General features: G+C 42.0%; 3 protein-coding genes across 6 annotated transcripts; 2 read left to right on the forward strand and 1 right to left on the reverse strand.

The window, feature by feature from the left end:
• Nucleotides 1-1,020: 1,020 nt before the first annotated feature.
• grap2b (GRB2 related adaptor protein 2b) lies at nt 1,021-6,499 on the forward strand. 3 transcript variants are annotated; one of them, XM_084081480.1, is made up of 7 exons: nt 1,021-1,146; nt 1,779-1,866; nt 2,797-2,888; nt 3,447-3,566; nt 4,647-4,815; nt 5,533-5,601; nt 6,171-6,499. In XM_084081480.1, exons 2-7 carry the CDS (start codon nt 1,789-1,791, stop codon nt 6,354-6,356), a joined length of 714 nt encoding a protein of 237 aa, XP_083937606.1. In that variant the 5' UTR covers nt 1,021-1,146; nt 1,779-1,788; the 3' UTR covers nt 6,357-6,499. The 3 variants fall into 3 exon arrangements, with proteins under 3 accessions (XP_083937606.1, XP_083937608.1, XP_083937607.1); XM_084081482.1 differs by having other exon boundaries at nt 1,121-1,150; XM_084081481.1 differs by lacking the exon at nt 1,021-1,146 and adding an exon at nt 1,189-1,452.
• Nucleotides 6,500-10,095: 3,596 nt separating this feature from the next.
• fam83fb (family with sequence similarity 83 member Fb) lies at nt 10,096-20,591 on the forward strand. 2 transcript variants are annotated; one of them, XM_084077167.1, is made up of 6 exons: nt 10,096-10,493; nt 11,014-11,222; nt 16,656-16,823; nt 17,652-17,773; nt 18,868-19,628; nt 20,195-20,591. In XM_084077167.1, exons 1-6 carry the CDS (start codon nt 10,214-10,216, stop codon nt 20,242-20,244), a joined length of 1,590 nt encoding a protein of 529 aa, XP_083933293.1. In that variant the 5' UTR covers nt 10,096-10,213; the 3' UTR covers nt 20,245-20,591. The 2 variants fall into 2 exon arrangements, with proteins under 2 accessions (XP_083933293.1, XP_083933294.1); XM_084077168.1 differs by having other exon boundaries at nt 10,096-10,487.
• Nucleotides 20,592-23,229: 2,638 nt separating this feature from the next.
• Nucleotides 23,230-35,110, reverse strand: cyth4b (cytohesin 4b). The gene is made up of 13 exons (XM_084041917.1): nt 34,943-35,110; nt 33,489-33,571; nt 32,922-32,986; nt 32,636-32,702; nt 29,042-29,160; nt 28,846-28,926; nt 28,147-28,259; nt 26,812-26,960; nt 26,344-26,455; nt 25,549-25,625; nt 25,245-25,316; nt 24,276-24,424; nt 23,230-23,546 (listed from the first exon to the last, which is right to left on the reverse strand). Exons 1-13 carry the CDS (start codon nt 34,959-34,961, stop codon nt 23,465-23,467), a joined length of 1,188 nt encoding a protein of 395 aa, XP_083898043.1. The 5' UTR covers nt 34,962-35,110; the 3' UTR covers nt 23,230-23,464.
• Between the last annotated feature and the right edge of the window lie 30,575 nt (nt 35,111-65,685).

The following is a 65,685-nucleotide window of genomic DNA, read 5'->3' on the forward strand; positions in this document are numbered from 1 at the left end:
CATCTTCAAATAAGCATTATAAAAAAATAGTTTTAGTCTGCTGACATCTCGTGGCAGAAAATGGTAATTACTGCTCTAATTTGCAGTTTAAACACCCGTATAATGAATGAAACAATGGACAATTTCTAAAAATATATTACAAAATATATAAAATGTGCATGATTGATGCAATCCCTATCATAAATATTTAACTGCTGTTAAATTCCAGCCCTACGTTGAAAGTGGTTGTGCCTCTTCCATTAACTTCATGTCAGTAAATGCCTTGCATTTATTTATCTACTCACCTTTTTAATAGTCTGGTCCATTTTAAAGATGGCTTATAAAACAGTTAGGCCTACTAGTTACTTAGGCCTAACTTTGTAGGTAGTTCATGGTTTAGCAAAACCATGAACACGAATAGCTTTCAGAATAGCTTTTGAAAAGAGTCAAATGAATTGACAAATCTTAGCAGAGTAGCCCCACCTGTAGCCCAGAAGCCTAATAGCTCCTTTGGCCAAGATGGATCCATTTTGGGGCGTCTGGTGGCCCTGCCAGTCAGTCCACTGACCAGATGCTCTTTGACTTCCCTCATGTCTTTCATGTCTGCCCTTTCTCTGCCCTCGGTTTCCTGTCGCTAGTCTAGTCTACTACACTCTTCTAGGTGAGTTTAAGGGACAAAATAAATCTTTGTGTGGTTTTCAGGTGGTTACACTTATAAAATCATGTACTTGAGCTGGCCTGGCACATCATCTCACTTTTTTTTTTCACTGGTGTGGCATTTTGAGTGGTGTGCAGGGAAATAGAATGAGTCATTCCAACCAAATAACTTCACACAATAAGTGCAATTTCCCGCTACCACGCTCAATCAACATGTTCCCCTCAATTCCACTGCACCCACGTAAATCAATTTCAGTTTACTACTTCATGAGATAAATACATATTTTTGCACAGCGCCTCTCCATGGAGCTCTCACACACACAAACACACTGTGTGTGTGTGCGTGCATGGCAGAGATACAAGTTTACAAGTTCTGCAGTAGCAGCAGCAGTTGCAGCAGGCCACCAGCACATCCTGTTAACTCGTTGCATCATTGCATCTCCTGCAGAGCTGGTACCCCCTCAGCTAACTGCCTGAAAACAGGCTCAACAACAACATAGCGCGTGCGTGGTGAGTAGCACAATGCTTCTGTCCATTACATACTTTAATACTGATCTATTGATAAACTGTTACATATTCACTTATTCTGATACCAGTGCCAGAATCTAAGCTCAATCTAAGTTCTGAAGAACTATTCAAACAACAAACGAACAAAGGGGATTTTTTTTTGTATTCAGTGCCATTGGCAAGAGCTGCTCTTACACCATTAGGATGTCATTTAGAAATGCATACAAATTCTAAAGCAAATCTGTTCCTGCTACAGTGAGTGTTCTAGAACAAGGACCGCTTGTTCCGTGAAATAGACGGTGAATGAAGGTAATCTCCTAAATCTTATCTACAGTATTAGCGTCACCCATGAAAGATGAGGACTTGTTATGCTGACTGATAACACAGTGTGATGCTACAGTATGAGAAATAAAATGATTGAAAAGGTCTCTTCAAAGTGTTTTTTATTTACCGTTTGCTTTTATACTTGACACAGTGTGTCAGAAACTTGTTGTTGTTGTTGTTGTGTGTAGTGAAATGTATCCGCTATAACTTAAAACTAAGCTCAATCCTTTGCTGTTTTCTACTTCTCACTCTGGCTCTTGTCCCCCCACCCCTCTCTCTCTCTCCTATTTCCCGTTCCTCTTCTCTCTCAGTCCTTGTGCCATGGAGGCAACAACCAAGTATGAATTTGTCGCCACAGCTGACGATGAACTAAGCTTTAGAAAGGGAGAGCAGATAAAGGTATGGACGCACAGATAACACACACATACACACACACACAAACACACACAGTTCCGAGTTAAACCACGACTAACTGTGGTTGTAGTAGAAACCAGGTGAGCTTTGCATCTGTGTGCTCCTACAGTATGTTTTGTCTAGTTATATCGTGAACTCTATCCAACTTTTCTTCTTTTTGGCATTATTGCAAATACAGTATATCTGGTTTATAATGCAAGACATTTACAATGTAGATTTATAAGCCAGTATTGTACTCAGTTACTCAGTAATGTCAATACAGTATGTAGCTACTAGCAGCTTCCTCCTCTCATTGTGTCATCACTGTGCTACTCCATTCCGCTAGGTGTACACACACACACACACACACACACACACACACACGCCGCCTTACCCCATATGCCTAAACCTTTCAGGCATTTTTTATTACCGGTATTTTGAAAAACATTTTAAAGTAGTTCAAATAGCCAATAATAACACGTTGTGAGCTTGTAGATCGGCTATTTGAACTGTTTTCAAATGTTTTTCAAAATAGTAAGAAATGCCAAAATCTATTAGGCATAAGAGGTAAGGCGACATACAAGATTGGGCCCACAGGCTTTTTAGAACTTCTAATTTTAAGTCATTTTGATATAATTACAGGAAAAAAAGAAACTGACATTGTTTAGATATGAACTACTGTAGTATACTATAAATATAAGAATGTGTCCCTTATATGTTGCAAAAATACTATTAAATGGGAATTTCAATTTAAAACACAAATTTTCACGTCTATTCAGACTTTTGTGTGCACCCCGGACAGTTTAATTTGCTTGATATTTTGGTATTTGATATTCATTCGATCAGACAAGGCCATTAAACTTCAAATTACACCCCCCCCCCTTCCCCCCGCCAAACAAAACAAAAGAAAGTCATTTAAAATGTCCCTCTCCTCAGATCCTGGGAACTAATGATGACTGGTTCAAAGCAGAGTGTGCCGGGAATGAGGGCTTCGTCCCCAAAAACTACATTGACTTGCATCTTCCCAGGTAAACAGCCCACATAAAAGAAATGTAGCGCAGAGAGTATTTAATGAACCAAGAGTGAAGAGCATAATCTTACATGAATAAACAACACTTTAATGCCGGATACTTGAAATAAGGAAGCATAAAATTGGTATCCCAAGCTGATTTTCTGAATGTGAAGCTGAAAAAAAACCTTATGTGACAGACTCTGCTGTGGTAATTTCACACATTTGCGTAGATCAGCTGTTTTGGACAGCTACAGCTTAACAGAATCCTGTTATGCCTTAACCCTCATAGCAGGACACAAAACAAAACAAAACAGCATTGTCATACTTCAGTAAGGTTTTCTTTTTATCTACTTTATGCTGCAGTGCATTATGCTACTGTACAAGCAGGATCAACAATGAAAATGCTCCCTTACAAGACTAAGAAAAAAAGGGGGGGAAATGGAGAGATGGAATAACACAATCCATCGACTACAATGAAGGACTTACTGAAAATTCTCTCTTTCACATATCATACAAACACTCATGGGCACGCACGCACACACACACACACACACACTCCACCATTATGTTGCAGTTGGTACCAGGAGGATGCCAGTCGGACTGATGCTCAAGAAAGGTTGATACACCAGCCTCCAGGGGCCTTCCTCATTCGGGGCAGCCAGAGCTCACCTGGAGACTTCTCCATCTCCGTCAGGTGTGTGTGTGTGTGTGTGTGTGTGTGTGTGTGTGTGTGTGTGTGTGTGTGTGTGTGTGTGTGTGTGTGTGTGTGTGTGTGTGTGTGTGTGTGTGTGTGTGTGTGTGTGTGTGTGTGTGTGTGTGTGTGTGTGTGTGTGTGTGTGTGTGTGTGCGCGTGTGCGTACAATCCACCACAAAAGGGAGTGGTGCTGGTGAGTGACAGTCTGGTGAGCTATTTCCTCTGTCCCTCACCTTTCTCTCACCTCCATCTCACTGTACTAATGAACTGAGCTCTGCATGCAAATCCCTGCCACCCACCCCTGCTTTCCTGCATGCAACTGTTACTACTTCTCAGCCTCTCAGATAGGGCTGGGCAATTAGCCATAAATATATCGAAACCGATATTTAGAACCAATAACCGACTTAATAGTCGAGAAGCACTTTTTTTCTATACATATTTTCAGGTATTTCTTATGTATCGACTAATCAACATAGAAACATTCGGATAGATTTTTTTTATAATCAACTAGTCTGATTAACCACTTAACCCTGTTTTAAACTTTGTTGTACAATGGTGGTGTCTTACAAAAATTGTGAAAATAGCCGATCTACAAGCTCATAACGCGTCGCATCGCAATATGTTGTGAGCTTATAGGTCTGCTATTCACTATTTCTTTAAATAATCGTTCATTAATCGTAATCAAGGCAAAAGTTTGAAATAATATTGATTTGAAGTCATACCTCCCAGCCCTATAGTCTCAGACACCTCTCTCTCCTCTCCAATGATACTGTACCTACAAAGACTCATTCCCATTATACCCTCAGGAAGGCCTGGCCCTTGATCAATCCAAGTGCTCCACAAAAGAAAATACTTTAACCACTTAAGCCAGATTTTATACTTCATCGTGGTGTCGCACAGCGAAAATATTCGACCTTCAAGATCTGCTATTTTCGCTATTCCTGAACATTTTCTACAACACTATAACAGTTGACAATTTTTGGGTTTGCCTATAATGCCCACAATAGGGACACCTAGTTTAATGTGGTTAAGAGGGGGTTCCTCCAGTTTGCGAAGTAGTAATGTTCTATTCTATTGCAGGCACGAGGCAGACGTGCAACACTTCAAGGTTCTGCGGACCAGCAGGGGGCAGTATCACCTATGGACAGAGAAATTCCCCTCTCTCAATCAGCTGGTGGATTACTACAAGAACACCTCTGTCTCCAAACATACCAGGCTCCTCCTTCTGGATATGGAGGAAGAACAACAGGTGGTTGCTGCTGTTGATGTAATAATACATTAACCTAATGAATATGATGTGGAAGTGGACCGAGTGTGTGTGTGTGTGTGTGTGTGTGTGTGTGTGTGTGTGTGTGTGTGTGTGTGTGTGTGTGTGTGTGTGTGTGTGTGTGTGTGTGTGTGTGTGTGTGTGTGTGTGTGTGTGTGTGTGTGTGTGTGTGTGTGTGTGTGTGTGTGTCACCATCGTGCATTGTGCTCCATTGCACGATGCGATGGAGTATAAATTAAGCTTAAAATTCCCAGGCTAGGGTAGGTACCCTCACAAAAAACATGTGGTAATCCTGGTCTCTATACTGCCTCCCCCGGGTCAGCCGGGGCGCCTGATGGAGGGGAAAGGAACCGGTTGGAATAACGTGTTCCTTCCACGCGCTACGTCCTACCGGGGAAACTCCCAACTGTCAGGTGATAAGAAGTGGCCTGCTCACTCCTCATGCATTGAAGGAAGCATGAGCTGAGTTCGGGGCTCTCCCCAGGCTTGCAGAGGGAGAGTAGCACCCATGATTCCGCTTAGGCAATTGGCACTGGTGTGAAAAAATGGGTTACAAAAATCGTGGGATAAAGAAATAAATAAAATAAAAAGATTCCCAGGTGAATTGCCCCAGTTTCTCCTGATATTGACGGGTAGGCTGCTGATTTGGGATAGGTGACATTGCTGACCTTGATGGGTGCTGTGTGTGTGTTCTGATAGGGGAGAGCACCCAGAGGCAACCTACCGCCCGTCCCTGCTTCTCGTCCTACACAGGCTCAGCCACCACAGGTATGTAAAATTATCTTGAAAAATTGGGCACAATAAATATATATTTACAATATTTAAGGTATATTTGTAACTGTCATTCGTTTGTCTGTGTGTCGCTTGCTGAAAATGACAGGGCTTGTAGATTGGGTATTTTCGGCGAGCGGCACGTGGTGTAAAGTAACTAAGTACATTTACTCAAGTAGGCTACTGTACTTAAGTAATTTTTTGGGCCATTTTTACTTTACTGGAGTATTTCCAATTTTCAGTACTTTTACTTCTGCTTCTCTACATCTCACAGGCAAACATTGTACTTTTTACTCAGCTACAATTATTTTAAAACTTTACTTACTGGTTACTTTGTAGATTTTGATTATTATTACATAACATACATTAACCACTTCAGCCTAAACCTTTGCTATTTGAAAATAGCCGATCTACAAGCTCACAACGCGGCGCGTTGTGAGCTTGCAGATCTGCTATTTTCAAAAGATTTCTATACATTTTGAACACTTGAAATGGGACATTTCTGCATAATGAGTACTTTTACTTCACTCACTGTCACTCACTGTGTGTTGCTCTGTCCCCTCCAGCCCAAAGCTCCGGCCATGCAGCAGGTGAAAGCTCTGTACGCCTTCAACGCCGAGGAGAAAGACGAGCTGGACTTTAACGCCGGTGACATCATTGAAGTCGTAGAGCGTTCAGATCCATCCTGGTGGAGAGGGAGGCTGCGGGGAAAAACGGGCCTTTTCCCTTCCAACTACACCACGCCTGTTTAACAGAACAGAACACACACAAGCATACCACTTCAATTATATACAGAGAATAAACTGTACCGTATACAAAATATGATATAAATACGTATATATTTATATATTGTTTTTTTTTATCTGGTATTTAAATCTGATATTTTTTAAATATCTTTTACAATGTCATTTTTAATGCATTTTCTATACGAGAGAGTACAGTGAAATAGCATTAGGCATTACATTAAATTGAAGTCAACCTGGCGTCCCCATTTTAGGCATGTAATTATATATAATTTAAACGATTTTTTTTTTTTAATTAAAAAAAATAACAGGAAATAGCCCATTTACAAGCTCGCAACGTGGCACGTCGCAATACATTGTGAGCTTATAGATTGGCCATTTGTCATGAGAAGTATATAGGGCAGGGGTCTTCAACCTTTTCAGACCAAGCACCCCCTAGCTGAGATAGGGATGAAGGAGGGACCCCCTCTATATTGTATAAAATTGTGTTTCAGATAAACTTCTTCTGCTTTTTTTCCCCTCTACACCTATAACTCTTTGCCAAAAATAGCAGATCTACAAGCTAACATAGCAGATCTGCTATTTTTGGCTAAAGTTCTCCTCAGAAAATGGATGCTAGGGTTCAAGTGGTTCATGTAAAAAAAAAATCCTATCACACAAATATTTGGCGGACCCCCTGCAGTAACTCTGAGGACCCCCTAGGGGTCCCGGACCCCCTGTTGAAGACCCCTGATACAGGGCTTAAGTGGTTAAGTGCAATATCCACCGAGTGAGGAATTAAATTACATCTGTTAAATAGTTGTTTCCATAAATTGTGGTAGCCTACTTTCTAAATGATTGTAGTTTATGTTCTTGGGTAATTAAAATAAGTCTACCCAAAACATGTGTAAGTGATGAAGTGCAATGCTGAAGCTAGGCCTATGCCTTGAAACAATTTGGTACAATGCATAACAAAAGTATATTTGACATTTGTTTATATAGCATCCTAGATGAGGCCTATACTTGATTTTAATGGTAAATGGTGCATTTATATAGCGCTTCTATCCGAAGCGCTTTACATTGATTGTGCCATTAACCCATTCACACACACATTCATACACCGATGGCGGAGGAAACCATGCAAGGCACCCACCTGCTCATCGAGAGCAATTAGGGGTTCAGTGTCTTGCTCAAGGACACTTCGACACTAACTCTAGGGGAGTGCCCCAGCCCGGGATCTAACTGGGAACCTTGCGGTTTTCCTGTTCACTCTACCCGGCCACTCTACCCCTGAGCCACTGCCGCCCCACTGTCTCTCTCTTAATGAATGAGGACAGCTGGAAAGGTCTGTGGTTTGTTGAATTCAAGGCGTCAGATAATTCAGTTCCATACAATTCCATGTTAGGTCACATGTTGCTAGACAAGTTCAATCAATAACATTACAAACTTTACTCCAGTTATCTGAGCCACACGTACTGTACAGTGATGCAATGTGCAGTACAATTCCGTCAACTAAAACTATGATGAAAAATGTTGGGCGACTACCTTTTTTCACTGATGAAAACTAAACAAAAACTAAATAAAAACTAAGTCATGATGACTAAAACTAAGACTAAACATGCGGATCTACAAGCTCACAACGCGTCGCAGCACAACACATTGTGAGCTTGTAGATCGGCTATTTTCGGCATGCAGCTAAGTGAAAATCATTTTGATGCCAATTTTATTCAAATGACTATGACTAAAACTAAATCAAAATTTGCAGTCAAAATCAACTCTGGTGCAGTACTGTTCAGGTGAGCATGATTATGGAGGCTGACTAGCCTGGTAAACCATCCCGGGTGCGTGAATTCACATCATCATGTGTCTTCTGCAGACCAGTCTGGCCCCCAAGCACTGGGTGGGCGTTTTGGAGAAACCAAAAAGTGGAAGAGCCAATCACATGGCCCCGAGCGCAGGTTTACCGGGCTAGAGGCTACACTCCAATGAGGTGCAATATAAATAAAAGGCCCATACATACATACATACATTCACTCATGCACAGGATTACTGTGAATATACTGTATATGCAAACAAGTAGGTTATTATACTGCACATGTCATGTACATATATCATATGGCCTAGGCTTAGGGCTATTAGTCTATAGGCCTATAAATTGCCAATTGGCCATACATGGCATTGAATGGGGTATTTTGTTAAGTGTAGCTACGGCAGAGGAGACAAAAACCCCTGCAAAAGCAGGCATGAAGTGTTTAGAATGAAGAATGAGTTGTGCCAAGGGTCATGATGTGCCATAGTGTGCTGCTTGATAGCTTTGTTGTTGAGATCTGGGGGGGGGGGGGGTATTTTGGAGGAAGTGTTCGTCTCCTTGAAATCATGCTCATGTAGAACAGAGTAGCAACAGAACATGCTTTGAGCTTACAGATGACAAGAAAGAGTCTTTTTTCTGGCAGCGCTATGAATGTCATGTGTGTTTGATTTACAGTAAATTGAGTTTATTGTCCGGAGGGCTGTGCAGGCAGCGTGTGCTGCCTGCGAGTGACAATGAACAGCCCTTTGTCTTTGTGACATTCAGCAGGTAGTTGTGGGATGGTGTTCTGATAGACTATAACAGACTTATTGTCATTAAGCAGCTCAAGAATGGCAGTGTGATAATGTGATGGAAGTGCAACTATAGTTCAAGGACAAGAATAAGAGTATCACATAGGCCTACTTTACTTAACCTTGAAATCATGTGATTTGGTTGATTCCACACACTGTAGGAGGACCTAATGTTATGTGGAATTCAAAGTAAAGGGAGGTAGAAAGAAAACAAAAACATAAACATAAAAGAGTCATATTTTGTTCTAATCTGGGTTACCACATTTAAGTAGACTAGCCTACCGTGCCTCCAATTTCGTTACTGAAGTGCAGGGTGGTTTAAAGTCATTCTAAAAAGGCCTATACGCAGAGAATAGGGAATGTGTACACAAGTTAGCAAATAGCAAATAGCATACACAAGTTTTACATCATGTTTGTGATTTTCTTTTTAGAACAAACGATCCAAATAGACAACATTGTTTGTTAATCAAGGGACAGAAATGACCAGACCAAAGGGATTACATTTTTGCCTTAGGTTATCTATGGGTTATTGGGTTGAGTATGACACTTCTGTTGGAGTAGAAGTAAAAGTATTTCAAATTGGAATCACTGGACTGAAGTAAAAAATACCTCAAAATTGTACTTAAGTGTTGAGTACATGTACTTACTTACTTACTTTCCACCACTGCACCAGAGTTACAAACAGACAACTTGTACCACCACGGAACTCCTCTTTCTTTGGTGTTTATATGCCTCTATGCCTAAACTATGCCTCAAAACCACGCCCACTTGGTCGAAACACCAAAGACAGAGGCTTTCCCGTACCACCACACAAGTGAACAAATCACTGCTCTACCACGCCCCCACTCCTCCAAGACATATTACCAAAACAATCGCCCCAAAACACAGTCGCCCCGTGGCAAATCCAGCAGTATTCACCTGGTATTCCTAAACGTAACCTCAGTAAACTATGCCTAAACCTAGCCTTGTTCCTAAACTTAACCTCAGTAAAACTATGCCTAACCCTAAACGTATTTCTAACCTTATCCGTAAAACAAATACAAGAATACAAGAACAACATGGTCCACGAAAGAAAATGGGGGCGAGCGTGTTTTGGGGCGAGTTTTCCGGTTATCCTCCAGGAATACAGACAGGTAAGAAACGTCCCGTCCCTGAACGGTCCCACCTTTTAAACGTCATGCTATAGCCTACTTTACACTTGTAAATGAAAGTGACAGTTGTTGTCAAAGGTCGTCTATCTATCGGTATTCCCTTCGGGTGGGGTGGTTCCACTCACAGTTCCAGCCATGGCCGACTCACAGCTCATGTGTTTGGACGACGACCACATCATCAACGCCAAGGTCCCGGAGTCTAAACCTGAGTTCTACTACAGCGAGGAGCACCGCGTCGCCCTGGAGGAACTGCTGAGGAACGGGGACGGTGCCTTCAAAACGCTCCTTAAAGAGGACAAGGTGACAGACTTTCTGTCCGCCAGGGAACTCAAGTGGATCAGGAGTGTCTTCCAGGAGTACAAGGCTGTGGAGGAACAAGCCACCCCTGGGACCACAGAAGCCAGTGGTGGTAAAAGTACTCATATTTTTTTGAGCGGTGCCAGCCGCTCCAACAAGTGACCGAGTGTGTTTGTTTGTCCGTATGTTTTACTTAAATAAAAGTGTCAATACTGCAATGTAGAAATACTCTTGTTATGAGTAAAAGTCCCAGAATGCAAAATGATACTTGAGTAAAAGTACAAAAGTATTAGTATCAAAATATACTTAAAGTACCAAAAGTAAAAGTACTCATTATGCAGAATGTCCCCATTTTACAGGTTTCAAATGTATAAAAATGTATAACAAATCTTTTTTTAAATTGTATAGGGCTGAAGTGGCTACATGTATGTTTTGTAATAATAATCCAAATCTACAAAGTAACTAGTAACTAAAGTTTTCTAATAATTGTAGTGGAGTAAAAGGTACAATATTTGACTCTGAGATGTAGTGGAGTAAAAGTATAGAAAATTGGAAATACTCCAGTAAAGTAAAAGTACCTCAAACCTGTACTTAATTAAGTACAGTACTTAAGTAAATCTACTTTCCACCACTGACAGAAGCCAACAGTGTTAAAGGGGATTCTGGGCTCCATTCTACTTACTGGCCGCAGCTCTCGGACACTGAGGTGCCACTTCTGGACAACGGGTGGCCCAGTGGCGGCTTCTTCAAAGGGGTGACCCGGGTGGCAGTGCACACACACCCACCCAAGGACAATGGACCTCACATCAAAGAGGTGGTGCGTCGCCTCATCCAAGAGGCCAACAAGGTGAGGTGAGGTGTGTGTGTGTGTGTGTGTGTGTGTGTGTGTGTGTGGTGCTGAGAATAGTGCCCACGCGCGCGTCATAGATAGTAGACATACATGCATGCATGCATACATGCATACATATTCTATTTTATTCATATCATAGATGTATTTTATCGATTTTTACATTTGCATATCTATACGAAAGTAAAAAACATTATGCAATGAATGCATGACAGAAGACAGACAGACAGACAGACATGAATAGATATAGGCGGCCAATATTTATGGCCTGCCTGTGCATTCCTATGTGAGTGAGTTGAAAACGTGTGTGAAAGTGAGAATATTAAATGATGAGCCTATTTGATTGAATAAGTGAAGAGAGAGAGGCTATACTACAGGAACCAGTTAAATTTGTATAGTTAAATAAGTATTAAGATGTATTAACGAAGAGTGTAACACACTCCACTGCTCCATCAGCATGTGACCACAGGGATGATCCCAACCTAACCTTGGATCAAGACTGGCGAAAGGGCCTACTCTGTGTGGAGTTTGCATGTTCTCCCCGTGTCTCTCAGGGTAGTTGATACCCTCACAAAAACATGTAGTAATCCTGGTCACTAAACTCCTCCCCCATGACAGCCGGGGCGCCTGATGGAGGGGAAGGGAACTGGTTGGAATAACGTGTTCCTTCCACGCGCTACGTCCAACCAGGGAAACTCCCTCCTGTCAGATGACAAGAAGGTCAGTTGGCTCTCATGCATTGAAGGAGGCATGAGCTCGGCCCTGGCCTCCCTAGGCTGGTGAGGGGAGTGTAGTGCCCAGGATCACTTAGAAAATTGGCACCGGGTGAAAAATAAGGGTTACAAAATCGTGGGATAAAAATTATATATAAAAAAAAAAAAAGACTATCATATCATCATCAAAGTCAGACTATAAAATATATCTCTGATAGTCTTCTTGATCCAGGCTAATCAGGACCCAACCCAATGAACCTTGTCCTCAACCACCACTTGTATTTTAAGAATTATCACTTGAACAAGGCTCAGTAGTAAACTGAAAGTGTAAGTGATTATTTGAGTGATTAGGAATAATGCCTTTGTTGCTTTAGAGGTGTGTGTGTGTGTGTGTGTGTGTGTGTGTGTGTGTGTGTGTGTGTGTGTGTGTGTGTGTGTGTGTGTGCGTGTGCGTGTGCGTGCATGTGCGTGTGCTTGCGCGCATGCATTTATGTGTACATAATAATATTATTATGTTTGTGTGTGAAATCGTAATAATATAAAGTGTATGGTGCCTGTGTGTGGTATGTGTTTAAATAAGTAGAAATGTAATCATCATTTGAGTTGCCCGTAGTAACGTTTTGCTTGTAGACAGTACTAGCTGAGTCATTTGTTCCTTCCATTGACATGCACGCTGTGGCAGGCTCTGTGTGGCTCCCTCAGCCTCCCTCTGTGCAAACAAGGCCATGTAGGAAGGCATAGCTTTTAGGATATGGGATCATGCCAATTACAGATGTTTTGCAGTTGATTTTGTGTTATCTCGTCTTTTGTTGTCATTGTGCTCCATTTTTAAAATCACATCACATCTTTCCCCTTGTCCTTCCGTCCTGTTTTTCCACCATCTCTGTTTCCTTCCATCTGTCAAGACATCCCATTTTCCATTCTTCCAATCCACACTCATCTCTCAGCCTCTCCATGCCTTCCTCTCCTCAGCTTTTGGTAGGGGAAAGTCCAGCTCAACATGTGTCATAACCTGGCAAACAGGATCACTATGGCAGTCAGGAGGCAACCCTCAATGATGTCTGAATAACAACCAGGATATTTACACAGTAAAATCCTCATGGTTAATTACGGGTCCATTTGGTTACATTTGTACTCTCTCAGAGTTACACACTCAGGATTTCACTACACCCGGTGACATTTTTGATACTAATAACTATGGCTGGGCGATATTGGAAATAATACAATATAATCATATTTTTTACCAATTACCCTGATATTGATATTGTAATATTGTATTGTTTTTATTTTTTTGCTTTTTCCCCTCTTTTCTACCCAACTTAGTCATTATGCCAATTGATTCATCCCCACACACATTCTTTGTGTTGTCGGTGTCACTGCTGTTGTATCCTACTGACTCCCCTACCAGTGAGGAGCCTCCACCGGGAGGACGTAGAGCCTTCGTTCTACTCCTCCCACCCAACACTCCCCGCTGACCGGTGCCACCCCACCCCCGTAGGATTACGTGCCGTAACAATTATCACCCTCTCTGCCCAGCTTCCCTCCCCCAAACACGGGCCAAGTGTGTTTGCATAGCATAGACGCTTTACAAAGCCGAATGCACCACGGTGGATTCGAACCCAACACCTTTGCGGTAGTGGCACTGGGCAGGAACTTTACCACTGCGCCACCCGACCGCGTAATATGGTATTGTGACGATATTTTATCAATAGCAGATTTACAAGCTCACAACATGTCGAGATGCAAAGTGTTGTGAGCTTGTATAGGTCTGCTGTTTTCTGAAACGTTTGAATGAAAAAAATAGGGCTTAAGTAAGTGAAACTAGGAAAAGACTATACTTATGCCATGTCAGGATTTTTTGTTTTTATACAAAGTACCAGACGATATAGTCTCATATCACAATGCCGATATAATATCGATAAAGTGCCCAGGCCTACTAATAACTTTTTTTGGTAGCTTGATTGAATACACTGTATTGCCTGGAGCTGCAGACTTGGTTTAGATATGATTTCCCCCTCTATTTAAAAAGTGTGCATTGTGTGTGTGTGTGTGTGTGTGTGTGTGTGTGTGTGTGTGTGTGTGTGTGTGTGTGTGTGTGTGTGTGTGTGTGTGTGTGTGTGTGTACTATATCACACAGTATATTCATTATAGCAATTGTTCATATTTGCCTCTAACATTCTGCTTACACTGCCCCTTGATCTTCATGTTAACATACAGTAGATGCAAACACACACACACACACGCACACACAAACGCACAAACGCACTCACACACACAGACGGCCGAGGTCGTTTGCAGTGCCAGTTCAGCCCGCAGTGGCAATTTAGCTGTGCTGATTGGTCAGCTCAACTGTACAGTATGACCCCTAGAGAAGATATGGAGAAAATATGGAAGTTATCGCCCACTCTGTCAACTTATTTGCCCTCACTCAGGGCAAATAAAGGCTGGGTCTGTGATAAATATACAATGTGTAAAGAATATTACATAACACACTAATACCTACGGAGGCTTACATGTTAACACGACCATTGGGGAATGGCTTTCTTCCGCCTGCTGTTGTTCATACCTGCAAGGTGTTCCCACATTGCTGACACAAGGAGCACACAAGGAAATATGAAAGTCAGTTTGTGTACGTGGCTCCATGGCACAATGCCAATGCCTTTCAGGGTAATTGATTCTCCCTTACAAATTATATTCAACACACACGCACACGCACACACACACACACACACACACACACACACACACATACATACACACATACACACACACACACACACACACACACACACACACACACACACACACACACACACACACACACACACACACACACACACACACACACACACACACACATACATCAGAGATAACATATCTTGAATGACCAGTTGGACCACTATAGCGACAGTACTATGCCGCTTGTCGCACAACACAGATATTACTAGTGTTTTTCTGGGTAGTGTTTTGTTTATATTGCGTGTTCTGTAGTTCTGTATTTCCATTAAGTATAGCAGTGATTTGTGACAGTGTGCTACTGTTTACAGGTCACGGCCTGCGTCTGCACCACGTCACATTCTTCTCCAATGACACACTGGTGGGGAGCTGTGTTAGCATTCTGTGAGACAAGAGCATTTGTTACAAAGTTAAGAGTCATGTTTTCCATGCAGCACTCTGTCCTGTAAAATCCTCAGTGTTCATTTAACTCAGTGAGTTGCTGATGCTCTAATTCAGGTGTCATAGAAGCAACAGCAGTAAGCATGAAACACAGAATAGGTACAGGTAGGAGTAGAGAGAGAAGAATAAAAATGTAATTTAACAAGTCTGACACAACACTAGACATATGGAGGCCTGACTGAGTTAACATGTATATCCTATCAATAAATGGGGAGGATGATTTGCTGCTCATCCCCACTAGTACACCTTAGAAGGGATGAGAGGGATTCAGCAGGATAGAGCCCAACTTCATCCTCATCCTGCCCTCCACAACCACCTCCAGATTGTCCATCTCCAACTTGCCTTCCTCACCAGCTCACTCAGTTTGTTAGCATCCGTTTTGTTGGCATTGCCCCCCCCCCCCCCCCCCCCCAAACAAAAACAGCAAAGAATAGGTCCTAGGACACTGGCTCCATACTGGTTACACACATTGAGGGACCGGAGCCTCGCCAGTAAGCACAGCTGTGTTAAAGTTCCTGGTGCCTGAGCTGCTGTAAGGTTCCCATTCAGCTTAGCTTCACTAGCTTCCACTATAGTTCCTTTGTTTGCTGGCTAAAGAAAGTAACCCAACCAAGTGCCCTTTACAAACAAAGTGCCAGTTCATTCCGCTTCAGGACCCTTGTGCTTTTTAAAGGAACATACAAAGTCCTCAGTTGGCATGGGCTTCACAGACGGAAATCATCTCTATTATTTTATTTTATTTACTCACACCCAAACAAACACACACAACAGTTATGTTGTATTTTATTTATAGATTCTTCACTTCATGACACTAACACTAGCAGTTTAGCAAGCACACCAAGCCGTCTCTTACTTGTCTTCTTAATTGGAATTTAAACTGAAGATGTCAGGTCCTTGTCAGGAGGTCTGCTCAAAACTTAAAGGACCACTCACCCACCACTTTAACCCTATCTTCATATAATTGGTCCTCACTGCTGATCATTATAAGATGGCACTATTTCTGTCTACTCACTCTGTGTCTCAGGGGAGGGCTGTGGACAGTTCAGAAACCTGCCTACGGGTACCGCAGTGACATAATCGGTAGGCAGGTTTGATCATTTCAAACAAGATTTCATTTTTTTTAATGCAAGAACAATGGCTTCTATTTCAGCATTATAACTTTCCAGCAAGAGAAAGGCTGTAGCTTCTAAAAGCTTGGATTTCCCATTGATTATGTCATTGGTAGGTAGGTTTCTCAACTGTCCATAGTCCACCAATTATATGAAGATACGGTTGAAAATGGGTGAAGTGCTCCTTTAAGGAAAACACATTTTGTCGTTGCTTCTCGTTCGTTGTTTCTATGATACATTAGTTTCAAGTAGGCAAACGGAGTTATTACCACATTCCTTTATACAGTATTTTGCCATATAATTGGGGATACGTTCACACTGTCATTGGAGTCTGCCACCACTCAACATGTTCAACTAAAAGACATGTTGAAGTCTGTGTTGTCTCTAATTATAATAATTCTATGGACATTAATTATAAAACCTGTCACTCCCAGGTGATTGCCATCGTGATGGACCTGCTGACAGACCTACAGATCCTACAGGACCTGATGGATGCGGCCTGGCGTCGCTCCGTGCCCGTCTACATCCTGCTGGATGTGCAAGGCATGCCACACTTCCTGGACATGTGCTCCAGGCTGCAGATCGGTGCCCAGCACCTTCGGGTAAGAGGCAGTGTTGCCATGTCCACTTATTATAAGCGACTTTGGGCTTGTTTTTCTGTGAAGGTGTTTGTGAATATTGGTAGTTGCGGCCTTCAGTTTTTTGGGCTTGTTTCTAAAGTTGAGTTGCTTATTTGGACTTGCTTCCTAATGTTGTTTAAACCATTGGTTCTCAAACCTTTTCATGTCAAGGACCCCCAGATTAATATGTATTTGTCCCGGGACCCGCATGTGAAAATAAGTTGTGCCAGGAACAACGGGTCGCAACGCTTTGCAGAGCGACATGTTGTGAGCTTGTAGATCAGCTATTATCAAATAGTCAAAGTATATAGCCTTCTTTTGGGCTTGGATGCCTTTATCCAAAGCACCTTTCATTACCTTGCATATTTGTCACTTGTAGTTGTAGCTTAGCATGTCTGTCCAGAAACACATTACTCTTCAGGAAATGGAAAAGAATAACCTGTGTTCCAGTGGATCCAATGTAGTTATTATTTAGTGACAAGCTCCTGTTAACTCATTGACTGCCATGGTCGAGTTAACTCGTCGAATTCTGCCAGGGCTCACATTGGCAGAATCCTCTTTTTTTTTCTCACACAGAACCAGGAGATAACGTGATCCAAAGATGTACTGCTCCATTCACTTCCTGGTTAATTTATTACTTAAAAATCCTGTATCTCGGCTCCTGTGTAGTAGTTTTTTTGTGTGATGTATTTATTATGAAAAAACATAAAAAGATGAAATATTGAGATGCAAGCTAATTGTTTTTGTAGCGTGGGTACCTGCATTAGGAGTGATTGTGTGTGTAGTGATTGTAACTGTTTGTTCTTCCAGAACATCCGGGTCAGAACGCTACTTGGAACTGGCCTTGGACTGTCCTTTGGTAGACTCCCTGGTTCAGTCTGTAATAAGTATATGCTGGTAGATGGGGACAAAGTCATGTTTGGCTCCTACAGGTGAGACCGTGTGTGTGTGTGTGTGTGTGTGTGTGTGTGTGTGTGTGTGTGTGTGTGTGTGTGTGTGTGTGTGTGTGTGTGTGTGTGTGTGTGTGTGTGTGTGTGTGTGTGTGTGTGTGTGTGTGTGTGTGTGTGTGTGTGTGTGTGTGTGTGTGTGTGTGTGTGTGTGTGTGTGTGTGTGCGCGCGCGCGCGTGTGCGTGTGCATCCAAATCAAATTCCGCTCAACACCTCCCTATCCCGTTTCACTCAGAAATATGTCACGATATGGAAGTTATATATTCTTAAAATGCTGTTTCATCTGGACCTACTTATAAGTGCCTTTACTATTTAGGCCAACCTTTATAAAAGTGTTAAATTAACATTATGAAGCAGTCTCTCCAGTCCACACACGTCATGTTCGCGTGCTGCTGCACATTTTGGAAATTCCCATTGTTTTCAATTCACATGACCTTGCAAAAGTGCTAAAAACAGACGCCCAATCTCACAGAGCACAACAGAGGACTTTTCAATGACAAAAAGTAGAACATGTTTAAATTGGCACCAGGATCACTATTTTAATGGTTGCAGCAATTATCACTGCATAGTTTTTCAGTATGTTTTTTCCATACACCCAATCTTGCACGGTAGCATTTATGCTGCTATAATGTGAACAGGGTTTCAACATCTCCATTAATTAAACTTTAATAAAACTTTTGTTGTTTGTTTTTGGTGGTTGCCCCCCCCCCCTTCCTGTGGGTTTCATGACACCACTGACACTGCTGTTTTGCGGTGGTGCAATGATTGCGACAGCCCTAGTTAAGATCATACATCCAGTATACAAACATGCAATATAAAGTTTTCTCCACCTTAGGCACATATAGTAGTGTGTGTGTGTGTGTGTGTGCGTGTGTGCGCGCGTGCATGCATGCGTGCGTGTGTGTGTGTTTGTGTATGTGCCGGTGGGGGGGGGGGGCCTGGGGTATGAATTTTAACATCAATTGAATACCAGTAACTGACATTGGGAGTATACTTTTTTGTGGAACTTTATCTTTGCATGAGCTTGTTTCACATTCAGGTGTTTATGTCTCTATGCATACCTTGTCTCCCCTCCCAGTTTCTCCTGGTGTACGTCTCGCATGGACCGGAACATGATCACCGTCATGACGGGGCAGGTGGTGGACGTTTACGACAGGGACTTTCGCGAGCTCTACGCCATCTCTGACGAACTGGACCTCTACAAGGAGTTTCACGTCAACTCGCCCGGAAAGGTGACGCCCGGCGCCGTTCAGTCCAAAGCATCAGCCAAGCGCCCGCCTCTACCCGCCACCACATCCCGCTTTCAGGTCAGCTTAGGAGACTCGAGGAAAGCTGGAGGACTCCAGGTGCCGGCGCACAAATACCACAACCCCAAATACTTCCTGGTGTTTGGAGACCCCCCGCGGCCGAGTAGGTCTTTACAGGGAACTATGGAAAGGGGAGCGACAGCCCTAGCGGGTCTTCCCGAGGACACGTATGCGGAAAGGATGCGGGCAACCAGCAGCGAGAGAACTGGTGATAAATTGACTTCATTGTCCTCAGAAGGAGAGCTTCCTTTTGGCTCCATGCAACCCAATGACGTCACTGCAGATAAGAAGTCGCGGCCTACGCTGAAGCAGAGATTCACCAAGTGGAGGTCATCCTCTAGGAACACTCCGGCAGGTAGCCCGTGCCCCACCCCCACATCAATAGATCCCAATAGGATCGAGGTGGACGAGTACAGTGACGAGGTGATGGTGAAAGGGCCGAATGCTAAGTGGAGAAGCAAGAAGTCCGCTAAAATGGGCCCAAAGACTGACTCCATGCAGACTGTCAACACTGCACAGGAGGACACTGAGAGTAAGTCAGAGGCTGAATATTTGAGACCTTTCATTCCATGTTCCAAAAATGTTTTGTGCCAGGGAGGGACCCCCAGAAGAGAAGATTTGTGTAAAAAAGAAAAAGAAAAATTATTCTACATTTTTCAAACACTTTCAATATTTTTCAAAAATGTTAAAAAATAGCAGATGTACAAGCTCGCAGAGCGGCACGAAGTGACACACTGTGAGCTTGTATATCTGCTATTATTTTTTTACTAGTTCTAAAGAAATGTTCTAAATCAAAATCTAAATGAGTTTTCTGAAAAATGTATGTTGCTATATATAGTATATAGCTAAAATCTAAAATGACACACATACTTTCCTGGTTTTAATGGGTTAAACACTGTTTTAAAAAGTAAGCTAGTATTGCAACATTGTGTATGAAATGTGTGAGCCATATGTAGAGTTTTGGAGTGAAGCCCATGATTATTTATTTGTGAATTTACTTGAGTTTAACGTTTCCCTCATTGGAACCACGTACACCCCCCCTCAGCACCAGTCTCTATGGTAAATAGATTAATCTTGTCATTTCTCTTTTTGTCACAGGTGTAAAGAGTCGGAAAAAATCGAAGAAATCAGGCTGTGCCCAGTCCTGAGCCAAACACCTGGATACAGTATGTGGTCCAACCGGTTTGTAATTACAGGATGGGGCCGCGTACTCTGAGAAATAAACAATAAAAGGTTTTCCTTGAAACTTACATAACCTTTTAAATTGTGCAATATTGTAAATACTTCAGGTGAATGTATTTTAAATAACAAACCTGCTGCTACTAAGAAAGCAGTTTTCTGTGACCAAGTGAATGTACAGGCTTCCAAGTGTTGGAGTGTGATGCTCTGGATTTTTTGATGACAAAGTCTTAACGGCAAGTCAATAACCAATGTACTAGAGGTGAGATGACTGTTCTTTGAATTTTGATGAATTCTTCTCAATAAAAGGGTCAAATCAAAATGGTTGCATTTCAAAGCATGATGAAGTATTTGTTGGTTATATATATATTTTTTAAATCATACAAATACAAAAACAAATCTACAAACTCACAAGAGATTTGGAGTGGGGGGTCCAAGTACAGAGACAACTCGGGTCCAATTTACTAAGTGCAGAGGGTTTACTAAGTTGTTAAGGATCAAAACGCTGTCATTTCTCAATATCACACACCAGTGTTGATTTTGACAGCAAATTTTGATCAGTTTTAGTCATAGTCTTTTGAATCAAATTCTATTTAGTTTTAGTCATATTTTAGTCACCTGAAATGTTTAACTGTTAGTCTAGTTTTAGTCGACTAAATCTACAGTTGATTTAGTCGACTAAAATGTATTTTGGCCGGCCTTGATGGTGTCGTAATGGCTGATTTTACACTTTGCATGCTGAAAATAGCAGATCTACAAGCTCACAACGCGTCGCGCTGCGACACATTGTGAGCTTGTATATCTGCTATTTTCAGAGCGTAACGCCGAGCGCAACCAAATGTAAAATTACATGTCTTTTAGTCCTACTGTATCTCTTCTCCACTAGTCCCTCCCCAACATTTTAGTCTAGTTTTTATTTGTTGATGAAATTGACAATATATTTAGTCTTAGTTTTAGTCATCATAGCTTAGTTAGTCGACGAAATCAACACTGTCACACACGTTCAAACACTGTATCAAGAGCTCTGTCAATCTGAGCCATAAAATCAAACTCAGGCTTTTTTTAGATTCTTTGTCAAGGAAGCCCGCTTCTGCACTGGGTGTAGCATCATACGATCATCCCTTCAGGATTGCTCAGTTGAATGAGTTACCAGAAGCATGACTCAATGTGAGTAAAGTGCCACCCAGTGGTGATCTATAGTTTTACATGCACCTATGATAATAATTAACTGCATTTGAATGATCTTTGCATTTTATTGAGTGAGCTAAGCTGCACAGAGGAAGCTCTGGTATGATAGCATTTATAGCCCCTCTCTCTCTCTCTCTCTCTCTCTTTCTCTCTCTCTCTGGGTGTGTTGTCAACAACTGTAACCTCAAAGAGGAACTGTTGATGTTGTGCCGGTAACAAGTGTGAGAGGGAGGAGGGTGAGGGGGAAGTGTGGCGCAACACCGAAACAGGAAGTCAGAAATAGCAGAAAGAGGCCCAGGCACGCTATGAGAAACATTAAATGCACTCCACTGATGCTCACCAGAATTGATCATATATTACTTTATCTTACCACTGACTTGCAGTTGTTGCCAACTTCTTGCTCTATATATATCTATCTAACTATCCACCTTTTCAACCATGCCTAGACAGCAATGTGTATAGGTCAATGTGCCACATTGTTTACAAATCTCAAATTAATCCATGGCTGTAATCCTGGGCCATATCATGGTGTTTATATACTGTACAGTCATTAAACCATCTACCTCTGACTTCAAGTTTGACTTAAGCTTAGCACCAGCACTAAACAGTATCTCAGGATCTAAGCAATTAAAGTCTTATTGTCATCATGCCAACCACAGTTTTCTCTTTTAGGATTTGTCAGGGAGGTTAAAGTTGGAGATCCTGTTGTAGTTAAACATCATCCCAGATTATTTATATTACATCCATTTATCAGCCAGACAATGACACTTTTATTGAATGCCCATTATATAGCAGGCATTGTACCAAAGTTGCAATATAAACATCACACACGTCATTCATTGAAAGAAAGAGGAAGTGAGACCATGCATGATGGTTTCACTGGGTTTTCAACTGGAAACACAGGTGTCAGGATTCATGGCAAAAACAGGATCCTAATTTCTAATGTCAAACATGTATCTGAAATGGGTGCATTAATCAATCAAAGGCCACACTACCATGTTATAGAGAGCCGTATATTTAAAGATATACTAAGCATATTTGAAGAAGACACAATCAGTCAAAGCTCTGTGTGACAAGTTGTCAGAGATATGATGACATTGACAGATGGTAGAAGGTGACATTGTCTTCACCCCGTCAGTACAAATGACTAATGACATCTTCCATGTGCCTGATAATACTTAGAATTAAAAAAAGACTACCATTCAGTTGCATCTTTCGCAACATCCGTCTTCACTGTCTCATAGCTTAAAGATCCATCTTAAAACCTGTCTCCTTCCATGCTTCATCTGCTTCTCATGATGAAAATGGGTTTAATTTAATCAATCATCAATTAGTCAATTAGTTTACAATAGCTCTCACCTGGATTCACCCAGTGGAGCCTATTTCATGGGAAGAGTGGACAGTCCTTATATATACAGAGTATGCTTACTTTATCACCATCATGTATTTGATCAAATACTGGACAGAAGTCGGGCTATGTTGATAGCTGTAAGTTGAGAGAGCTGAGAGGAAACTGTGCATGGCTCTCTGTTAATAGCCCAGACATGACTTGTGGGAAGTCACATGCTGGCTGTTTCCTTTAGTGTCCTGTATTCATATAAAGCAAATACAGTGGACGGGCATCTAGACAAAAAGCAACGGCTCTTGTTAAAGCTTTAGAGATGAGAACATACTATACACAAATTTACTTTCCAGCGCTGTGAATACTAGTTGACACACATGGCCCCGTCTACAACGTGTTGCACTTTTTTCACCATATTGTCAACCATGTTTTTCTGTTGCATTTTCTTTTTACAGTGATAGTCCCACTAAAATACTTGAGATATTGTCATCCGTGACAATTTAGTACTAAAACAAATAACCTCGGACAACAGTTGTGCACTTCTTGTGTCCACTGTCCAAGTTCAGTTCACTTGTTGTGCTGTATGAGTTACAGCTTAAAGGCGGTGGAATCCCACAGCACAGTAGAGGAATTCAAGGCGTCTGTAAGGGGGGGTGAGCTCAGTCCTGCGGGGCTTGGTTGATCACCTTCTTCTTGCGGACGGACACCAGGTCGTAGAATGGGTCCTTGGTGATACTTGCTCTGTTTGGGTAAATAAGAATAGGGCAACCGACAAGATGTTAAAACTGGTAGTGTTAATATAGCCAGTAACTGTTTGAGTGTGTGTATTCTATGTACACACACACTGTATGTACACAGAAGAGCATGGGTCTTCAACAGGGGATCCGGGACCCCTAGGGGGGTCCTCAGAGTTACTACAGGGGGTCCGCCAAATCTTTGTGTGATAGGATTGTTATTTTTTTACATTAACCACTCGCCCACAACGCTCTCAAGTATTGAGAGCTGCGAGGTGTTGTGATCTTATAGACCGGCTATTTTCGGCGAAGAAGTTTGGTGTAGAGGGAAAAAAGAGCAGACCAAGCTGAGTAAAAGGTCAAGTTTACTAAGTATTGACGGTTTAAGCAGTTAAATCATCAAACACTGATGATAGTCTGTCTACAACAAGTCTGTGAAATCTATGAAAAAGTTTAATACACAATACAGATACGTACATATTGGGGGTCCCTGCTTCATCTGTCTCTCAGCTAGGGGGTCCTTGGGTTGAAAAACGTTGAAGACCCCTGCAGTTGTGCGTGTGTGTGTGTGTGTGTGTGTGTGTGTGTGTGTGTGTGTGTGTGTGTGTGTGTGTGTGTGTGTGTGTGTGTGTGTGTGTGTGTGTGTGTGTGTGTGCGTGTGTGCGTGCGTGCGTGCGTGCGTGCGTGCGTGCGTGCGTGCGTGCGTGCGTGCGTGCGTGCGTGTGTCAACTCTGACCTGATGGCCTCTATCCACGAGTCTCGCTCCTCAGCGCTAGCGGCACAGATGGTGTAGGTCTGGTGTTTGCCTTCAACCACCAGCCCGTCTTTCCCTGTTTTACAACCCTTGATCTTCTGGCTCTTGGGGTTGTACAGCTCTAGGCAGTACTGGTAAAAAAAAGCCACACAGAGAGATGATACGATCAATCGCCAGGAATGAAAGACTATGTTCATCGATTCAGACCCGTACGAACCCCCTCATCCATCAATTAGCTGGCCTATGTATGTATTAAAAATCTGCTAAATACACGATTGAAAATATTTGACAAGAATGCCCGCTTGGCCTGGGGAGATATTGCACTCTGAGCTTCAGGCAATATCCCTTGGTGATAAGTGTGTTTGTAGTGACCCCGAACACAGGGTCTTATTTTCTCAATAGATGATCAGGGAGACCACCTCCAACCACTGCAAATGTGCTAGTTCGTTTATATATGTTATTTTATTGTATTAACATACTCTACCATATGGATTGTTTAAAATAACATTCTATTCACTAAACTACGTTCCGGATAGCAGCCTTAACCCATTCATTTTAGATTTCTTTGGCTATTCAAAAATTCAGATCTACAAGCTCATAGCTCACTCAGTGCTGCGCTATGAGCTTGTTGATCGTGAAAATTTGTGCAAATCTTTGAATATATATATATTTTTAAAGCGAACATTTGTAACTCAAATATTTGCTTCTGGGGGGTTCCTGGAACAAAATATTTTACAAATGTTCGCTTTAAAAATATATATTCAAAGATTTGCACAACTTTTCACGATTTTTCAAAAATAGCAGATCTACAAGCTCATAGCGCGGCACTCGGCCAACAGAAATCAGTCAAAGAAATCTTAAAATGATACAGATGCGTTCCCAGTCTTAATGGTTCAATGACCATATTATAGACCATAATAAACCATAAAATCATAACTAATTGACACTTACAGGCTTGCGTGGATAGGGAACTTCTCTGACACAAAGATTCTCTAGAGGAATGATGCCTCTGGGCTCCTTGTCCTGGAGACACACAGAGATAAATGGAGTTCAAAATAGGGTTGCAGCAGTCAGAAGAACAGGCTTTACGGCACTACGTTACATTAGGCTTTGCTGTGTTAAAGGCGAGAGAAGAGAAGAGAGCAGCGAGATAAAACAAAAGGGACACCACGTCGAATGGGATTAGAGGAGAAGAGAGCGGGGGATTAACGCCGAAAACGAGATGAAAAGGGAAGATTGGATTGGAAAGTCTTACGGTGGTGAACTCAAAGTAGTAGAGGCAACTGTCAGTCAGGATGAACCATCGCCTCTTCCAAGTCTTCACACGGCCCCCTGAAACACAACCACAGTAAATAAACAGTAGCTAGAGAGAACCTTTGGCTGTTTTTGGCCATATACTGTATGTATAGGTATATACGTATGACTATGACTGTGAGGGAGGGACCGGATTCAGGTGCGCAGCAAGGGCTTTTGTACAATGACTGTATAGGATTATATTCTTTAGGACATGATTATATTCTTTAGGACAGGATTATAAATTAAATGTTAAGAGGTGCAACGTTAGTTTTTTTAGCCAATTTCATCAGTGCCTCTTCAATCTCAATTTGTCATACTGATGAACGATAGTACATGTGTACGTTTTTCCGATGTATAGTGGTGAGAGGGCTGGGAGAATGCAGATAACGGTAGTTATCAGGGAGTGGCCTTATGTGGTTGAGGTTTTCTCTGTGGTGTGAGATGTTCAAGCATGATACAGAGCATGAAACCATGTGTGTCAATAACCCTCCTGCTGACATCCAAAATTGTAATATAGGTCATGTGACTACAGAAACAGGTGCCGAGCCAACACCTTTTTCAATGGGGCTTTATAAATGCAAATGCCTCTAGTCTAGCATGTACAGCATCATTTCCTGTTTACTTCCTGTTTTGTTTTCTTCTCTCTGCACAGTGCCAATGTGAAGACGTTCACTGTTAAGTCAAAGTTTTTGCTCTTTTATAATGCTTCTTCCTTTATAGTAAAGTGAAAGATAAACCATCATCAAAATTTTACCCAGTTTGAGGAGCCAGCCTTCACGGTCGGGGTTGAAAAAGGTGTGTGTTAGGTCATTCCCATCATCCTCTGGGATTTTAAAAGGCTCGCTGCGTATGCTGTCGTACAGTTGCTAATGTGGAAGGAATAAAATGGGTAAATATTTTAAGCAATAATGATATGAAAGCAATGAGTTAATAATAACCCACCCCCTGCAGTTGTTCTTACAATGCAACAATTGCGTAAAAATGTGTTTCACCCACAACCACTATGACGTTAACTTCCGCAGCACACCAGTGCCAATATCTCACATTAAAGCACTCCCTCTAATGTATTATCACTTAATTGAATGCATCAGTATGTTTCGTACAAAGTTATGGGTTGACAGAATTTTGGACTACATCATGCCCAGCTAGCTCTCTGCAACCCAACGTTAAACATCACTTTGAATGTTTCCAAAGGAAATGCTGACACTCCATTATGTCTCACCGACAGCATCTCAACGGGGAGGTCGCCTCCATTGTTGATGCCTCTGTTCATGGAGATGAAGCGGTCCAGGGTGGTTTTGTCCTTCACATTGGGATTATGGAGGCTGGTGTTCAACATGATGACGGCAAAAGACAGGATGTAGCACGTGTCTGCAGATGCAGGGATACAAATGCAGAGACACAGAGAATTACAATGTATCCCATTTAAGACCTGAGGCCGATTCTACAAATGCCTACAAATCTTTCATAAATAGCAGATGCAAAAGCTCACAGCGCGGCAAGAAGTGACACGCTGTGAGCTTGTATATCTGCTATTTTTGAATAGCCAACACAAAAATCTGAAATGACCCGGTTTTAACAGGTTAAGCATTTAGCAGACGTTCTTATGTGACTTACAAGGTGCAAGTGGGTAGCCTGGTAAACCCTCCCTCCGGAAATCTCATTTGTAATCTATTTCAGGATGGAAATTAGATTTTCCGGAGGGAGGGGCTTTACCAGGCTAGCAAGTGGGGGCAATCGTCATGAACTCTAGTCAACCAACAACAGATAGAGTGATTGGGCATTACATTCACACCGATGGCGGAGGAAGGAAACCATGCAAAGCGCCAACCTGCTCATCGGGAGAAATTAGGGGTTCAGCGTCTTGCTCAAGGATTCTTTGACCCTTACTCTGGGGGAGCCCGGGATCGAACTGGGAACCTCGCGGTTGCCATCCAGCCCCTCTACCGGCCACTCTACCCCTGAGCCACTGCCGCCCCATATGGAAACAAGTATGTGCTGTAAAGTAACTAGGATAGCAGGTGAACGTCAAACACACTATAGTGTCTATATAAACAACACTAAGCATCTGTGAACAAGCGAACAGCATATAGTACACCTACAGTATCTTGTTGAAAAGGTGATTCCCTGTTGCTGCTGACTTACTTAAGTGTCAGACATACTGAACACCGCGTCACACACACAACACAACTATATCAATAAAAATAGATAAATCAAGGGTCTAATAAGTTAGACAGCATGGCTTCCATGTTTCTGACTATGCAAAGTTGCAGCTGAATCCGACCTCCCTTACTTTACTTCCAGTATAATATTAGAGTTCTGGGAATTATTTCCGTGGCCTTCTGGCAGCATTTACAAGAAATGTGGTGCTGAACCCACCTGTGGTTTTTGAAATTAGCCCTAGATAGACACAGACAGAGAGACAGACCCTAGACGGCTCGCCTCATACAAAACAGAATGTAAAAAAGAAGACAATGTGGTCATCTGCTCACGCACACAAACACACACACACACACACACACACACACACACAGGAAGTAAGTTGACTGAGGCCCACCAGTTGACTGGAAGATATGAGTGTTGCAATCGCAGTAGCGTGTAGCAAAGGCCTCCATCATGCGGTCAATCTTCTGGGCTTCACCTGGTAAACGGAAGCTCCACAGGAACTGCCTGACACGAAACACACACGTATGCATCATTAGATATTAAAACATTTGGTGACTACGTTTTGACCTTGATCTAGAAGGCAACTAGAGCAGTGGTTCTCAAAATGTTCATGTCAAGGACCACGTATTAGGCAATGGACCCCCGTTTTAAAAGGTTTTGTGCCAGGGATCCCCAAAAGAGAAGACCTTTGTTAGATTAGATTTCTTACATCATTCTACAACATTCTATACTGTAGGTGGTGGGGAGATTGAGTGAAACCTATGATCTGAATTGTCATTCTTATACATCCTCATTGGACTAACTTCTAGCCAGTGAAATATTAAGTCAATTAAACTATTCTGGATTTTACTATGGACCCCTGGTGGTCCCCAGACCCCATTTTGAGCACCTCTGGGTTAGAGTACTGGAGGACCAGGTGGTGGTGATGTTGATGAAGATGAGGCAAAGAGAAAGAGGAGGATTATAATAATAATAGTGAGGTAGCAGAAGGAGGAGGAGGAGGAGAAGAAGAAGAGACCAAACCCTAACCCTAACCGTAAAAGAGACGGTGCGATAAATGACAACGATGATGATGGTGTCAGCCACTGACCTTAGTGCCTGTACCAGGTTGAGGTCAGAGAACTCATGCAGCTCCACAAAGGCCTTCAGGGTCTGGAGGTGGAGCTCCTCCCTATGGATGGATGGATGTTAGTACAGGAACACATGACAAAGCTGGGCATTTATTGCTCTTTTTAATTGTATTCTTCCCACCACTTCGTCCCTTTCCCGCCCTGCCATCTTCTCACCTCTCTCCTAAGAAATCTCCTATAGCTGTTTTGTTGAGTCCCTCCTCCTTGTACAGGAACTCCGCAATGGACTTGTCTCTCCTCTCCAACAGCTTGTTCTCCACCAGGTAATTGATGCCCTATATGTACGCACACGCACGCACGCAGACAGGCACACACACACACATGCAAAATGAGAGTGAGAAAAAGGCTAATAATTCCTTATATGAACATACAGTGGTATGGCATCATTATTTTATGCAAAACTATGACCATCACTTGTTTTTGTGAAAAGGCAAACATCATTATGTAAATAAGGGTATTTGTAGTGATCCCAGAGGGAAATTACTTTTCTGCATTTGACCCAGCAGTGTATTGCTCAGATAAGTGCCCGGGGGAGCAGTTAGGGTGTCTTGCTCAGGGACACTTCCACATGATGCCTAGACTCTATAGGCCCTAGAGAGGATACAAGGATTGAACCAGGGACCTGCCCATTCCTAGACGGTTGCTCTACTTGCCACTACCACCTCTGTGCTTGTGTATGCATGCACATGCACGTACACACGCACACGCACGCGCGCGCGCGCGCACACACACACACACACACACACACACACACACACACACACACACCACTTGAAGTTGGTGTTTTTTCTTAAACATTCATACTGATATAATTTCTAAGTGAGACAACAATTTAGCACAAGTTTGCAAGAATGTAGCACCATTGTTTGTATGATGATGGAAGTCAACACTTTGGTCTTCAGCAAGCATTGTATGGATGGTACAGTACATTGTCTGTGTGCCTGTACTTGAAGTTGGTGTTTTTACTTTGATGAAGTTTCATGATGATCTCATTTCCGAGTGAGTGATCAGACTTCCTGTGCTGTTTAGCTCACAGCTTATTTAATCACTCACCAATTCCTTAAAAACATTTTCTCTTCCTCTTTCTCCTCAGAGAAACTAAGACATAATGCAACCTGGCATTGATTTGTTAACCCAGCTCTTACACAGATAAGCTTCCTTCTATGAACTTTTGACTCATATGTCTTCATTCTGCACACAATTATAACTAAAAACCTCAAATGCTTAATAACTAAAATGAAGTGTGATAACACGGGCAGATTAAAAGATACACGCTACCATTCATTTTCAATGGAAACCAGCGACATGAAGATACAAAGACATCCGACATTTGTAGCTGTAGCTCTAGCTACAAAGATACAAAGCTACAAATTCAAGTTGAGCTGGGTTCAACTTCCAGATACAAAGATACAAAGCTACAACTGTAGCGACCGCGTTGAGCAACACAGATACAAAGCAACACAGCGACAAAGATGTGGTGTATTTTTGTATCTTTGTATCTTTTAATCTGCCCGTGTGAACGCACCATAAGGGTGCAGTCACACCGAACTTTGATTCTGCCTATGCGCCGGCGGATTCTGCTAATGCTTTTCAATAAGTTTGTTGCCAACTTGCCATTCGAGGATTTCCGCAAAAAAAACGCTCCGATCCCATTGAAAAGCATTGGCAGAATCTGCCCGCATAGGCAGAATCAAAGTTTGGTGTGGCCGCACCCTAAGTCACACTTTAACATCGGCTGCCAGTTCGTAATAATAGGCTTGACACCAGATGTGTAATGTGTCAGAGGAGAATCCTAAGAGAGGAACTTGCATTACTAAGCTATTTATTACAGATTACAGAAGTCATTAGTTAAAGGGATACTTCACTTTCAAACATGTTTGGTGTCATTTTAACGTCTACTCAGGCTTTTGTGAGCACCCCAGACAGTTTTTAAGTTGCTTGATTCAGTATTTTGATATTTCATCAGACACAATCCCTTCCTATACAAACCAAATGTTTTTTTCAATTACTTTTTTCATTCATTTCATTAAAAGAAATATTTATTAAATGTTCTTCATTTTCCAAAAATAATTATAAAACATAATTGAAAAAGTAATTAAAAAAGTCGCCCCCTCACGTATTAGAAGACATTATCAGCGCTCGGGTGGCGCAGTGGTAAAGTCCCTGCCTACCACCGCGGAGGTTGTGGGTTCAAAACCACCGTGGTGTATCCGGCTTTGTCTGGGCGGGGAGGGTGATAATTGTCACTGCACGTAATCCTACGAGCTAAGGTGGCACCTGTCAGCAGGGAGTGTTGGGCGGGAGGATAGAACGAAGGCTCTACGTCCTCCTGGTGGGGGCTCGTCACTGGTAGGTAAGTCAGTAGGATACAACAGCAGCGGCAACACAGAAATGTGTGTGGGGAGGAATTCATTGGCATAACGACTCAATTGGGGAGAAAAAGGGGGTAAACTATAATTGGCTACGCTAAAAATGTAAAGAAAAAAAGGACAATATCAGTCAACAGAACCAAGGACGGGTGTTTGTATAGGAAGGGGGCGTGTCTGATCAAATGAATATCAAATATCTAAATACCTGAGTAGACATTAGAATTAACCCAAACATGTTTGAAAGCGAAATATCCCTTTAAGTCCAGCATTCCCTATATGCAATAGGGGTTATACTGCTAAATAGCAACTAAAGTTCAAAGGTACGTAGGTTAGGTATATTCCTGCATGTATTATTTTACTTTTTTGTGTGTCACTGCAATTTACAAATTACAATTACAATTTACAATATAGGCATTAGTCTATAGACAGTCATATAGACTGCTCTAAAAACTACAGCTGAAACTGTGATGTGGTGGGCTGATGCCATTTTCTGTACACAGATTAATAACACATGCATCTTTGTTTGTATGAAGGAAGTGAATGAACATCAAAATAAAGTCAACACTTTAGTCTTTAGCAATACTTTAGCATCTTTGCACAACAAAGGAGGTCAACATAAGTCTTTACTAGAAATGTTTTAGAAGTAATTTGTCCTGCAGTCCCCAAGGTACAGTAAGCAAAAAGGGGCTAAACATCAAAATGGCAACTACTGTAAAGTTCAAAGCTACAGTAGGTGACTTGAGGTAAATGCGTGCATGCATTCTTTGACATTTTCGTGTGTCACTGCTGAGGTCTTTGTCGTATTCGTAGGCCCTGCTCTCAAAACCACCGCTGAAACTGTGGTGTACGTGGGCTGATGTCATTTTCAGTACATAGACTCATAAGACCCAGGGCAGTCGTAGCTGAGTGGGAACAGAGGCTGTATTGTAATCAGAAGTTTGCCGGTTCGCCCCCCTGGCCAGCAACCAGTCCATTTGTCGACGTGTTTCTGAGCAAGACATTTAACCCCTAACTGCTCCTTGCTCCCATTAATGGCACTTCCCCGCTGCTCCTAATGCTGTGTTAAATGCAGACGAAAACAACTAAGGGGACTAAACATATTTATTGTATGATGACTTACGTGGCTTTAGTCTTAACCTCTTAAACCCTTAATCCCCCAGGGCTCTATACCAGATGCCAAAAACAGCTGATCTACAAGCTCACAATGCAATGTGAGCTAATTGACCTGCTATTTTTTGTGAATGTTCACTCCAGAAAAGGGATGCTAGGGTTCAAGTGGTTATTGTATGATGAAGTAACACTTATATATCCTACGTGGTCTAAATTTGTTGTATTATCAACCAATACACAGCTAAATAAATCCCCCATCCTCTGAGCTCACCTTTTTGGGATCCATATTGAATTTCTTCTTCCCACTAGAGAACTGCTTGCTCTTTTCTACAGTCTTACTGCATAACGAAAAACAAAACATTGCAGAAAATGTTAAATGTTTCAATTGTATGTACTGCATGTTGTAAGCTTGTAGTTGTATAGATGAGATAAGGAAGTGACATTATTTTGCATAAAATAAATAGTTTGGATTAAAAAAAAACAGGAGAGGGAGGTATTTTGAATAAGGTTGATGATTGTGGTGGGGTGGGAAGGTTCCAGTCCAGATTTCAACTCACTTTTCTTCAGCAGACTCAAAGGTCAGTAAATCTGCCATGACACTGTCAATATGCGTCTTCAGCTTCTGCAGAACGTAGGAGAACAGAACACTTGGTCATGTCTTTAGAATTTAGATGAGTTATAGGCTCACCCAGGGTAAGTTAAATTAACAGGGTTCTACAGTAGCCTATTATGTTTACACAAAGGTGGGTGTAACTCAGAATTAGCAGAGTTTTGACCTGTACATTTGTGTCCTGTCATTGCGAGTGCTAGCCTAAGCTTAATGTTAGACATGTCAAACCCAGGACAACCAAAGAAGACATCAAAATAAAAACGACTTATTTCAAGTAATCTGCATGGAAGAGAACTACTACAGAGAGATGACAGTCCATCAATGATACCATACTCCATATTATTTACCCCCTGCACTGATGTGCCATCTAAAATCACTGTGTGTGTGTGTGTGTGTGTGCGTGCGTGCGTGCGTGCGTGCGTGCGTGCGTGCGTGCGTGCGTGCGTGCGTGCGTGCGTGCGTGCGTTCGTGTGTGTGTGTGTGTGTATGTATGTGTGTGTGCGCGTGTGCGTACCTGGATATCATCCATAAGGGCGTCCTTGTACATTGTCATGTTCTCGAGCTCTGACCTCTCATCGGCCGTGAAGTCTGGGGACACTGGAGAGAAATTAAAAACAGAACACATGTATGGAACCATGAGAAGGGAATGACTGAACATGTGCTGCCTCTGTAAAGACACTGTCACTTCGCATTGTCAAGAGAAGAAATCTAAACCAGTACTTCTCAAACTTTTTCATGCCAAGGACTCCCAAATGTATATATATTTGGCCGCAGACCCCCATCTGAAAATGTTTTGTGCCAGGGACGCCCAGAATAGAAGATCTGTCTTAAAAAAAGAGCTTGTATGTCTGCTATTTTTGAATAGCCAACGTACACAATATGGATAAAGGGGTTAAGATGTATTAACACACTTTGCTGGGGACCCCCTGGAACCCCATCAAGGACGCCTGGGGGTCCCCAGACCCCAATTTAAGAAACACTGATCTAAACACAGTCAACACTTTGTTGGTTTAAGCACAGTTTGCTTATAGCTACTGTACGTGTACGGTGTGGAAGACATTCAACCACAAGTTCCCCACCCTTCCTTTAAGTTTCTTGTGCAGTATGCCAAAGTAAACAATCATAGTTGTCATATTGTCATATCATATTTTGAACTTTTTAAATGTTTAAAATAGGTTAGCATGATGGCAAAACCAATGCCAGCAACTTAAGTTACTTTTTTGACAGCATAGCTACTAGCTTTGAGTGATCTTATGATTCTCTATCAAAACCACAGGGTCTCTTCGACTTCCCCATTTTCAGTGCTCGAAGTTAAAAGTTCATAAGCCCTGTCACAATCTAGTTTACCACAGCACACGTTGAACAATTCCACTTGGAGTGCAGTATTATTAGTCATCATAATTTAAAACAGTAACCGGTATCATAGTTACAAATAAACACTCTTTGGGGTATTATTGTGGTGTGGTGTGTGTGGTAGCCAAAATATGACAGTTGCAATTATCTCTCACAGAAGTGTGTCATATGATGCCTCTCTCTCTCTATTGTATTGTATTCTTGCTTATGCCAAACTTGACAAAGAGTTGTGCTAATAACAAGCCACACAATCTAACAACTCATCTATGTGTATTGATAGTTTGTTTGTTTGTACTTGTCACAAGACAACATCCTTTCACTCACTTGAATAGACATTCCTACCTGATCTTTCAGTTTAATATCTTAGTAAACTTGGCACAAGTACTTGTGCCAAGTTTACTAAGATATTAAACTATCTCAACCCCCCCCCATGCAGCCAGCATATAGAAAAGACAAGAACACATATCTTTGTGTAAATGACACATACTCTGATTGTAAATGACACGAGCTATATCAGTCTGGTGAGTACCCAGGTGGTAGCCTTTAAATGAAAACACTAAAAGATAATTTAAAAAAGAAAACACTAAAAGATCATTTAAAAAAAAAAACACTTACCCATTTGGCAATCGGTCATTAATATAAAACAAAAACGTGAAAACACAGCAAATCTTGCGCAATACACCCCGAGATATCAAGTGGTGGTGTTGTGAAAACGGAACACTCTCTCATGTGAAGAGATCAGATGTGACAGAAATACAGAGAACAGTACAGGACGCTTCCTGACCCAGCACACCCACCCAGAGAGGACAGTCACAGCATCCTATTCAGACAGAGAGAGAAGACGGGGGTAGAACTAAGCAGCTGGTGTAAAGTAACTAAGTACAGTACATTTACTCAAGTGCACTTTTGAGGTATTTGTACTTTACTTGAGTATTTCCAATTTCCAATACTTTTACTTCTACTCCACTACATGTATTTGAAAACTTTACTCACATTGTAGATTTTGATTATTATTACAAAACATACATTAACCACTTCAGCCTGATTTTGGCCATTTGAAAATAGCCGATCTACAAGCTCACAATGCATTTTGATGTGACGCATTGTGAACTAGATCTGCTATTTTCAAATGATTTTTATACATTGGAAAACATGACATTTCTGCACATTGAGTTGGCCTAATTCACTTTTGGCACTTTAAGTATATATTGATACCAATACTTTTCTACTTTTACTCAAGTACATTTGAATCCCGGACTTTTAACAGAGTATTTCTATATTGCAGTATTGATACTCTTACTTAAGTAAAACATGTGAGTAGGCTACTTTTTCCACCACTGGGGGTAGAAGCTACTCCGTCACTAACCACGCGTGTCGCATGATGATGCCTTAAATAATAACAGCTCAGCAACGCGTCGCATGGCGACACCCTTCTGTGTGACTATGGTGACTAGGTCTCCGCATATTCTTCAAACTTTTCAGTCAGCTTTTGGGAAACCGAAAGACTCGCCCCAAAACACGCTCGCCCCCATTTTCTTTCCGTGGACCAGGTCCAGCGGTTCTTGTAGTCAGTATTCTTGTATTTGTTTTACTGGATAGAAATAAGTTCATCATCATGGTTAGCCATAGTTTTGCTGAGGTTAAGTTTATGAAAAGGGTTAGGTTTAGGCATAGTTTTACTGAGGTTACGTTTAGGAATACCAGGTGCTGGTTTTCCCCCAGGGCGACTGTGTTTTGGGTCGAGCGTTTTGGTATTCACTGCCTCTGTCTAGCCATGGATCACACGACCCACTGTGGTCCTGTGTCAGCTGTTTCCAATTAAGGTCCTCTCTTTTGGCTATACGTATTTTAAAAATATGCTGCCCCAGCCTGCAATGTGTGTGAATGCACCTGTATCGTTGGGACTGTGAGTCAAATTGGATGTATATTCATTTGCACAGTGTATTGTGTTAAGAAATGTCTCCTTATTTGCAGGTGGGGATACTACTAGACAATGAGGGCATGCTACATCTACATGTCAGCATGTAGGGGACAGTCTGACAGGCAACAGTCACTATTATCTGGTAAATTGTGTTTGTTTGTTTGTTTGTGTGTGTGTGTGTGTGTGTGTGTGTGTGTGTGTGTGTGTGTGTGTTATTCAGCTAAAATGTTGTTACACTTTAATATAGTGGATTGTGCCAGCCAGTTTATCAGTGGTGTATGTAAGTGTACAGTATGTAAGCTAATGACATAGGGGTGTTGTTGTATTTGCAGTGTGTCTATAGGGGTGTTGCAGGATGCAGAACCAAACAAACAGCTAACTAAATAAGAGACATGCAGTGCTGGATAAGAGAGAAAGATATGATTGAGTGGACCAGCTTATACAGTATATAGGCTACAACACTATGGAATGCACATGCACCAAATCCCCACCTTGTAACTGACAAAACAGAACAGAACAGGGAAGCAACCAAGAGCACAAACAACCAGCAGGCATAGTAGTCCGGGAGTCATGGGGCTTAACGTGGTTTCGTCGGTTAAAGTTTTTTTCTCAACTGATTCTTGCTGCTGGGGGTCCCCTCTTAAGGATTCAAGAGGGTGCCCAGTGAAATCCCTTGGGCATTTTTTTTAATTGATTTACTGTGCATAACATGTCATAAATCAACATTTTTAATGGATTTTGGTGCTTCGGGTGTGAAGGAGTTAATATCTATGAAATGTTCTAATGTGAAATCAAAAAACAAAATTTTACACATCCATTAAAAGTTTACAAATATTAAATCTAATGCACTGTACACATCCACTTACATGGATACACACTGTAGAAAGCAAATTTTAAGCAATTAGATCAAGTATTTTGCATGAAATACCATAGAAGTCTATTTTGGGTGAATTTTTTGTGTTTTGGGCATAAAGGGGTTAATAATAAAAAATGCCCAAGGGATTTCACTGGGCACCCTCTTGAATCCTTAAGAGGGGACCCCCAGCAGCAAGAATCAGTTGAGAAAAAAACTTTAACCGACGAAACCACGTTCAGCCAAAAATCACCCTTTGACTCCCGGACTATAGTCAGAGGGGATGTAACATTAGCCTACTGTACAAAGCACATTTATAAACAAGTGTTGTACATAATACAATAAGAATCAGTAAAACTTAAAGCAATACCAAAAGGTTTACAATTATCTCTAAAGGGCTAAAAGCAATACACACAAACACAACATGATAAACATTAATGCTGTTTTCACATTAGTGGTGACAAAACTACAAAACGACCAAGCATAGCCAGCTACAGTGTTGCTGCAGTTGCCATTGAGGTGTAGTTTAATCCACACAGCCTAAACGAAAAGTGTATGGTTAATAGCACAGGGAACTGATTAACAGCAAGACAGAACAGCAGGAATTGTAAGGAGAGAAGGGGAGTGGAAGTGGTGAAACAGAATCATATGATTGTCTTATGCTTGACCACATCATAGGAGCACAGAAAAAAGTTGATGCCAGCTAACCTTTGATTTGTGTAGGGCGTCCATTGAAAATGAGCTTCCACTGAAAATAACTTGCTGTCACCTTGACGCCGATAATGTGAACGCTCAAAGAGTCCTTAAAGCCCAGTCCACACCAATGATTTGCAATTTATTCAACGAGTTACGTATTGCAATTTGCAACCACTTGCAACATCCCCGAATCCCCAAACTGCGCAGACCTGCAACGGGTCAATCCAGACTGCTGAAATGTCTCTGTGCAACATATGCAACGGTTTTGTTGCATCGCGAATCATTGGTGTGGACTGGGCTTCCACATGGGCTTCAAAGGTGTTGATGTAAGGGGAAGACCTAACAAAAAGAGGTCAACCATTCCAAAGCCGCGGGGGACCAGTGGAAAAAGCATGAGGCCTGGATTTGGAATGGAGACAGTGGGTTGTAAATAATGTGGTGACAAACCATATGCTGTAAAAAATAAATAATGAAACCTTAAACTCATTTCTATAACAGATGAAGAGTCAGTGAAGAAGAGAGGCCAGTGGTGAGGAAATATATCTTCCTAGTGCCAGTCAGGAGGAGCTGCTGAGATGCTGCATTTTGGCCAAGATGGGGATGACCTGACTGACCCATGTAACGGGAATTGCGGTAATCAATACAGGAGGTAATTAAGGCATACAAAACAAAACAATCAATCTCCAGATCTTTAAATAAGAGGAAATATGTTTAATTGACACACAGGTCATTCACTGCTTCATTTGTTGTAGTTCTACTGCAAATGAAGCAGAGAATGAGCTGTGTGCCAGTCAATTCACATGTACAACTACTGCAAGCCTTGTTTTACATAATATGTAAACAACAATATTAGTGGTATTTTATTTGCTGTGTATGTTCACACTAATCTGCCTTTTATGAAGAAAAGGCGGATAGTGTGATATCCTACCCACAATGGAAACAACCGACAAGAATCAACAAAATAGACATGCAATGCATGAGAGCCAACTGACCTTCTTGTCACCTGACAAAATGTCCACACACCAACTGCCGCCCATTTGAAGGATATATTTGAGCGCAGTAGAGACTTCATTCTGAGGAAGAGCCTTGTCCTCTTTCTCACACCAGCTGGTGTGTTCATATTTTGTTTGACTTAAAATTAAAAATGTAAAGATAACATACACATAATTATTATGGTAATTACTCTGATAGATCTTTTTAAAATGTACAAATACGTTTAATGGATAATGTGATGCTATGAAATCAGGACATTTATAGCCATGATAATTGTGAAAATTGGCCATGCCCTGTTAGCAATAATGCAGCTGTTTGATGTAGTGGACTTTTTGTGTCCACTTGGGGGCAGCATTCAACTGGAAAATATCAACTTGGAGCTCGAATTTTTAGAAGACTGCCTGAGTACCTGACCTTATTAACAATTCCATTCGTTTTATATAAATACACATGGCTGTTAAACTAATTAGGGCAATACAACGAAAATAAATACAAATAAACGCTCAACCTTCAACCATTTCTTTAGGCTGACAAGAAGGTTTGCATACACTCAGTCGCTGTTGATGCCCCATATTCACCTCACATGTCCATTGTTTCACTCACCCTCTCACTGAAGACTGGTAAACTGAGATAATTGGCTCATTATGTCACGAGCCGAGAGGAGAGTTCCCTAGGTGTACTGTACATGTGACACCTTGATAGATTCCTTGGGACGATCTCTAGGGAAACGTGATACACCCCATGCACAACAACACACATGTACAACACCAAGCCATGGGCAGAACCTAACCTTCCTATAAGAATAAATATGATACTTTGATGATCATAGCTAATTGTTGTCTTGTTGACTCTCACCTTACTTTATTCTCTATACTTTACATAGCTGAGGTTGTATTCTGTAGAAAAGAGTCATACTTGGCTTAAAGCAGTCTTGCTGTGGATGCCACTTTCTATCAATATCTTTTAACACTATAAACGTTTGAGGGTGTTTTTTTGCTTTTTCTCCTTTCAGTGTGTCATTTAGTCAGCCTCTTTTCTCCCATAGAGAAGTCTTATGCTTGCGAAGGCCACCATATTACATTTCATTCTCCAAACGGAGAGGTGCTCTTGAAATATTCACAATAGCTGAAATGCAACACTGCAGTTACGTACTCTGTCTCTGATTGGGAAATACTGGAGCTCTATTTCCCTTGAAATGACACAAATGTATTTTTTTTTTTTCATTGAATACTTTTTTTATTTTTTATTAACAGTTTGAAAAAAAGGTACAGTGGTACGAATTATACAAAAGGTACTAAAAGGATAACACAAAAAGCCCTAAGGGCTTGTTTCCATTGTGGTCCTGTGTATTCAATTCATCGAGACATTTGAAGACAAACGATAATATACAATCATATGCAAAAACATCATCTATACTACTAGAAGTAATTAAAACAAAAAAATCTGGTGATAAGCTTAGACTTTCATCCCACCGGTTCACCTTCAAATGGAACAGGTGTTTGTATAATAAAACTGGTGACTGTTTAACTGCTACAAAGTATATAGAGTATAGTAGAGGGTCTTGGAGCTGTGGAGAACGAAACAAAATACCAATAGAGGGTTTTCTGTCTCCTATGATGTTCATTTTTCAAGTAAGAATGACATTTGAAGGTATTTAAAGCTGTAAGACCTGTAGTGTCCTTAGACAGTGGTTCTCCACTGATTTGCCCCAGAACCTAAATTCTTCCTTCTTCATGAAGTAATGACACCAGATCATGCATAATAACACAAGCTTCCCTTATCTAAGATCTTCTAGTTAGTCCATGACCCTGTGTTAGAATATTTGGCAACTCACTTTTGTAAGACAACCTGAACCCACTGGTTGCACTGTCCTAAAGCATCTATTAGAGATGCTTGGAGATATGCAGATCGCTCTCTTCATTTTACATGTTATACTCCATTATACGATGGCATTGCTTGCCAAAAAGAACAGATCTACAAGTGAATGTTATAGCCTGAAGATCAGTTCTTGTCACGAGCGACACCGTTGTGCGATGGAGTATAAATTAGGCATTATTTGCACAAGATCCAGTTACAGAGATTGGTGAGAGACCGACCTGTAGGTCTGCATGTATAATTAATGAGCTGTACAATCCAGGCACGGAGAAGAACAAGCTGTTGGAACTGTCTTGGGGATAATACTTTTAGACAGACGTGATCGTGTTTCATGAGGAACCTTTTTTTGTGTGGATGATAATAAGGAGGAACTACTGCAACACCCCTTTTCATGTAAAGAGCTACAGTATTCAGAGCTATTGGAAGCTAAATGCTATACAGCTGCTGTCTGGAATTGCTGTAGAGCTGTGTAAAAAGTCATTCAACCTTAGTATGGTGAAGAACTGTTATTATCTGAACATTACCACTCTGTTCAGTCTTTTGGAGGCCTTCGGCTAGACAGACGTTATCTGATTTTCCTTTTGGAAGGAGTTTTCCTCTTGCGGTAGGTAAAGATAGTAAAACTAATAACCACTGCTGAATATTGCTGGTGTTTTTTTCCCCCCAGTGCACTCCTTATCTCCTTGTCACATTGTTGGAGCTTATCTCTTGTGCTATATAGAAAAAGATATGGTGCATATTTTTAAATTAAGATTGTGCACTGTTCTTTCAGTTAAGGCCATTCTGTTTAGGGCTGTCAGGGGTGTTAATTGTGTGGAGAGGTGTTTGCAGTGTGCTGTTTGGACTCAAAAGGTTTGTGGAAAGAAAGTTCTGTTGCCATAGTGAGGAGAACAATCCCAAGACACCAACAGGGCGGTTCTGCTGAGAATTGTGTGTGTGTGTGTGTGTGTGTGTGTGTGTGTGTGTGTGTGTGTGTGTGTGTGTGTGTGTGTGTGTGTGTGTGTGTGTGTGTGTGTGTGTGTGTGTGTGTGTGTGTGTGTGTGTGTGCGTGTGTGTGAAAGTGAGAAGTGCCTCGTTATTTTACATGGGGTTGCTGGGGAGGATTTATGAGCTTGCTCCCACCCGCTACAGGGGTTGATACATAAACACATACGAAAGCAGGCAGACCTATACACACACTCATGTACACAAACATAAATCACTCCACACAAAACACACGCGCGCGAGCACACACATGCACGCATGGCCACACGCACACACACGCACACACGCGCAAACACACACACAGACACACGCACGCACGCACGCACGCACGCACGCACGCACGCACGCACGCACGCACGCACGCACGCACGCACGCACGCACGCACGCACGCACGCACGCACGCACACACACACACACACACACACACACACACACACACACACACACACACACACACACACACACACACACACACACACACACACACCAGAATGTACTGAGCAAAAAGTTGGCAATGCCAAGCCAGGTGGTGAAATGAGTTGGCAGGTAGACAAGACAAATGAGACTGGAGCCAAAACAGCACAAGATTCTCCTCAGACTCTCTCTCTCTCTCTGGCTGTGTGCTGCGTGCATGTGTGCGTGCGCGCGTGTGTGTATGTGTGCGTGTATGGACATATTGGCCTAGATGCTGGCAAGGAGGAAAAAAGAAAAACTGATAGGAGGATGAGTGGAAGGCTGTAGTGTAGATGGCGAGCCATGGTTTACAGATTAGATTTCATGCTATATGAAATAAATGAATACTATCTGTCTGTCATTCAAAAAAGCCTGTATGATGTTTATAGCTATACTGTACAGAGACATGTAGACATACAGGACTACCTACACCTACTATGCTTACTGCTTATACTGTACATTAGCTACAGTGACTAATGATATTTCTCCTTAGAGCAGCTGGAAACCAAATGAGACATTTATTATCTCACGTACAGGACACAGACTCAGCAAAGCATGTTGCTACTTTTGTCTCAGAGGAAGCTACCAGCAGCAGTTTTAGTCCCCACATACAGTAGTTTAAGGAACCAGGCCATAGAGTATTCTGTAAACTTTTGTACAGTCTGTGGTGACCTACAAATGATGTGCAGCTGAACGCTTACATCGTTAACATTCAACCAATGTTTGCAGATTAACAACCCGCACTTGGTTCAATACCTCAATTCAACTCAATTAAATTCAGTTCATTGCAGTTAAAAATCAATGGCAGTCTTTTCCCAGGGGGTGTTGATTAATGAAGAAAATATTGCATCAGATAACATTCAGACAACAGCATCTAGAGAGAAAAGAGTGATAGGGAAAGAATAATGAAGGCAGAGTAAGAGTAAGCAGGTCTAGTGCTCATTAGAACGTGTATGGAATCGGGACTCCCTCTTTCTTTGGTGTTTCGCCTATGCCTTTGCCTAACCTTTAGCCTCACAAAAACTATGCCTAAACCTAAACTTAACCCTAACCCGGCCTAACCTCACAGAAACTATGCCTAAATCTAAACCACGCCCACCTGGGCGAAACGCCGGGAAAAGAGTCCAGTATGGAATCCCCCCTATATGTTTGCATCAAACTTAGCAGATGAGTTGGGTGTAGGTGTTAAAGTGCAAGGTCAAATTTTAGCCCAGTGTGTGTGGTTTGTTGTTGGCTAGGCTGCACTAGCCTTCCTGCTTTCGTGTATAGAGGGGCGGGTTTAAAATCAGCGCGGAGAGAATGTGCCTGATCCCATTGGTTCACCGATCTGTCCATCAGCCCCCGCCACGTCAACACAACATTACGAGCGACGCCCACTGCACTCTGGTTGGTTGGGGAAATGAAACACTTCCTATACCGGGTACACGGACGCACTGGTCCAGGCTTTTATTTTTTAGCAAGACTAAACAATAAAAGCCTGGATATCGAGGCTAGTTGTTGGCTGCAAGAGGAGGGGCCACAGGGTGGCACCAAGTGCTGCAGGATACATGTAAGAAATGTGCAACGCCTGGCGCTGATTGAACCTTTAATTGTCATCCAATCAGCTTTCTCTGTGCCTTGAGTCTTGTCTGTGGTGCAGGTGTGGTGTGTCTTTGAGTAGTTCTTGTGGGCAGCAACAACAAACTGAGGATGGGCACTTGGGTGGTGAAGGGGTAAAAAAAAGCATGTTAGTGTTTTTAACTGAATTTGACCCAGATGTGCTTTCTAACACTGGAGAATAACAATCAATTATTTATATGCTACTTTATTTGTCCTCTGAGAAGTGCGACTGTTTTTCCGAGTAAAAATCCCCAGCAGGACACCACAGAGTTCATCTGAGTTCGCTGCTTTTATCTGGCGTGTGAATTCTTTGTCTGTTTGGTCTCCTTTGTTCCATCGCTCTAGTGCTGCAGAACTTCAGAATCAAACAGAATACTGTGTTCATTCACCTTCTCTCATCTCTATTCTGTGATCTCCCCCTCTTTCCTTCATTCTTATGCTTTTTTACTGCCAATCCATGCGCTTTCCATCCATTTTATCTTTCACTTTGTTCTTGTTTTGTTTTTTTCTATCCCTCTCTTTCTCTTTAGTTGTTCATTTCTATTTGATCCATTACTTTCTTCTTAATCTCACCTCACCTCTCATTTACTCTCCTTTCGCTTGAATTCTTAATCTTATTCCTCACTTATTCCCTCCTTCCCTTTCCTTCCTCTTTCCACATTTGCACCTCAGATGAGCAGTATGGAAGATGCTCTGCCAGCCTCCGCAGTCATTTCATGCTCCAATTAAAGACCTGAGCGAAAGCAGAGAACGAGAGAAAAGCAAATGTGTGTGTGAGAGAGAAAGAGCGAGAGAAACAAAAGCAGAAATAGAGGCCGGTGGAATGAGAGTTATACAGAAGAGAGAAGAGGACACAGAGAGTGAAAGAGAGAGGCGTATTTGTAGACCATGTGGGCACTGGAGTGCAGTGTCAAACAGACTGAAGTAAGTGTTCCTCAGAATGTTCCTGCAGCCATCTGGCATCAGGTGCTGCCATCAAGCATTACACATCAAGAGAATCTTGGCCTAGAAATCAAAATGTGTAAATTTAATCAGATTCAAATCTCTGTACTTTGATGTGTGCGTTTCTTCCATCATCTGTTTTTGTATGCAGCTCGGATAGAGAGGGACTGGATTGTGTTCCAGTGCACAGAGGGCTCCTGAGCAGTAGGCTACAATAGTATTGGTCTTTGTTGCACAGCAACCAGCTGCTGGGAGTGGAAGTGCTTACTGCTTTAGCTATCTGGCCACTGTGTGTGCACAGTATGCACAGAAGCATCAGTTCCCTTGATAAGTAGGAGCATAAATAACATCAACCACTGAAGATGATGAAGTTTAGTGCCTTGCTTCAGACAACAGCGATGTTGCATCTTCTAACGGGTACCCTGGGGACTTCCTGATCAGTTCGAGGCCTGGTTTGTTTGTGTGTGTGTGTGTGTGTGTGTGTGTGTGTGTGTGTGTGTGTGTTTGGGGGGTGGGGGGGGGGGGGGGTGCTTCCCTCTCTGTCTGGTTATGTCACAGCGTATTCTCTTCACTATCTCAGCTGTAAGCAAAAACATTGGGTTGTGGATGGGGGCAGGGGGAGACAAATAAACAAGTGAAATACACGCCGGTGAATAATAATTGATGCCTCATTCATACAGGTTGATACCTTTGTTCATGGTGCGGAAACTCATTGCACCAAATTCATTGCACAGGGGGAATAAACCCCAGCGTGTAAGAACCTTAAGAAACCAGATATTGATCAAGTGAACTTCGTAACATGAGTCTGCACCACAGACCATAAGTGTACTCTGCCGTGAGTTTGTAGATCGGCTATTTTGAAATGGCCGAAATGTATGTAGGGTAGAGGTTAATGGATGTTTTGTAATAATAATCAAAATCTACAAAGTAACTGAAGTTTTCAAATAATTGTAGTGGAGTAAAAGTACAATATCTGCCTCTGAGATGCAGTGGAGTAAAAGTAAAAGTATTGGAAATTGGAAATACTCAAGCAAAGTACAAATAGGGGCGCCCGCTGGCCTAGCGGTCCAGCGCATGCCACATATATGCTCTAATGCCTGACAGCGTGTCGAGGATTCGACTCCCGTTCCCGACGACCTTTGCTGCGTGTCTCTCCCCATCGCTCTCCCTGTTTCCTGTCTATCTCCTGTACTATTAATAAACGCAGAAAAAGCAAAAAAAAACAAATCCCTCAACATTGTACTCAAGTACAGTACTTGACTACAGTACTTAGTTACTTTCCACCACTGCTCAAGAGGGACTGTGCCCTTGATGGTACGTCAGTTTATGGTGGTGTAGTTCATTCAGCGTGTATGACACAGTCTGTCATGCTTCATGACCCAAATTGCTGTGTGTTTTGGGGCAAACGTTCTTGTATTCTCTATGGCCACCTCGTATACATTTACACTGTTCAATCTACCTCGGAGAGTTACACTCTTTTTTTACTGCAGTATACACTCCCTGTTTGTATTTCTTCGTCATACATGCTTGTGTTTGTGTGTTCGGAGGCGAGGGTGCGTGTGTCTATGTTTGTTTATATCCAGTCTGTGAGGAATAGTGCAACTTCCTGATTGATGTGACACTAATTAGAAGTCAGTGGTATTGATCGTGTGGCAACGGCTGGCCTGCAGCTTGATGAAAGCTATTACTGACAGACATGTACATCTCTGCCCCATCTACTTAGTAGTACGGTATGTTATCTCTAATGAGCTAGTGTGTATAGGGATGTTTAGTGCCTGGCTATGGCCCATATAGGCTAGAGATCAATGGTTCTCAAACATTTTCATGTCATCTGTTTCATGTATATATTTGGCCGCAGACCCCCATCTGAAAATGTTTTATAGAGGCCCCATAAGAGAAGATTTGTGTTGTTAATGCTCAAAATTATTCCAAATTGTTCACAACTGATCCACAAGCTCACAATGTGTCGCAAGTATAAAATATGGGTTAAACAGATTTTTATCCTAAATTAACTAGTTTTGCTGGGACCACCCTGGAACCCTCCAAAGGACCCCTGTTAAAATGTCTCCTTCACATAACGGCTGGTGTGTTTTGTATGTGTTGCTGTGGGTGGCTTGCACGGGTGAATGCTAACACATGTGTGCCAAAAGACAAAGTCCATTGCGTTAATGACTGATAGCCACACTTCTTGGAAAAGTTGACAAAATATTAACTTTGATGTGCAGTGCAGCAGCATTGGGACCAACCTGTTATAATGTGCTGTGATGCCACAATATGACAAGCTGTCTAGATTTATCATTTGCTGTTTGATTGGGTGACAGCTGTGGCAGGGTGTCTTTTTTTGTGATGTCTGCTAATGATCCAGACCTTTATGGCTGCCAAGGTTAATTCAATTTGCCAAGGTTAACTCATTTTGAGAGCTCATTCAAGACAGTCACCATTAGATAAATATGGCCTGGGTAACATTTCATGGTCTACTCAGTCAGTAACAGTAATAATGTTACTTGTATTCCCTGAAATCTAGGGTATTAAAGAGAAACTTATTACACAATTGGTATACAAAGATATTAGCATTCTGCTTGTTGGATTGACTTAATTGTCTTTGAGAGAATCTGCATCTAGGTAAATGTGTTAAAGAGTGTGTGCATACAATTTAAGCATTCAGCAGATCAAAGCGACTTGCAAGTGCAAGATCAGAGTAAATGGCATGAATCCTATCAATAAATGACAGTGTAAATGTTCACATTGGTAGAGTGAAAAGAAAACAATGTAATGCTTTAGAGAAACTAGGATACCAGTTAAACATCAAACCTAGCATCTGCCTAAAAACCTGCTATTTAAATAACATTCTTAGCATTTGTGGTCAAGCAAAAAAAATAAATAAATAAAAATAGAAATCTAAATAGTATAACACAGCATGTGAACAAGTAACCATACATGAATAATGAATGTCTGGGCTCTAAGACAGAGGGAGGACAGAATGATAATAATTAGAGGCAGAAAGGGAGAAAGATAAATAAAGGGAAATAAATTAATTAAGGATGGATTAAGGATGAGGATGGAAGAAAGAAAATATAATGAAAAGGGGGTAAATATTTTGTCCACTGATGAGAGCAGTAGAGAGTGAAGAGCATAAAGGGGACAAACATTTAAGACATAAGAGAAGTAAGGGAAATGCAGATTAAGAGAGGCAGCCTGAAAGAAACATTTGAAAGAGAGAAAACAGACCAAACAGACTCAGACTGTACTGTATTGTTTTAAGGTACCTATCAGGCTTTTCCCAAAGTGAGCCCTTCTGCACCTCAGTGTTCTGTATAACGTAACGTGGTGATTGAGTGTGTGTGTGATGTCCTTTTCTATTTATTTGTATAGATTGCAAAGTGTGCAATGGCTGGCCTTATTGTTTAGCTCTGGGTTGGGTGCGGGGAGACCAGTTCTCCTGGCATCATTATTGGTTATACATGTGAGTTTGACCCGGCTAAAGAAGAAGTAGGTGGAACAGTATAGTAGTAGGGTGGGCTGAATAATGCTCTGGTAAAACAATAGGTGGAGATGGGGGGGGGGGGGGGACTTAGTCCTTTAAGCTTGGGGATGACTGATAGTCTTTGGTGGCTCCTTGTTTGGGTGTCATTAATGCTCTGGTCACAGCTGAGTCTATTGTTCAGTGTCACTCTGAGGTATTTGAAACTGAAACTGTCAACCATTTCAACTGTTTGGTTATTGATAACGGGGTGCTGAGGTGAGGTGGAACCAAATATAATTTCCTTTGTCTTGCTGACATTGAGGTGGAGAGTTATCCTCACAACCCTGGGTGGGTGTAACAACAGTAAAGCACATGGGAGTAACATATTCATACACTGACATATATGCACACAAGCTGAGGGCCAAAAATAGTTTGAATGCAATGAGTTTAATATAAAACTATGATACTCACGCAGACTGTGACAGTGTCTAGAACTATATCTCACACCTCTCACTCTTTCCCTCGCCTGCATTTATAGTCTCCCATTACACAACTCTGTAATTACATATTGAATGTACGTACATTACTGTGAATGGAGTTACTGTATAGGCAACTCCATTATTTTTTGTTGTTGTTGCTTTTATGCGAGAGAGAGAGAGAGAGAGAGAGAGAGAGAGAGACTGTGGGTGTTAATCTGTTTACCTCTTTAACCATACTGAAGTTAATTTGGCCATGTCACAATAACCATTTCTCTTGTTCATAGAAGTTTTATGCATATGACACGTTGTGTATTATATCAGAGTGCAACAAAAGTCTGTGAGAAAGTCCTCGAGAAAAACAACCCTGTGACCACTAGAGGCTGACTTCTCACCCAAAGCCAACATACTGTTAGGCTGCAAAACTGCTAACTCTGGTCGATTGGAGGAAAATCAATGACGGTGTCAATAATGAATGTGGTGCTTTCGCAGAAATGCCACCTGTATTTCAATTCAGAGTTCGGAAGGCTTAAATGCTTATATAGTAGGACTGTGGGAGGCACGTTAAGCTTAATTTTATACTCCATCACATGACTGTGTCATAATCAGTTCTTTTCCCGAAAGCTGGACAACAGATTATATGAATTAGGCTTTAGGGTGACAGTTACTCTCGAAGAGAAGGAGGATTTGGCTGACGACAGGGGGGCTAGTCCCCAACAGCATCTGGCGTTATGTGCATGCAGCTTAGCTGGTTAATTAAAGTTTTCAATGACACTTTTGAAAGATATTCTCACACACAGACATAACACATACACACAAACACAGACATACATATAATACACACACTAATACATGCACCACAACATAATACTAATACATGGACATGCTTGCATACACGCGCGCGCACACACACACACACACACACACACACACACACACACACACACACACACACACACACACACACACACACACACACACACACACACACACACACACACACACACACACGTGCACGAGCGCACACACAGAGTTTGGAAGAGAGATGAGCCCCAGATTCCCACCAATGACAGTAAAGGACAGGACACCACCACCAGGCAAACATCATTATCAGCCTTTATTTAGGACTTGGATGAACAAAACACATAGTCAGAGTAACACAACAAAAGCCATCAAAAGAATGAAAGAAAAGACAAAACAAATTCATTGTGACTAACAGATTATGTGGGTTGACTGGTAGTGAGCAGAAACATCCCTTCCTCTTTGGGAGCCTCTCTCTCTCACTTAGACACATCATTCTGCTAACGTTACAGAATGACAGTGGCTATAAATCTACCTCACATGTCCTTCCTCTCAACAGATGCTCATGGTGGGAGGTGACCTCATATAGACCTCTGTTTACCAACACACGCGCGCACACACACACACACACACACACACACACACACACACACACACACACACACACACACACACACACACACACACACACACACACACACACACACACACACACACACACAGTAGAATCAAAGCCATGTTCAAAGTCAGGGTGAGGTCATGCCAAAAGACTAGACTAACCAAAGAGCAATAATTTTACATATTCTTGTTTTTAGCTGCGACCACGCAACTAGCATAAGCCACGGTAGGTCAGTGTGCCAAACACAAAAGAAGAGATGGAGTGTCTGGCGGCTCAGCCAATTAGTGCACCGGCGACCATGTGTTTCTAGTGCCCTTGGTTTCCTGTCTCTCTACACTGACCTATCTGAATGAATTAAACCTAAAATAAATATTTTTAGAATAGCAAACTGAGAGCTTATCATGGATTATGTGCTTGGTTTTTTTTATTTTACGGGAGCTGTATTTAGTCAAATTCATTCATTATTATTGACACAAAACAGTCAGGCTTGTGTTGTGATTATCGTACCTAAGTATTGTATAGCATTGCTATGAAAGGTCTGTCTGCACATTTTTTATTACATTATGTATTGCATGAAATATTCCAACTCTCTGATGCTCTGCAGCTGCTGCATATGAGGAACTGTGCCCCGTGGATATGTACAGTATGCGTGCTAAATCAACCAGGGGAAACTGGCTGAGGTCATCAAAAGCCAATGAATGGTATAATTTAGCAGTGCATGGCCAGAGAGGGGATATAAAATCACCACCCTGAAACGTTTATGTCCTCACAAGTATGGTAATACAATATGGTGTGTGTGTGTGTGTGTGTGTGTGTGTGTGTGTGTGTGTGTGTGTGTGTGTGTGTGTGTGTGTGTGTGTGTGTGTGTGTGTGTGTGTGTGTGTGTGTGTGTGTGTGTGTGTGTGTGTGTGTGTGTGTGTGTGTGTGTGTGTGTGTGTGAGAATATGCTTTGTGTGTTATTGTTATTTTGCCCTAGGCATCCACTGACTCAAAACCAGTGGGGAGACTAAACAGACCCTGAAAATAACAGTGAAGAAACATGGACACGCACACACACTTATTATTTGTGTACAGAAACATAATATAGTAATAGATTATCACTCTGGCATTCGTCGTTTCACAAGATTATCCAACCGAGGGCAACAGCGAATACCGGGCTATGATTTGTTTATTACATACTGTAATCACAGCTTTACTTTTTCATAAAGACAACGAGAAAATTGCATGTGATCATCAGTTCATAGATTAACACATTACTGTCAACGTGCCCAAGTGAACAAAATGGTAGTTCCCCCTGGGATTTTTCAACTCTCTGGTGAGGGAGTTGGCTCAGAACAAGGTGCTGCTGGCATGCCATGAGAATATGGTTGTCTCATGGCAATGACATTTCTGTGGACATAACTTCAATACTAGCATTGTGAGATTGAGTGAGTTGACATTGTCATTTGTACTACTTTGCCATTAGTGTCTGCTCTGTAAAATCAGTGTACAAATGGAATCAAATGATGATCAAATGATGTTGATCTACAGTACGTGTCAAAGTGTCCCTGAGCAAGACACTTAACCCCTATAGAGAGTCATCTGAGCAGCCATCTGCTGGGTGAAGCAGTAAAAGCAATTACCCTTTACCGTAGACCAGAAAATGCCCCACATCTTCCCCCTTTCTGTCTTTGTGTACTGTATGTCTGTGCCAGTGTGATTTTTCTTTCCCTCGGCTCTTACCTCTTTGTTGACACCCTCAAACGCTTTGCTTTGCCATCACTTTCAGCTGTTTGTTGCCTGACAGACATCCAGTGTACCAGAATGGAACACAAGATCATGTTGACTCCCAAATTGTTCTCCCTATCAGTATAACTGAAAAGGAATGGCAAACGGTCAACAGAATGATACTGATGAAAAAATGTAATTGCAATATCTGAAAGACTTTTGAAATAGCACATACTGTCTTTTTCTTTTTTAGCCGCCAGCTGAAAGCGCGGCTCTGTATTCACTCTGACTCTGACCCGACAGATTTCCGACATGTATTCAACACTTTTTTTGCTATTGGCTGTCCTGGCTGTCTTTCACTACTTCACAGCCAATGGGGAGACACTACTTTAAAGCCAATGGACGGCCGTCCTAGCCAATGGACGGCCGTCGTTTACAGCACCCGCCTTGGTATGTTGTTAGCTGCTAGCATGGCCTGCTACTTGTATTGTGTAACTGCTGGTTATGCAACCTGATAATAATGTCCAAAGCATGTCTGTGAACGTTTACATCCATTACTGTGTTGGCATTAGTTGGGATTAATGCTTATTAGCCAAACCAACTTAATATGAGCCGTTAGCGTGTTGCTAAGCTAACGGACGTTTAGCGTTAGCATGCGGCTAACGTTAATGCTAACGTCGTCACCGTGACTGAACTAACAATGTAAACATCTCATCTACAAACTTTATGAACCTTACTGTGGTTAATGTTATCAGTGCTACCCAAGTAGTCCATTGAAAAGTATTATTTTGGTGTATTTTGTGTATTGTAACTTGGACACTGTAACTTAATGGTAGAGGGGGACGCGTTGTACGTTCAGAATGCCTCATGGGTAATGTAGTCATTTTCTGCTATTTCGGTTCTACTGTGATAGACTGTATTGGGGCAAAAAAGCCTGCCGCTGGCGGCTATATTATGACTTGTCATATCTTGTTTTCTCTTTCTTTCTCCACTCCAGCCACTCCCACATTCCATTCAATCTCACCTCAGTTCCAGTTTCACTGCATTAATCAGCATTAATGGGGACCACTGCATTAATTGCAGTGGTCCCCAGCTAAATCAGTTTAGCCACTTAAACCCTATACGGTATACATTGACTATTCTTTCTAGTTGTTCTAGCTGTTGGAACAGAGACTGTTGTAAGAGGATCTACGGGTCCTGTCGGGCACATAACTAAGAAGCATCTCCAATAAATAGGCAGGTGCTTTGCAATTTAGTGATTTAAAAACCAAAACAATTAACAGGCAAAGGACTTCAAAATAGATGTATAAACACACACACACACGCACACATGCACGTGCACACGCACACGCGCGCGCACACACACGCACGCACGCACGCACGCACGCACGCACGCACGCACGCACACACACACACACACACACACACACACACACACACACACACACACACACACACACACACACACACACACACACACACACACACACACACACACACACACACTATCACCATGGTTTAAGACTGTGGCTGACAGATTGAGCCTGAATGATGCCGTATAATATTTTGCACTAGTGTGTGACCAATAGGATTCATCTGCTGTCATTTATCCAGGCTCATGCTGAGTCCAGTCATATTATAAAATAAAGGTCTGTCTTTTTCTCTTTTACTGCTATCTATCTCCCTGCGCCACTGCCGGAGACCTGCTGGGCATGGCCATCATGTCTGTATCACTATACCCATTAACAGTGTCCAGACCCTGTCTTCTCTAACAGGATAACGTCAGTGGTGGAAAAAGTACTCAATCTTTTTTACTTATATCAATACTGCAATGTAGAAATACTCTGTTACAAGTAAAAGTCTTGAATAAGAAATTACTTGAGTAAAAGTACAAAAGTATTGGTATCAAAATGTACTTAAAGTACCAAAAGTAGAAAGTACTCATTATGCAGAATGAGTGATAAAATATATATAAAAGTCCTTTGAAAATAACAGATCCACAAGCTCACATTGTGAGCTTGCGGATCGGCTATTTTCAAGTGGCTGAAATGTATGTAGGGCTGAAGTGGTTAATGTATGTTCTGTAATAATACAAATTTATAAAGTAACTAGTAAATAAGGTTTTCAAATAATTGTAGTCGAGTAAAAGTACAATATTTCCCTTTGAGGTGTAGTGGAGTAGAAGTAAAAGTACTGAAAATTGGAAATACTTAAAGTAAAAATACCCCAGAATTTTGCTTCTTAAGTACAGTACTTGAGTAAATGTACGTAGTTACTTTACACCAATAGATAACGCGAACTGCTTGCGACAGCGTTCGTGCCCGCCACTGCCCACGTCCCCCCCTCCTCCCCCTTACCAGCACCCTCCAAATCCGAGCTGGCACATCACGCATATCGCCCAGGGCCAAGGCGTAAATGCTCACTGCATGGCTCGTCTCTAAACCTGCCAGTCTCACTTCCCTCACGCTGTTTCTTCTCTATTCATGCTTGCATGTCGTCGGTTCTATCATGTCTTACTTCACCATTTGCCTGAATTGAATCATTTGGCTTTCTCTCCACCCGTATACTTTTGCTCAGATCTTTTACTTCCTCCTCCTCTGTGTTTTCATGTTTCTTTGATCCTTCCTCTCTGTTTGGGGATTTCTCACTTGCAATTCTTCGATCCACCTCTTTCTCCCACCACCGCCAACCCCCCCCCCCCCCCCCCGTCCCCGTCCCGTCCCGTCTCTTCTGTGTCTCTTTGTTTGTTTAATTAGGTCACTGATTGTCCGATGATGTGGACACGGAATACAGAAGCTGTCACAGAAGCTCAGTTCTGGACCACTGCATCCTCCTGGTGTCTCTCTCTCACACACACACACACACACACACACACACACACACACACTGGGGGGGGGGGGGGGGGGGGGGGGCATTTCTGGCAATCCCCCAATCTTCATGGCCTCAGACTAATGTACAGTGTTGGACAAGCGCACAGATTGTCTCTCACACACATACCCTTATAAAACAACGTCTAGTTCTTCCAATACACGTTGCCATTTTGGTTGTATGAACAGGTTTGAATCAATGATCAACGACTCATCAACTCTTTCCTTTAAATAGTCTATTTATAAACATCAGCCCTGGGCCGAAGATAATAATGATGACTGGTCCATTTTTGCTGCAGTGAGGTTAATATGTTAATGATGGATTGAGCAGCTGAGTGTAGGAGATATACAGACTGTGCTGTAACAGCACACGTCGTGCGTGCATTGTACAGCAATGGATTAATGTGTTGTCCAAGGCTCTCTGCAATGTTATACTGTCAACAAGATGCCACAACTAGGTGAAATACATAAACACACACACGCACACGCACACACACACACCCACACGCACACGCGCACGCACGCACACACACGCACGCACGCGTACGCGCGCACACACACACACACACACACACACACACACACACACACACACACACACACACACACACACACACACACACACACTGACCTTGTCCGTGGCTGATTTAATACCCTGAGAGAACCAGGACTTATACTGTAGTTGCGAGGATTCGATTTGCTTAGGGGCGCGAGGGGGAAATCCATGCTTCTGCTTTTAATATCACCCCTTTGGTCATAAATTCTTACATGTTTTATCATTCTACTGCTCTGCCACCAACATGTGGAGTGCCCTGACAACATCCATTAAAGGATGTGCAACACTGGTTTCTTTCTAAATTGATCTGAAAATCAGGAGACCAAAAGGGGACCACAATGGAAACATGACCCCACAGGACTTTTTTTGTGTTATCCTTTTAGCTTTAATGTCTTACTGTACCACATGTTTACATGTCTGACTAATAAAGTATTCAATCAATCAATCAATCAATTATTTTCAGCTTCTGGTGAGACTATATTAAATGCATGCATTTCCTTTTGGAAAATGTAGACTGTCTGATATTGATAGTTACAGTATGTTTGTTAGTGGCACAATTCAAACCTTGGTGTCGCTATTTTGGGCAAATAAAATAAATACGTTTTAATCTTCACAAATAGCGAAAACAGCCAATCTACAAGCTCACGAGACATCGCATTGTGATGTGCTGTGAGCTTGTAGATTGGCTACGTATTTTGTTATACGACAAAGTAAAGCCAAAGTGGTTAAGAAAATTGTGACAATTTTCATCTTGGTGTAGACTGAGGCTTTCTTCCTCTGTGTGTCTTTAAACACAACACTGCAGCATTACTTAAAGTCCAACTTTATACGTTGTATTTTTAATGAAATTAAATGCCAACACTGTTGACTACATATATTCATACGTATATTCATGAAGAGATGTTAAGCTGCCAGTTGGACTTCAAGGCTCTCTCTAAAGGGGAAGAGGAAGTCACCTACAGGGAATAAAGACACTGTTTATGTTTTCATGTTCCCTGTTTAATGTTTGGGAAACTCAGGCATTTATTTTATGCACTGATGCATAAACAGGTATTCCGTTTTTGTACAGGTGTATGAGATATTCTGTGAAGGAGGAACTAGGCCCTAGTATGTAAACGGCTGAATTGTCATATTCCAGTTACTTTGCAGGTACTTTACCCTTTACCCTAAAATACCTGGAATACTACAATTTGATATTTTTACATAGACCATAAAGCGTAAAGGCTGTGCCAGAAGTTGTCCCTGTAGCAGATAACTCATTTATTTCTCATTTTAAGTTCACTTCACTAGAGTAAACGTTTAAACTCTAGCAAGCATAAATCGAGTAGAGTTGAGGAACCTGGGGTGTATAGTCTCAGGAGCTGGCGGCCATCGAGGCTGTGCTCTGGAGCGCTCGGTCATTGGCTCCTTTTCTGCCCCTCTGTGCCCCTTTGTGTGTATTATTTGACTATTCCATACATGTTTGAATGTGGCTGTCTATATCTCCTTTTATGGTCCAGTGTTCCTCATGCTGTCTGTCTCTGTCAGACTAATTGACAGCTATGGTCTGATGTGCCTGGCTGGTTGTGTTGTCTCAGTTCAACTACCCTACCACCTACAAAAACCTATTAATAGAGGAAGTCGGAGGCCTTACTAAACCCTCAATGTCCCCTTAAAGCTCCTCACTACTTCCCCTTTAGTCCTCGTGTGTAACCTGCAGTGTAGCAAGAAATACATCCTGAGTTTTGTCGTGTCACCATGAATGTCACTGCATTGTCTTATGAAGGAAGTGAAGAAAACTTGGCCTGCGGCTGCAATAGCTGTTTTGTCAAGGCTCAGATAGTCTGTCAGAAGCGGAATAGGCAAGAATATGAGATGGGCAGCAGTGACCCATCTTCCCGATATTTGGTACCTGCCAAGTCCCAACACACACACAGCACACACACACTCTCATGGATGACTCGCATGCAGTTTTTCTTTGTGCCTCTCTCTCTCTCTCTCTCTCTCTCTCTCTCTCTGGCTCTCCCAACCTCATTGACCCCCGCATCCCAATTCCCCTGTGGTCTGATAGAGGCAGATTAGGTCATATTGATCATTAGGCTTTGATCTGCTGTCAGTGAGCATGGTCGCCTGCTCAGCATGCACATCACAGAGGAGACACAGAAAGGGACATTATGAGTGGTTATAAAACTGGGTGTCCACCAACATCTTCAGTTCTGCTCCTTATTTTCAACTGAAGAGAAAAGCTCATCCCTCAAAAGCTTACCATATTTCAATGCTAAAGTCCAGTCCACACCAATGATTCGCAACGCAACTTGTTGCAACTGCAACCACTTTCAGCAGAATAGCAAAACTGGCCCGATCTGCAAAGGGTCAATTCAGACCATTGCAATGGTTGCAAGTTGCAACTCGTTGCGTTGCGAGTGTGGACTGGGAGAGCTAGCCCCGAGCTCTAAAGATTCTTCTTGCCCCCCGGAGGATTAGCGCTAAGGATTTTGGTCACCCCATGGCCTTTAGTCTAGCGCCACCCTTAGGCCAAAAGAGACTTTGAAGCTTATGTTTTATTATTATGATACTTTATTTTTATTTTTGATCTAGTACAGTATTTGACTCCTCGGAGTGTGTGGCTCTAAGGATGGCAATGCCAGTTGGTTCTAACCACTTTATTCCGGTTGGGTGTAGCAAGCAGGGCTGTTAGATCTAGTCTTATTAGGATAAAGGGTGTATCCAGAAGCAATGATTTAATGCTAGAAAATAGCATACAACCCCCTGGATTGAAATCCTGGTCTCCCACATGGGAAACCAAACATAGCTGGCCAAGGGAGATATTCGGCTTCCATACTTCAGCTACTCGGCTACACATGGTAATAGAAGGAGTATTTGTTGAAGTCTGGCAGCAAAAAATAGGTCTTTATAAGTCCTGTGCTCACAGGATTTGCAGGGGGAAAAGGTTTAGAGGATTTCATACTCAAACATGTGGAAAATACAGTATGGTTGTACTGAGCTGTTAGACACTATAGTATATCATACAGTATATTAACTCAACTGTTTGAATGTGGTTTTGTGTGTGTGTGTGTGTGCGTGCGTGCGTGCGTGCGTGCGTGCGTGCGTGCGTGCGTGCGTGCGTGCGTGTCCTTTAGTTTTAGAGGCCATTTCATCACCTTGATTATTATTCCTACTGTAACTGTGCCATGCATCTTTCCATAAATATTTGCTCTCTAAGCATGTAAGAAGTAATCAATATCTCCATAACAGCATGTGACTTCCCCCCCTGGGCAGTCCTAACCCAATAGCCTGGTTGTACTTTCATACAGGCCACATATACAGCCATCATTATATAGGTCAATATCTGACACTCTTGTAATAGAGTCTAGCTGCATACCTTAGCCTGAGGGAGTACAATATGCAGTAAATGGATTGGACGTCGCCCACAGGCACAATGTGGCACATTGCACAAGCTATTGTGTGCAAAACATTTAAATGAACCACATTAGCCCTGGGGTCCCTATATCAAAAATGCTGAAAATAGCAGATCTACAAGCTCACATTGTGTCGCAATGTGATGCGTCATGAGCTTGTAGATTGGCTATTTACGCTATTCATCATATGGTGAAATATATATAGGGAAAAAGTGGTTAGATCACTCCTGAAAGGAGAAAAGGCAGCCTTTTATACTTGATGACAAGTCAGGGCCAATGACAGGAAATGTCATATCATCTTCTTTGTGGTTTTCAATTTTACCTTTTGCTTGATCTTCAACTTTTCTACTTGCTTCGCTGTCATGTTTCATTTCACACTCACGCTCTCTGATTTATTTATTCCCTCTGTCTCTCTACTCAGACACACCCATGCTTTTAGCTTTTAGTCTTATTTCACCCCATCTCTCTCCATCTCTCTGTCTGTATTTGTCCCTCTTTTCTTTGTATGTACCTTTCCTCTCTCTCTCTCTCTCTCTCTCTCTCTCTCTCTCTCTCTCTCTCTCTCTCTCTCTCTCTCTCTCTCTCTCTCTGGCCCCACTCTCTGTGCCATCTCCTTTCATCATCATCATCATCATCATCATCATCATCATCATTATCATTATACTGTGTCACACACACCTCATAAGGGCTGTGTGCAGGCACACTGACAGTTGCCTTACATAGGTAGATGCGCTGACATTAAATAATGCACAACACACAAAAGAGACATACATGTATACTGTAAGGCAGAAACATGAGCACAACAAACACCTGCATTTTAATTAATTTATAATAATGGTACACAAGGAATTTTGCTCAGGGAGTTCCACAAGTGTAGGGGGTGGGGGACTGTGGCAGTATAAAGGATGGGCCTGTCTGCATATTACTTTAAATAGGACTGAAAGGTCAATACAGTAGCATATAGCAGTAAGCAAATAATGGCAAGCCCGCCATTTCCATTTTGGTTCTCATTGTTCTGTAAGCGAGCCAGAAATAAGCCCACAACAATTAGACCAGACAAATTGCATAAATGTGTCTTTGAAAAGAACTGTGTACAAGTATATCTGACGTGACATGTGCAACATTAAAGGGATAGTTCACCCCCAAAATGACTTTTTTCCTATCGATTACTCACCCCATGGGACCTTGAATTCATGGAGCTATTCTGTTTTTGTCGCATTCCTGAGCTAATAATTTGATGACCAGCGGAGTCTCCAGTAGGAATAATCTCCATTGTGTCTCCTATCGGAGATTCCGCCGGTCATCAAATTATTGGCTTAGGAATGCGACAAAAACAATCTCCATGAATTCAAGGCTTCATGGGGTGTGTAATTGATAGAAAATATTTTTTTTGGGTGAACTATCTCTTTTTACATTACACATACAAGCTGAGTGAATGTTTCCAGTAGACAGATAATGCAAAACGGTAATACAATTTAACTCTGAGAGTGTACAAATGGAACCACATGGATTTATTTTGTACACTCAGAATTAACCACTTGAACCCTACCATCCCTGTTCTGGCCTTCTGGGCATGTCAAAATAGGTGAACATTTGGCAAGAATAGGCAATCATTTGGTGAAAACAGCAGATCTACAATCTCTCAAAGCATTGCGAGCACAGTGGCAGAGAGCACAATGATGTACTGAACTGTATTGCCGTTAATGCGCATTCAATCCTAAACTTGATCAATTAAGTTCATGAAGTTACAGAATCGCTTTAGGTTTGGCAGTGATCCAATATGAATGAAATATTAAAGCACACATCTTCTGGCTCCACACAGCATGCCAGTGGAGAAGTGCGCAGAACAACAAATGCTCATGGTGGTTTGGTTGAGAAGTATCACCGTACATACACACTATTTCTTAGAGAATACACATGTGATCAGGAATGGCGTGTCACAAATGGTCCCTATAGGCCTCGTACATACAAAACCTTTGGGCTTTCTACTCCTTTTCCATGACTTTCTCTCTACTTCTCTCTCTTTCTCTGCCTCTCTGCCTAAATGAAGTCCACAGAATCCGATAATAAAATCTGTGAAAGTCACGGCTCAGTGATCTGATCAATGAATGCAATCGCCTCGACTAGATTATAGAAATTATCTGAGAGAGCGGGCTTCCAATTGGACTGAAAGTCCAATAGGAAGGAGAACTGATTTCAGTCAGTGACTTATCGGATACCCAGGGCTCTGACTGGAGAACAGCAATTAAAGCACATAGGACGAGTCTTGAAAGCATACACTTGCAATACTATTGCTCTTATCATCTTCAATGCAATGCAGTGGTTAAAGAATGTTTTTTGAAGTAAGGTACAGTAAAATAATTGCCCGCATAGGGTTGTACATGGATTTGTGTATTATTGTGCATGTGTGTATCTGTCCCAATCTTTCTCAGTACCTTCATCTAAACCGTCAGAAGAGTTCCACAGTGTTTTATAAATCACTAAACCAAAGCCAAAAGTATATCCCCGCTTTATATATTTCTTGTAAAGCTTCCGCTCTCCTTCCCCTCTCTCCCTCTCTATTCTACACACCTCCACCCCCACACTCTTTCTCATTTATCTTGCTGCATTGCAAATCCTGGCAGTGAGTGAAATCCCCACAGAGCTGCTTCGACTGAACTCTGCAAAAAGCACATTTGTTAAGTTTATTTATTTTCTCACTTCTCTGTGTGTGTGTGTCCTTTTGAAACAATGCTCAAATAAAGACTAAATTAGAATCATAGATGCAATACATACAGTGTATATTTTATTTATAATGCACTTTACATTTTGCGAAAATCTCAAAGCGCTACAATAAGCAAAAGCATAAAAAGAATCATCACACCACTAAAAACATCTAAGAAACTGAACAAAACATTTAAAACATGAGGGCATAAAGCCTAGAGCTAAGACCAGAGTAGCTAAAACAATGTTTTTGTTAATATATATATATATAAACACACACACACACACACACACACACACACACACACACACACACACACACACACACACACACACACACAATTATACAGTATATACAGCAACACCATAACCTTGTACACTTTCTCACTCTAAGATATGATACACAATATGATAATGAAATCTTCTCTCTTCCCCTCTCTGCTGAGCATTAACATAACCATGTTAATGCGATCTAAAAGCCTGGATAAAAGACAGAGGCCAAACCGGGTGCTCGCAGGAGATAAAAAGTGAGTCTTAAAAGTGTATCGGAGGTGCTTCTATGATCAGCCGGAATGTATAGACTTAAAAAGGAAGAGGAGATCCGAGCACTCAAACAATGCGGAGGAGAGGAAGTCAAGTTAAAACGAATTCTATAAAAGTGCCAACATGTTTTGACCGGTTAAGGTCTTCTTCAGGGCGAGATAACTGAAAGCTATCTAAAAGCCTGTTGAGAAAACTGTGGCCCTGGGTCCATAACTCTGTGTCGCTGCTTGAATGAGGCAGGTAGACATGAATAGAATTGCAAATGCCTTCTTTGGAAAAGGAGGGGGGGAGAGGGCCAGCCCTCTAACAAATTACACATAAACAAATTGCCACAGGCCGCCATTGGTTGACCCACTGCCAGTGTCTTTGAGAAGCATGTGTGTGTGTGTGTGTGTGTGTGTGTGTGTGTGTGTGTGTGTGTGTGTGTGTGTGTGTGTGTGTGTGTGTGTGTGTGTGTGTGTGTGTGTGTGTGTGTGTGTGTGTGTGTGTGTGTGTGTGTGTGTGTGTGTGTGTGTGTGTGTGTGCACGAGAGAGAGAGAGAGAGAGAGAGAGAGAGAGAGGGAAACAAGACTAGGAGGGGTGCATTCCTTTCTACATAATTAGTTTTCATTTGGGTCCCTTAGCAAGCAAGGATCACTTATGCAGACCCCCCCCCTCCCCTTCTCTTCCTTTTTCCTCATCATTCCATCTCACTTTCTTTCTTCCTTATTCCTTCTGATGCACAGCCACTAACGTCAAACGTCAATTCTCTAGTGGCTGTGAGTGGATTATCCGTCACATAAGAAAGACTTTGGTCCCCGCCCCCCCCCCGGAGAGAAAATTTGTCATGAAATGAAGGGTTGCCAAAAGAAAAAGAAAAAAGAATCTCTCTGAAAGGATATCAATGAACGGGGGAAGATAGAGAGAGAACACACCAACATAACATAAGCTCAGGGCAAAAGAGAAACTAGAAAAACGTGAGTTCGCTGACATTTCGCTGTAATTTTAGGAGGATTAGGTTGGAGTGATGAAACCTGAGGGAAATGGATTAGCCAACTTTCACATTGTGTTGTGGCAGAAACAACAGATCTATAGGCCCATATGAAATGTTATAATTGTGTGGAATGACTTACTGCTACTTGTTACTGGCATGTCACCTACTGTACCTAAAGTTGGCTAGGATGACATACTGTGGTAGACACATAAGGAGGGGCAGCTAAAGAATGACAGAATGGAGAAACTTATACAGGGAGTACAGGGAAATCAAGGACACTTGTATCCTATCCAGTATTTATTTCCAGCAGCCTCATGGCAATTGATTGTGCTGGCAGCAGTGCTGCATGCAGTGTTTACTATAGGGGACTCAATTTCCTATAGTATAGAGTTTAGTAGGTCAGCAGCAATATAAATCTATCTGTGGGAAAGCCGATAGAGTGACAGCATATCCAAGCCATTGATAAAACCACTCAGAGCCAGGAAAATAACCAACATCTGTATCCATTTAGAAGCTGCCTTCAATCACTCCCCTAGAGAAGGTGTGGTAGAGATTAGAATGCCCTTTAAATGTCAAAGGCAATATCAGAGCATGAGAGAATTTGAATTGACTCTCTAGTTCAAGACTTTGGTGGCAACAAGACATAAAACACTCCAGGATTGATGTGAACAAGGTCATAGGTCTGGACAACACCAATCAATTAGGGTGCTCAAGGCATGTACTGGACCGCTAGCAGCACCCCTTCAACCTCTCCTTGAGGCTGAGGAAAGTGCCCCAACTCTGGAAGACATTGCATTGTCCCGGTACCCAAGAAAGGTCGCCCCAGTGCTCTCAGTGACTACAGACCAGTTGTTCTGACATCATACTGCACATCATGAAGACCACTGAGAGACTGAAGCCCCTAGTGAGTGACTCCCTTGACTCCCTGCAGTTTGCGTAACAGCCAAAATGATAGCATCATCTACCTGCTCCACAGAGCCAACACTCACCTGGCTGGAGAGACCGCACAGCACTGTCATGTTCTTCCAGTGCCTTCATCATCATCCAACCACACGGGCTAGCTGAGAAGCTCTCAGTGATGAAGGCTATCTCTTGTGCAGCCCTCAGTACGTCAGACCACAGGGCTGCCTGTCAGATATGCTGGTGAGCAACCGTGCTGTCACTACTCCTGTTACACCCTCTACACCTCTGACTTGTGCTTTAACTCTGCCACCTGTAAGAAGTGCTCTAGTGACACCTCATTGTCAGTTGCATCATGGATGACAATGTGGAGGAGTACAGAGCCTTGGTGGAGAGCATCACCATAGTGTGACACAACAACCACCTTCTCTCAACATAATAGGCAAGACCAAGGAGCTGGTGGCGGACTACCAACAGAGCAAGAAGAGACCCCCACAACTCCAATCACCATGTTTTGGGTAGATGGTGGACCGACTGCTAACTGCTGTAAATATTTCAGTGTTGATAGATTGATACACTAGGTTTAAATTAATATTGAATTCATTTCTTTTGTATCATTTTGTATAATTGCAAATAATCATGTCACCCTGGGCTATTTATGATGATTCATGTAATGGCCCATTTGCACTGCCATGCTCATGTCACCTTGACACAGAAAGCATATCTCTGTTGACTGAATTGTACTGAAATGTCCAAACAACATCTGACCCAGGGCGCCTCGAGACGTCTCCAATGTGATAAGATGACCACTTCAGCGGGACAATCGGACACGTGCATGATAACAAATTGTTTGTATAATAATTCTGTCTTTGTTTACGATTCATGACGTCCGTAAAACATGATCTAACTACAGTAGATGATAAACATTTCTGCACAAAGCAGCCTGCATTTTCCATTGTAAGCTCAGAGAACACTTGAGAATCCTACTAAATAATAAACCATCCTTAACCTGAATCTCGGTCAGCGTCGTCTCCATTTTTGGCTGTGTGGTTCTTATTCGTATTATTTAAAATGTGATCTTTACTTAGTATTATTTTACACCTTACATAGATTGTTCTGTATATTGCTCATAATAGTCACTGCAGATTGACTGCACATATCCCTGTTCTCACTGTGGAGGTGGCTGACACTCACTGTACAGCCATACATACAGTGTCGACATATCCATTTATGGATGATAGATGTACAGTATGCCCAGGTGATAGATTGTGCATGATCGTTATGCCTATACACCGTCAAGATCTATTAATAGTTCATACATTATGCTAAACCAACCTGGTCAGTGCAAGTGCAGCTGGCCAGGCCGGACATTAGGTCTTATATTTATATTTTTTCAATCTTGTTTCTTACTAAAGTAGTAAATATTTACTACTTTTGCATTTTCTTTTTTAGTCTGCCTTGCTAAAACAGCTATGCTAAAATATCTTGAAACAGTCAAGAAAAACTATACCTCAGCAAGAATAACCCCTTGCATCACCATATCATTGTCCACTGTGCAAATTACCCCCCAATCACCACAGAACAACAAACAGTGGTATGTTTTTCAGTAACCACAGAGGAGATACAGTGATTTTAGAAGGAGACTGGCTGGGTTTAACACTAACCTACTATACTGTACTTTATCTGGGCTGGGGTAAAGAGAGGTAGGTGTGTAGATTATAGGGCTTAAATGAGGCATCAGGATCTGCTTATTGGCCAAGTAGCCTATTACAGTATGTTCACGTACAAGGCATTTGACTGTGCATTTCTTTCAGACACAGAACGTAAATATTGACATTATATAGGCTACAGCAGATAACATAAGAAAACAAGTATAACATATGGGAGTAATAATAAGGAATATAGGGTCAGACAAAGCCTGAGCAGTGGGAACAATAATTATGAAAGGGTCATGAGAGAGTTAAAGATCTGATCTGGGAAGTGTTAAGTGTCTGGAATATAGCCTAATCCTTCAAATGTAGCCTTTTTTCTTTTA

This window comes from Gymnoscopelus microlampas, assembly GCF_963454915.1.
Source record: "Gymnoscopelus microlampas genome assembly, chromosome: 2".
In the NCBI taxonomy this organism is placed as follows: Eukaryota; Metazoa; Chordata; class Actinopteri; order Myctophiformes; family Myctophidae; genus Gymnoscopelus; species Gymnoscopelus microlampas.

Bases quoted from the DNA above. Each gene is read 5' to 3' on its own strand.
- grap2b (XM_084081480.1), top strand. From the start codon at position 1,789: ATGGAGGCAACAACCAAGTATGAATTTGTCGCCACAGCTGACGATGAA. The intron at 2,889-3,446 runs GTAAACAGCCCA...ATTATGTTGCAG, and splicing joins ATTGACTTGCATCTTCCCAG to TTGGTACCAGGAGGATGCCA. The intron at 5,602-6,170 runs GTATGTAAAATT...TGTCCCCTCCAG, and splicing joins CACAGGCTCAGCCACCACAG to CCCAAAGCTCCGGCCATGCA.
- fam83fb (XM_084077167.1), top strand. From the start codon at position 10,214: ATGGCCGACTCACAGCTCATGTGTTTGGACGACGACCACATCATCAAC. The intron at 17,774-18,867 runs GTGAGACCGTGT...CTCCCCTCCCAG, and splicing joins GTCATGTTTGGCTCCTACAG to TTTCTCCTGGTGTACGTCTC. The intron at 19,629-20,194 runs GTAAGTCAGAGG...TTTTTGTCACAG, and splicing joins TGCACAGGAGGACACTGAGA to GTGTAAAGAGTCGGAAAAAA.
- cyth4b (XM_084041917.1), bottom strand. The intron at 26,456-26,811 runs GTGAGACATAAT...CTTCCACATTAG, and splicing joins TCCCCGTTGAGATGCTGTCG to CAACTGTACGACAGCATACG. The intron at 25,317-25,548 runs GTAAGACTTTCC...GTGTGTCTCCAG, and splicing joins ACTACTTTGAGTTCACCACC to GACAAGGAGCCCAGAGGCAT.